This window comes from Amia ocellicauda, chromosome 10 (assembly GCF_036373705.1).
Source record: "Amia ocellicauda isolate fAmiCal2 chromosome 10, fAmiCal2.hap1, whole genome shotgun sequence".
Lineage (NCBI taxonomy): Eukaryota > Metazoa > Chordata > Actinopteri > Amiiformes > Amiidae > Amia > Amia ocellicauda.
The window spans coordinates 7,791,905-7,863,993 of NC_089859.1; the positions used below are offsets into that span (position 1 = coordinate 7,791,905).

At 37.5% G+C, this 72,089-nt stretch overlaps 1 long non-coding RNA gene across 1 annotated transcript; it reads left to right on the forward strand.

Moving 5' to 3' along the window:
• The first annotated feature begins 18,446 nt into the window (after positions 1–18,446).
• On the forward strand, positions 18,447–60,436 carry LOC136759599 (uncharacterized). The gene is made up of 3 exons (XR_010820064.1): positions 18,447–18,976; positions 52,970–53,035; positions 60,289–60,436. It is a non-coding gene; the product is annotated as an uncharacterized LOC136759599 (long non-coding RNA).
• The last annotated feature ends 11,653 nt before the right edge of the window (positions 60,437–72,089 follow it).

Consider the following 72,089-nt stretch of genomic DNA (forward strand, 5'->3'; position numbering starts at 1 on the left):
GTCATTAGACTGCACTATAGTTACTGTTAGGTCATTAGACGGCACTATAATTATTGTACAGTGTTGATGTAGTGTGAGATCATTAGACAGCACTATAGCTACTGTGCAGTGTGAGGTCATTAGACTGCACTATAGTTACTGTACAGTATGAGGTCATTAGACTGCACTATAGTTACTGTTAGGTCATTAGACGGCACTATAATTATTGTACAGTGTTGATGTAGTGTGAGATCATTAGACAGCACTATAGCTACTGTGCAGTGTGAGGTCATTAGACTGCACTATAGTTATGGTACTGTGTGAGGTCATTAGACTGCACTATAGTTACGGTACTGTGTGAAATGATTTTATTCCTTATTTTATTATTTTATTACTATTTTAATATTTGTATTAATTATTTTTTGTAATAATTATTTTCAGCTCATTTTCTTGTCTAATGTACTGGTTTTATACTAGTATGGTAATTCATCAGGAGAACTGAGTGCAATTACAAGGTTTCTGACCTACTGTCCATTGTAATGGATGGTGATATTTGAAAAAATCCTCTTAAACATCTTAATAAACAAATCAAACATCTTATTTTAAAGTTTAATTAAGTTCAATCTTTAAATATTTTATTAAAACTATTAAATATTGCAACCAATATCTATAAATGTGAATAGAACATGCAATAAATGTTCTTTACTTTGCCAAACGTGGTGGAGTCCTACCATGCCTGTCTTCAATGAGGTGGATTTTTCTTAAATTACAACAAGCTGACCTACACTTGACCTTGAGGATATAAGGGGTGTTAACTTCTACAAAAGCAAAAACAATTACAAGCTACCATGTGATGTCCATTGTATTGGACACAAGTTATTTTCTCTTTTACTTCGCTTTATGCTCCTTTTGGAGTTTAATGAGGTATAGCTTATAAGAATGTGATGCATCCATACAGTACTGCTTGGTGACAGTTAAATACGAAATATTACTGTTCAACCCTGTAAAAAGAAATTATGCTAAGATGAATGTGGTCCAGTTTTAAAAACATATCTCACAAAATTGTTTAAAGTTACAGAATATGACATAGTTTTTTGTTTCAATTTCATCACGTACCAGTTTGAAATATTGATTTATTGATTTGTTTTCTCCTCCATCCTGCATTATTAGAAAAGAGACTTTGTTTAGAGGACAGGGATGTTTGTTTTTAGAATTTCACAGGTTTTATGAAACTTTCATGAACGCCATCATCCCAATCCACCTGTTTGTACAGCTATGATAAATCCTTTAGGCTTCTCATTCCTCATCTCTAAATCCCAAGCTTTCGTCACAAACGTTTCTGTGTGATTACTTTCTTGTGTAGCTGTTTCTTGACATGAATGCCTTGTGAAGAGAACAGATTAAATATCAAGACCCAAAGAAACATTTGTATTGGCGTACTCATCAAATTGTATGTAAAAATAATGTGATATATTGTAACAATTGTAAGTCACCTTGAATAAGGGCATCTGCTATGAAAAATAAATAATAATAATAGTAATACATTGAAAAGGATTAGCCTTGTGAGAAGTTTGCTTGAGTTCTATTTTTACACAAAGTATTTTTCATTTGAAACGGGATACATTAAATATGGACATCTATTAATTAGGAGAAACAATAATTATACTCAAAGTCATTAAATAATCTACTCATTATTATTGTTGCTTACAGGTCTTCACTTGAACATGTGTTAAATAGACCTGAGAACTGTCTTAAGAGGTTTGTAGTAAAGGCCTGGATATGTCAGTTGCTTGTTAAAGGGAAATAAAAGACTCCTGTTTTAAAAAAGCTTTAGATCGTTGGATGAAGACCCAGGGAGAGTTATATCCTCTGTAAAAATCCCCCTTTATTCTCATTCTTTTTTTGCTAACCAGCTCTTTGCTCACTCTGCAGTGAGGGGTTATACAAGGATGATATATGTAAAACCCTTCTGTAGAACAATATCATTTTGGAAGACTACTGATCTCCCATATACACCTCCAATTTCTATTGAGTCTTTGCATAATATCTCCAGTTATAAATCAGGCATACAAACACACATGCCCTAACAGCACATAATGTCATTGTATGTCTTCGGAATTTTTGCAATTTGCCTTCCTTTGTGTTCAAGATACACATTTGAAATCCTTGCTCAGTTTCCCTTGTATGCATCTCCACCACAATCAGGCATTTCTGTTGTGAATTTATGAAAACAAAATCTTGTAATGAATGTGGAATAAGTCAAGCTGTACTGCATCTTAAACAGCATCCAAGATGAAAACATCTTGCTGGTGTGAGTTTGTATAAACTATCTAATCAGCCTTACTAATACAGTTTGTCTTGTAAGACACTGTCATCTTCCCATATCGAATACTGTTAGAAGCATCAATCAACACTCATACAGATACGTAATGGGGAATTTAGTTTTATTTTTAACATCAATACTTGTGATAACTATCTATAGGATTAACAGTGTTCATTTACATGCCTCTTAATTAGATTATAGATAGAATACACTCTGGGACATGATTCGTATTTTTAATCAAATTAAAAACAACACACACAGAATATAGGTTAATGCTGAATTAGCACATAATGCAACTCACCTCTAGACAGATTGAGATTATGCAATATTTGTATTCAGTTCCCCTGGGACCCTCGACTGAGATCTTCAAATTTCTGAGCGCATGTTTTAATTGAACTCTTATCTAGTTTAATCATCCAAGCAAAATCCTTGTTGCCGTTCTGGTGGACCCCTTTTGGGAAATCTGTTTGCTTCATTTGAACTGAAATATCAGATGCCCCTCTGTTGTTTTAAATTATTTATTTAAATTAAAGTTTAACTGTAAAACTGTGTTACAATCATTTCATTTTAGGCATTTATGTTCTTCAAAGAGGTGTACTAGATCACATTCATTTGCATTCATAATGTACATATACACTCACCTAAAGGATTATTAGGAACACCATACTAATACTGTGTTTGACCCCCTTTCGCCTTCAGAACTGCCTTAATTCTACGTGGCATTGATTCAACAAGGTGCTGAAAGCATTCTTTAGAAATGTTGGCCCATATTGATAGGATAGCATCTTGCAGTTGATGGAGATTTGTGGGATGCACATCCAGGGCACGAAGCTCCCGTTCCACCACATCCCAAAGATGCTCTATTGGGTTGAGATCTGGTGACTGTGGGGGCCAGTTTAGTACAGTGAACTCATTGTCATGTTCAAGAAACCAATTTGAAATGATTCGACCTTTGTGACATGGTGCATTATCCTGCTGGAAGTAGCCATCAGAGGATGGGTACATGGTGGTCATAAAGGGATGGACATGGTCAGAAACAATGCTCAGGTAGGCCGTGGCATTTAAACGATGCCCAATTGGCACTAAGGGGCCTAAAGTGTGCCAAGAAAACATCCCCCACACCATTACACCACCACCACCAGCCTGCACAGTGGTAACAAGGCATGATGGATCCATGTTCTCATTCTGTTTATGACTCTACCATCTGAATGTCTCAACAGAAATCGAGACTCATCAGACCAGGCAACATTTTTCCAGTCTTCAACTGTCCAATTTTGGTGAGCTTGTGCAAATTGTAGCCTCTTTTTCCTATTTGTAGTGGAGATGAGTGGTACCCAGTGGGGTCTTCTGCTGTTGTAGCCCATCCGCCTCAAGGTTGTACATGTTGTGGCTTCACAAATGCTTTGCTGCATACCTCGGTTGTAACGAGTGGTTATTTCAGTCAAAGTTGCTCTTCTATCAGCTTGAATCAGTCGGCCCATTCTCCTCTGACCTCTAGCATCAACAAGGCATTTTCGCCCACAGGACTGCCGCATACTGGATGTTTTTCCCTTTTCACACCATTCTTTGTAAACCCTAGAAATGGTTGTGCGTGAAAATCCCAGTAACTGAGCAGATTGTGAAATACTCAGACCGGCCCGTCTGGCACCAACAACCATGCCACGATCAAAATTGCTTAAATCACCTTTCTTTCCCATTCAGACATTCAGTTTGGAGTTCAGGAGATTGTCTTGACCAGGACCACACCCCTAAATGCATTGAAGCAACTGCCATGTGATTGGTTGGTTAGATAATTGCATTAATGAGAAATTGAACAGGTGTTCCTAATAATCCTTTAGGTGAGTGTATATCTGTACTCTGGTCTGGTTGTAGCAGGTTTTTTTGTGTTTATGATATTTATTATTTTGTTTCAGGAGTCCATTTGGACTGGGGTCTGAAACAAGGGCTTTGGTGTCGTAAGGGTTTTCTATCTGTCAAGCTCCCAGTAATGTAAATGGTCTGATTAGTTCAGATTAATTATGTGTTTCTCTACAAGCTGCAAATTGTTACAGGTAGACTACAGGATCTTTCTAATTAATAAAATAACAAGGTTAATTAAGTAATTTGGAGCACCAGCTGGAACCAAATCCTAAAGACAACGGCAGTCCTTTAAAAGCTGCGTTTGAGAGCAGCCTTAGAAATCCTGGCCAAATTGACCGTATGATATACTTCCCTTACTTTGGCCCCAGTCTCATCACAAGGCAGTCTGTAAAGCTACCATGAAGGCCAAAAGTTTTGGTCTCTATCCTTTTCATGGGCTTCCCCAATGCAATTAACTACTGCAGCTGTATAATATACTTTGGTATGAAAATAAAACATGTTTTGCAGAGAAAGCCACTGGTTTAATTCAAATATACAAAGTTTTCTTGAATGAGGCCCAGGCTGTCTAGAGAAAACAACTTCACTGGCAGACGCCCACGATTTTCTGTCTAAAGCATTACCTCCTTTTCAGTACGAAACATACTTTCACATAATTTCCAAACGACTTCACAGCCATGGCTCAATTGAATCTACAATCCATTATATTACCTAAGGAAATAAATATTTTATTTGGGGGTTTTTCCAGTCTGGAAGATTTTAGTAACTTGGGTGACAAAACCACATCTAACTTCAATTTTGCTTTTGGGTGGTCCTTCTCTGCATATTCATATTTTGGGGAATAGTTGAAAGCTGTTGTGCTATTTCACTTGTCATAAACTGAAAACATGAAGTGTTTCATTAGAAAATTATTCAAATCTTCAAAATGTATAATTTAAATCACACGATCAAGTTGAAACAAACATTCTTCTGCATATTACACATTTTTTAGTATAATGAAAACATCTATCTATCTATCTATCTATCTATCTATCTATCTATCTATCTATCTATCTATCAATATGCCTCATTCCTTGTGGTATCAACACAAAAATGTTGAAGTGTAGCTGTGTAGCATGAAAATAGAGAAATAGGTTTCAGTTATCCAATATGCTGCACAAACTGTCAACATCTGATTCATTCATTGCTGCTGGCTAAAGGAAGTACCACGCCTTTCGATTATATATATTTATATATACTGTGTGTGTGTGTGTGTGTATATATATATATATATATATATGCACATTTATATTTTCCTGATGAATGTATTTATTAATTTCTACCCTTCTAAATCTGTGCTCTAATATTTACATGGTTTGCATTCCTTTCCCATTTTATTTTCTTTATGCAGTGTTCCCTGCTTTCAACTGAGGAAACCGTTGGTTCCAAAATTTAAAGTTTGTGAATACAGAGGAAGGCTGCTTCATTATTTTTACAGATTTTGTTTTTCCCCAAATGTATCCGTTAATTTCAAATACCTCCCTAAAATATGATGACAGTGAGTATACAAATATTCCTTAATAAGATATTTACAAAGAGTGAATAATATTGTGGAGAAACTCATAATTCACTTTTTTAATGTTTTATCTTTCTATGATTTCACAAGTTCTGATGAATATATGTGTTCTTTATTAAGTGTATGAAGTGTAAGCTCTAATGAGTACACAGTCTGTATCGCTCCATTGTCTAATTACCACAGAAGTAGTTGAAGTCTTGTTTACTGTATGACACCTGGAAATGAGAATAAGTCTGGTTCTTTCTTTCCTAAATTAGTATGCAGACATGGATATTTATATCCCCCCTCCTATTTTGAATTAGGAAGGCTGGTTTCTTTTACTAAATCTGAGCTGCATATGTGTTCTAGAGAACTACAGAGAAAATTGTGTGAGATAAATGGTCATAACCTCTCCACCAATTAAAGTATATAACAGAATTAAACATCCAGACAAAGCTGTTTAAGTGTTCTGTATAAATAGGGGCTGTTCATCTTTTATTTTTATTTTTTTATTTTTTTGCTGTTCTTAATATGAGTTTGAAAATGTCTACGAATAATGTGCTTTACTTTTATATTTAGTATTCTAAATCAGTATTGTAAGGTTATATCTGTATCAGCTTCAATGTAAAATAAATAAAGTGACTAACTACAGTTTCATTCATGTCCACTTTTCAGCTTAGCAAAGGCAACATCACAGCTGTATACAAATTAAACTGATGTCATTAAAATTGCTAGTATTACTAGCATTATATAACAACTTAGTGTGAGTCCTAGCACCAGCAATTCCAGCTGTGTAGCTGCAGCCTTATTAAAAGTTTTCTTTATTCCAGCACACAGTAAATGTGATAACTTTGAAGGAACTCTGCATTTTCATTCATTGAAGTGGAATATGTTTTTTTTTTACAGTTTGGATACTAATGAACATCAATGGCTGTGGCTGGCTCCTTTTGTTTAACCATCAGTAATAACAATTTTAGTGCCTCCTTAAGCACTGCCTTCCTTTGCCATTGGGAATATGGTACACTTCTCTACCTTTTATGTGTGTGTACATTATGCTAGCTTAGTCATCCACTTAATACTTTTCTGGCATAAAGCCTTAGGCTCATTTTTATACGCCACAATGCACCAGTTCAGGATTCCCTCAGCAATACATATCATTGCAGCTGCTCGTCATTTGCACATTTAGGGCACGGATGTGGTTCCTGCATTGTATAATTGGATTGAAATTACACTTTCTTTTTATTATTTAGTTTAATTTAAATGTATCGGCTATCTCCCATGACTTGTTTTTGTTTATTATTATTTTAAATATAAATTTGTGTATCCTACCCAAAGGCAAAATAACCTTATCAGCTACCACAGGGTGAAATGCATGTTCTGGTTGTCTAGGTTCACTAATAAAGTAAAGAAGAATATGCATAACATAACTCATTATAGTACTTTATTATATTGACAGTGTAGCTGTATTTTCTCGATGACACTCTGTATGGTAATTCATCTCATTCTAATTTGTTTACAGTGCACAGTTGGGTTCAGTCCAGAAAAGTGACTACAGATAATCCTGCAAGTACATCAGTAATAGTATATATTTTAGAAAAGCCAAGGATCATAACCATCGGAATATATTGTATTTGTTCATTAAGAGCAAGTTCAAATATAAAGTGCAATATATAGGTGCCATAAATAATTTCTGTAATGTCCAAGCAGTGTCTGATTAATTACTTATGAACATGATTAAAGTCTACACATGCAAAAACAGGGTTGACATTTGCCACATGGTGGATTTGTCGCTTTCCACTTTTTCCACTTCACGTAAGACTGCAGAACTGTTGATCTACTGATCCAGACTTATATGTTGTATATACTTAAGTAGTTCCCAACTGAATTGACAACATTTAGTGGACTGATGAAGCCTACGTCCACATCCACAAGTGAACACACCCAAAGTAATTATCTTGGGTGAAACCAATGTTCTTGCATGCTGTTGGTTGTGGGGTTATCTGTGGAAAAAAAAATGAATAAGCCTATTATAACTACCCAAGATATATATATATATATATATATATATATATATATATATATATATATATATATATATATTATTATTATTATTATTTTTATTATTATTTATTTATTTATTTATTTATTTAATTAATTAATTTATTTAATTTATTTATTTATTTTCAGTTCTTGCAATCCACAGCTGAGTTGTGTATAGTGAGATTTCATCTCAGTAAAATGGCAATGAGAAGGGCAACAAAAGTTGTGTTTCCATTATTTTGTACTGCCATCTCACATATTTATTTATTTATCTATCTATCTATCTATCTATTTATTTATTTATTTATTTATTTATTTATTTGTTTGTATCGGTATTATTACTTTTTTTGGTGGCTGGAAACAAAAGATTCCATAGTCTTTGTAAATGTCACAATATTCTGAAGTCACATAATTCAAATCCTCCACAATACAGGACCTCAATGAATGTTGAATAATAATTAAATGCCAATCAACCAAAACATGAGCATGTAGAAAAGTAACACATTTACAATATGCTATTCTGTGTTTTAAAAAGGTACACAATGGAAAGTATGAGAACTCTTTGTCTACATCTCTAATTCTGAGGCTTTCTATTTTCATTCAGATAATCCACAAAACATTTGAAACATCAAGCCAAAAACACAAACTTGATTGCTGTACTTAGAACTGGAGGAACTTGGAGACATCCACGTATTCGTCTTCTCTGAAAAAATGAATTTAATGTCAATCTCAATTAAAACCTGCAGCATAGGAGGGAATGAATAACAAGTTTCCAGTCCCTAGTGGGGATGGTTATGTTTGCCTCACTCTAGAAATTCAATTTCACAATCTGCTGCACTGCACTTCATTTGGAGAGAGGAGGGGGGAAATAAAAAAGTATTTTAAAAATAGCACTATTAGCAGAAACAATAGTACATAAATGTAATGCTGCAATATACCAGCATAAGATTATTAAGCACAGTAGAGATTTAATATTATAATGAAGCTTTTAGGTTTTATAAAAATTTGGGCTTTTTTGTGCCCTTAGAGCAAGAGCAGTTGTGAAAGGCCAGTCTTCCTTTGAAATACTAAATTTCATGTATAAGCTCTTAAACACCTTGTCATATTTCCTGTTGCATACCAATGATCACTATGCACTTTACACATGATTTGTACATTTCTGTGAATTATAATCTTTTCATACCCTAAATCCATTTAGTATGCCTAGTAATAGTTCCACTTGTTACCCGTGTATGTCACTGTGGATTAATAAATCAGCCAAATTAATAATTACTATAGTGCTGTAAAGCTATAGTATATCACCCAAGAGGCTGTTCTGCTTAAAGACTCTGAGGGCAACACGAGTCCTATAACCTGTTAACTGCTGGTTTGAATCCAGGCAACACAGCTCTTAATGGTGCTGCACAATTGCTCCTGGGTTTGCATGTGGTGAGTCAGCTGCATACGTACCGTGTCTTCTGTCTGTTTTCAGGTGTGAGAAATGATCAGTAATCAGCACCACTGCTCTACTGTTTGCTCTCCAGAACTGAAGTGCAAAACTAAAGCAGATGACTTGTAGGTATACACATTTTCCCACATCAAAAGCATGTATATGCATTGAAACCCACCAAGGAAGAGGTTACATATGCTGAGCACTTATCGTCAAAGTGGAATTTCTTTACTTTTATTAAGTGGTTTTGGAGAAAATTCAGTTAAATATAGTTTTATGATCTTCCTGGAAGAAATACAAGGGCTGACAATGAGTATTATATTGCAAACGGCAAAGTAGAGGGATTACTTTTTTTTATTGATGTACAGCATCTTATTTTTAATTGTTTATTAAAAACAACAACACAATGGGACAATCAAATGGTGTGAATAGAGCCAAACCATTTGAGACATCATTAGTACAAGTAAAGCGTACTTAAGTGCAGTATAAGAACACTTTAGGTATACTAAAGTGTGCATAGAGAGTACTTAAGTACATTTCATTTTCATAAGGTTTAGTGAAGAAGTTATCAAGAATAGAATTGATATCTACACATCTTTTCTTTAGAACTCTCTCAGGAAGAGATCTCAGAAAGCATTGTCATTGTGGTTTGGTTGCATTTTGTTTGGCACCATTTGCCGTAAATGAGATGGATAATACTTTTACTGAGGTTGCATGCTTGTTCTATAATAAATGATGGAGAGACAGAAATGTAATTATGTTTAAAGTATCAATAATTTATACTGTGCATTAAACTGTAAAATCAAACCCATAGATTTCAATATGATTATATTATTATTATTATTATTATTATTATTATTATTATTATTATTATTATTATTAGTAGTAGTAGTAGTAGTAGTAGTAGTAGTAGTAGTAGTAAATATTGGTTTAAACTGCTACTACAGTATCTGCTGTGATTTATTTATTCATAATGTGTCTATTTGTTGTGGCTCTGTGGTGACATACTTGACCAATCAGTTCTACACCAGACACAATTGGATGATTGAATGTCTGACCTCATGGGTGATGTTAACCTTTTTTTCTTATTTTTTCCCCCCCATCTGTGTATTATACAGTACAGGAAGACGGTATAGTGATGATTTCTTAAAAACCTTAAATACCAGTATCTCTTTTGATTGTCATATTCTGTAATACTTTTACAGTGTGAATCAGTTTTTAATTTTGGCTAGGTCTGAATGGTACTTTTAGAGGAAATATAGACTACTCTTTGCGGTTGTCATTTTTGTATTCATAATTTGCATTCCTTATGCATAAGAGACATATTTTATTCACCAGTATCATTAGACTGTTCATTGTCAATGCACTGAATAGGTTTAAAAAAAATAAAATGGATTTTCAAAAACTCAAATATTGGTCAAGGCACGCTTGGAGAGCTGGGTCTTTCATTTGGAAATAATCTGTAATCTTTTTACAGTAAATTCCATTGCCAGTCTTAACGCTATTAAAGCACAGATGTCAAAACTCCTTAAAAATATGTGCAATGGCTTTCAGTGGGTTTTCTTGCTTTAACTACAGATAATTAAATGAGTTGGGGTGTGATGTTTATTTATGTTCTGAGCACATACACGTTTTATTTTCAAGTTCAATCTTCTGTGATCATTAAAGTTTAGTAATGCAGGTACCACACGTTTTTTTTTTTTCTTTCTTTTTTAAAGTGAGAATCTACAAGGAATAAGGTTACTTTCCAGACATATCAATAGACTGAAAGTTATGAACAGGTCCTTAGTGTGATAAAGTAGACTGCGATAACATCTCAACCCCTGCCCAGAACACATTTATTGAATATCAGTGTAAGATCATAGAACAAATTACCAACATCCAAAAACAGAGTATATTGATACATTGGAAACAAAAAGGATAATGGCTGTTGAGCCCCCAGTCTGACGAACATTATTAAGAGTGACAAACACATTTTCATCTTATAATATTTCATTTATGAGGTGGTTTGCTACAGAGTTAATTCTGCTGAAACAATATATCTTATTTCATAGTTTGGTCATTGTTGTTAGTTTACATATAATTATTTTGTTTTCCTACCTGAGAGGATTATCTTTTATCCTGGAGGAAACTGACAATGTGTCGACAGCCTGGGAGAATCACTTTGTGCTTTAATAAGTAATTTTATGTCATGCTATGGACTTTGGCTTTTATCTACTGTGCATAGAAAAGTGAACCATGTTGTCATGGCTTGCTCCCGCACTTCTTCGACTCATCACCAGAGTTTTAACCATGTCAATCCACATTCTTCAAACCCCAGTGCACTCTGTCTCCCTCCGCTCTCATTCGCTCAGCAAGCCCCAGCACCAATTACCTTCCATATCCTGCCCTGTATATAAACCCATTGGTCACTTCCACTCATTGTTAAGTCTAGTCTTCTTTTGAGTCGCTATTCTAAGTATTCCCATTGTTATTGATTGCCTGTTTTCGACCTCCTTGTGTTCCCCGACCATTGATTCCCAGATTCTCCCTACCAGTCTGTTCGCCTCATCGTTAACCCTTGCTTGACTTATAGACCTCCCCTTCAGATCAACTGAGGAGGAAAGGTGATAGTTGGACGTCTCGCCTGTCCCTGGACTCCCTTAACTCTGCACCTCAGTTCCTCTCGCTTGGGCGAATTACAGTCTGGCATGGCTGTTCAGGACACCAAACTGCAACAAGTCGTGGACGCATTGAATCAACTACTTCGGCAGCTACAATTGAGTGCAGCTCCAGTCACTCCTCTGGTTGCCCCTGTTGTCTCTGCTGATGTGGTTTCTGCTGCTGCTGGTCCAGCTACAAGGACACGTACCTCGCGGTTCCAGACAAATTTGATGGCAATCCAGATAAATGCGAGGGGTTTCTATTACAATGTTCTTTGTATTTTGCCAATCCACCTTCCACCTTTCCAGACAATGCTGCGGATAGGATAGCCTTCATCATCACCCTCCTGCCTGGGAAAGCCTTGCAATGGGTGTCTGCAGTGTGGAATCAGCATGGCGACGTTACGCATTCCCTGAGGGCCTTCCTGTCCAATTTCAAGGAGGTATTTAACCACCCAGCAGAGGGAAGGGCAGTGGGTGAACAACTGTTTTCGCTCAGACAGGGCATCTCCTTGGTGGCCGATTATACCATGCAATTTCGTACCTTGGCTGCAGGCAGTGGGTAGAATGAGAATGCCCTGCTGGTCGCATTCAGAAGGGGACTGCATGCAGATATACAGTCAGAACTAGCCTGCAGGAATGAAGACCTTGTTTTGGAGGAAATAATACAAATGGCTGTTCATCTGGATGATCTCATCCGGGCCAGAAGGAGACGTCCAACTACCACCTTTCCTCCTCAGTCCACCAGGTTCCCGTAACCATCACTGTCAAGCCCAGACCAGGATGCAACTGGGGCGCACTCGTCTGACAACCACGGAATGACAGAGGAGAGTTAACCTACATCTGTGCTTGTATTGTGGCCATGAGGGACACTTGCCCTGCTCGTCCCAGCCCAACTTCCACACCCTCGGAGAGTACAGGACAGTGTCCACTTTTTACCATGGCACAGAGTGAGATCCGTATCAAGCTCACTTGGGGCACTAACACTGTGTCGGTATCTGCTTTACTGGACTCGGGGTCTGCCAGCAATTTCATTCACCGAACAATTGTAAATCAACTGGGCATTCCTCTCATCCCCTGTATACCTCCACTCCAAGTTAAGGCAGTTAACAAACCAAAACCCTAACCATGCAAATTGGCATCCATTTTAACCACCTCACAGACCAGGAGACTGTGCCATTGAATTGCTGACAGGGTCGGCTCCACCCAGAGGACTCATATATCCCCTGTCTATCCCGGAGTCCAGTCCACAACTATGGATGAATATATACAGGAAGCATTAGATCTGCGGATCATTTGGCCATCCACCTGTCCTACTGCTGCCACCAGTTTTTTCTTCGTGTCTAAGAAGGATGGAGGATTGCGCCCCTGCATCGATTACCGGGGATTGAACGTTATCATCATAAAATACTGGTACCCTCTTCCTTTAGTTCCACCTGCTCTGGAACAAGTCCGAGGCGCACGCTTTTGTTTAACAAACTGGACCTGATGCCTCCCGACTGTCCTCCACACCTGACCTTTGTCCCTGCTTCCATATGTCCATAATTACTATATTGGCTACATTCTTCTCCCGCCTCTGAACATCCAGGAGTACATCAGACTCTCTCCTTTGTGCAGAAAGTGCTGATCACCAGAATTCTGTCACAGGAAGTTCATTGCTGCCTGTTCTACATGTGCACAGTCGAAAACATCAAGGCAATTTCCAGGGCTCCTGGAACCATTTTCCACTCCATCTCGACCATGGTCTCACACAGCCATTAACTTTGTCATAGATCTCCCCAAATTGCAAGGTTATACTACCATTCTGGTTGGCATGGACCGCTTTTCAAAAGCATGCTGCCTCGTTTGAAAGGACTTCCCACCGCCCTGGAGACAGTGGCATTCCTTTTCAACCATGTGTTTCGGACATACGGAATACCGGAGGACATAGTCTCAGACCAGGGTCCTCAGTTCACCTCGTGGGTGTGGACAGCCTTCTTCAAATCCCTGCAGGTGAACATTAGCCTTACTTTGGACTACCAATCCAATGGCCAGACTGAGAGGCTAAATCAGGAGATCGGCCGGTTCTTGAGATCGTACTGCAGTTCGTCCTAATCAGATTGGAGTCGCTATTTGCCTTGGGCTGAATACACCCAAAACTCCCTCACCAGCTCCTCCACTGGTCTCATGCCCTTCCAGTGCATCCTGGGGTACCAGCCTCCTCTCTTCCCTGGGTCAGACAAGTCACTTCATGTTCCTTTCACAGATGGTGACAGCTGGGTTTCACTATTTCATTACAATAGTACTACAATAATACAAGGAGAGTGCCTCCCGTAGTTTCTCCCTGCTGCCTCCCCTGAGAACTGCGTGTTTTGCACATTTTGTTCCTGCCCCTTAGATTGCGGCGCCAGGCGGAGGCGCTCGCCTGCAGTGGCGAGAGCGCTGTCTGGCTGGGAGATAGTTGGACAGGATAACGAACGTGGTAAAGAGGTAATTGGCTTGCGGAGAGGAAATCCCACAGAGCACCGATATCAGGCTTACCTAGTCATGGTAGTGCATGGTGTTGCTGTCTGTGGGGACAAGCCCAGGGGTATTGTGCATGCTCACTTTGTATGATAGGGGGAATAGTTTACTTAGTATTTTAGGGATTTTAGTTAGGATACATTTTATTTTTCTTATTTTGTTTAGATTAGGGTAGGCTTTTTATAGTTATGGCCCAGGTCAGTAAGTATTTTAAACCGGTTTTAGTATTAGTAACTGTTCCCCTATTTTTGTATTGTTAGTCTCTGTATGGATCTGCCTGTGTTATTAATAAATATTAGACATTGATTGTAACTGGTGTCCTGTTGGAGTGCCGAGATCCCAACGTCTTGTGCGGGGAGGGTGTGGAACAAGTTCTCTTTCTTCGAATCAAACAGAGTGGCGTTAAAAATTAAAAATTAGGTGGTTTTCCCCGTGCCAATGCACCCGGGAATTGATGAGGTCTGGCAGGCTGCACATGTCCATCTCCAACAGGTGGTGCGCTGTCAAAAGCTGAAGGCGGATCGCTGGCGTCACAAGGCTCCCCTCTATCATCCTGGTGAGAAGGTTTAGCTCTCCACTAAGGACGTCCGTCTCCGTCTCCCCTGTCGCAAACTCAGTCCACAGTTCATCAGCCCCTTAAAAATCCTCCGTCAAATCAACCTCGTTGCCTACCACTTACAGCTGCCTTCCTCATATCGCATCTTCCACACGTTTCAGGTCTCCCTGCTCAAACCTGTGGTGCACGGTCCATATCCTGCCTCCGACCTGCTGACAGCTCCTCAGCCATCTTCCTCATCAGCTGCTCCTCCTCCTCCTTTACTGCTGGATGACGGTCCTGTGTACATGGTTCGGACTCTCCTTGCTTCCTGTCATCGCCGGACTGGTCTTCAATATCTTGTGGACTGGGAGGGGTACTGTCCAGAGGAATGGTCATGGGTTCCAGCCTTTGAGGTGGGGGGTTCTGTCACGGCTTGCTCCCGCACTTCTCCGACTTGCCACAAGAGGTCATCATCACCAGAGTTTTAACCATGTCAAGCCACATTCTTCAAACCCCAGTGCACTCTCTCATCTCGCTCCGCTCTCATTCGCTCAGCAAGCCCCAGCACCAATTACCTTCCATATCCTGCCCTGTATATAAACCCCTTGGTCACTTCCACTCATTGCTAAGTCTAGTCTTCTTTCGAATCGCTATTCCAAGTATTCCCATTGTTATTGATTGCCTGTTTTCGACCTCCTTGTGTTCCCCGACCATTGATTCCCGGATTCTCCCTACCAGTCTGTTTGCCTCATCGTTGACCCTTGCTTGCCTTATCAACCTCGCCTTCGAATTGTTGTTTGTTGTTTGCTGGTATTGACCTTCGCCTGTCCCTGGACACCCTTAACTTCGCACCTGGGTTCCTCTCACCTGAGCTGCTACGTTACACATGTGTGGAAGTGAAACACATTTTTTTCTCTCTCATATATACAGCACTTGAATCCAAACTGTAGTGTATCAATCAAACCTGCCGTTCCATTACTGAACACGTGATCAACATGAGTCGATTCTTGGAGAGAACAAGACAAAACAAATAAGTTATTATTATTATTTTCAACTGACCTTAAACCTTGAATACAATAAATATAGAAATTATTTTAGGATCATATGAGGAGAAACAGTCCACAACATACATTTTTACATGGAGAATTTGAAGCTGAACAGAAACAAAACTAATATGGCCAGTTCACAAAGCAATAATTTGTGTGTTTTGTAAGCATTTACGTTTCGATTGGATGGGCCCTTTTTTACTTCAGATTCACCAACAGACTAGGATGCATGCCAGGCACCTAAGGCTTTAAAAAGTATTGCAAATCCTTCATTATGTATTATAGAGATGGATGTTTTCAGTTTAACAACCAATACCTCAACACCACCTTAACATTTTGAGTGTTGAAATGTAGAAAAATGTATTGTTGCATTGAAATTAATGCAGTTCCATAACAGACTTAATTGTATTTATTTATAAAACGGATTAGTTTGAGCGGCTGCCATTTCTGAATCTCCTTCCACGTCTGGCATACTGTGTGAACTGGTATTCATGTGAACTACCAGCGAATCATACAATTTAGCAATGCTCCATTACCTTCTTCTTCTTCGCTCAGTCCCGGGCAATCAACACTGAGTCATTCAGCAAGAGAAAAAAAAAAATAGAGACACAGCCGCTATGCAACAAAGCATGGAGAGTGTCTCTAATCTCCTGTATGGAGAGCTTTCACCACTACAGAAGGTATTGTGCTCTTACTCTTATGCCATTCCTTTAAACAATATCAACAGATTTATTGTTGTGTAGCCAGCATTTCTCAAAAGCATTGCCCGTATAGGAGCTCATTTTAACGCCTTGCCCTGGTTGCTTCTACTAAACGAGCTGTGCTGACCACTACTGACAGGTGTTGAAATATTGCCAGGAAGTGACAAGATGTGGTCATTCACTTGTGTTCAATCTGCTGCAGAAAACTGTGCTGCTTGGCCACACTTTAACTATGTCCATGCATTTAATACAAGGTTAGAAATATTTGATTAAATCTTGATTCCATTGGCCATGACGTTACACAGGTTTTCCCTACATGCTAGTTATAAAAACAGAAGTATTCTTCCATGTCGAAATGCTCTGTTGACTTTCTCTGTATCTTGTACTTGTGAGTTTGAGAAGATGGTGCAATAGTTAACTGAGTTCTGAGGCACGAGGGCATTTAAAGTGAGTTTATACAATCTTTGCCTCAAATAGTTTTCTCTCTCTTTTGATTTGCAACATACTCTTTATGATCTACGTAATCAGCTGCTATGAACCATTGTGAGGCCCATGCTTCCTTCCGGTACATTCAACAGTGAAATGAAGAGCAAAGGAAGAAACATTTTCACTGAAAGAGGATTTAATCAGCGTGCATGTAGGCAGGTTTGATGTTGGATTACTCACTCCAAATAGTCTGTTTTTTATTTTTTTATTAACTGGAAATCTGGGAGCAGTGTATGTGTAACTGTTGAGATTCAAACAGCCACTTCCATTTACATGATCAGCATATGATTGCTAGTAATAAGAGAGAGCTACATGCAAGGGAAAGCTTGACTTCTTGCCATGATTAGGCACAACTGATGGAATTTGAAAAATATGTACATAGATTGCTAAAAAGCCAGCAGGAGATTTAAAAATCATTGGATATGCCTTTAACTCTCAATGGGGTGAATGTCCAGTTTAAAAGTAACACAAACATATATAAAACAACTTCTCTAGCACATGCAGGATGCTCAAAGGCAACAGAAAGCACAAATCATGCTGTAAAGAGTGCAGAACCTAAACCCCAGCAAACGTGTGGTATTGTCTGTTGGCGTGGGCAAGACTGCTGGGCTGTAAATGAAAAACCATGTTTGCCTGACACGGCAACATTCTCTAGGAAGGACATGTTGAGGAGTAAGAGGATTTATTTTATGGAAGATGGTGCCTGCCACCACCTAGGCAATACAAAGATGGAAAGAGAAATGATGGAATAAAACTATACAATGACCTGACAAATTAATTTATGCAAATCCATTAACCCAATTATCTTTAATCAGTGCTGTTTATGGTTACAGTTAAAGAAATTCTTTTTCAGACTGTTTTGTTATTTATTTTAAGCTTTATAATTAAAAGCAATATATGTTGGCTGGTGACTATTTCCAAATATACAGTTATCTTGTATTTAAGCTCCATATCAATGACTAAATCAGATGAGCTTTTCACTGGGGGCAGCTATTTCACACAGCAACAACACCCCTTTAATACTGAGAAAACCAAATGTCAATCTGAACACTAAGCTCTGAAAGGTACAAAGTTTTAACCATAAATCAATCAATCACTCAATCAAAATAATGCTGCGAATGGATTCTAATAAGATTTCGACTTTGCTCTTCTCCCCAGGTGGCTAATTATAGAACAGTCATAAAATGCCATGTAAATCTTTCATGAAGACGTTTGTAATGAAAATAAAATAAAAATATAACCACCCTTCATGGATTTTAATATGAACTGATGTAGCTATGAAACACGATTCTCTTTTAAATGCTAGTGTGCGTAATCGCGGTAGCATCCTGTGAGTGTTATTCAGATCCCCTGTATCCGTGTCCTTGCTGGTCCGATTAAAGTAGCCTTTTTTGATTCTGAATGAGTTCAACCTACGATTGAATTCACTGCCAAGTCTGTCGAGGAGCAAGCCAAGCATGATGCAGTCAGCGCAACCCTGCTATGCATCCTGCTACTGTCACTAAAGCTGCCGCAACTACAGAAACTACACCAAGAACATCTTGTTGGCCGGAGTCCTGTACATTAGACACGCGTTGCCTGGACATGGATGTATCTATATCTCGATCTTACATATGAAGTTAAGTTACGCGAATAAGGCGGTGTGGTGGTCTCGTCAGCGGGGGATTTGATGCCAACCCCGTCTCCCGCAGACGTGCTCCTGCCCATCTCTAGCCCCCAGACCCGGGGGCTGATCGGCAGGCTGGTGGCGAGGGTGTCCAGCCAGCTTCACTTCCTAAAGTCTGGGCAGATGACACAGTGCGGGGTAAAGCGCCGTGTCGGACAGGCGTTTCTACAAAGACGGGAGTTGTTACAGTACAGGACTTCGTGGAATTAAAAAAAGAGGGATGCCTTTTGCAGGTATGTAACCAGCTTTCAATGAACTTGTACTTATTCCTTTGCATTTGCCACGTATTGGTTGTATGCAATGCACTGGTGGGTGTCGGTGGCTAAATGCAAACATGTAGGGAAAGTTTATTGAGCAAGCTGGAGTAGATCCATCCTTTAATGGGCTTTGTTATCACGTTATTTCGAAATTGCATTAGTTAGACAGCGACACCAACGCCTGCTGTCCGTGTTTCGATGAGCTGAGCAGCCGGCTCCGTGCGTCAAGGCAGCGACGGCACATGTATTTGTTTCGTGTATGGACTTGTGGATTTACAGGTAAAGACGTGGATGTCACCCGTGTGTGTCTGAACTTTAGATGTGGGCGTCTGGCTACTGTTTCCCGGAGATGCAACACGAGTGGCTCATGTTGAATGTAACTTGAATCATTGTCCTAATGGCTATATTTTGAACGTAAATGTATTCAGACATCATCTGATTGTGCCTGATATCTTTGGGAAATGACAGCTGGCCGGCACAGTGTGCTAATGCTGAAACTTTTCTGTGTAGTGTTCCCGTTTGTGGCATTACATTAGATGTCCGTAGTTCTGCGCAGATCTGCAGAATCCCGCCGATCCCATTGGTGGAGCCGAGCAGACCCGCGCAGAAATGCGGAAATATATGCGCTACACAAACACGACCCCTGAATGTGATCACCTGCAGCTGCATACATATAGATATAGCTATCTGAAGGTTCATTCTTCAAAGAAACAACATCCACGTTTTTGTATTTCGGTTTTTTACATTTGTCTTGCTATGAGGTGATATAACTCAAGACAATGATTGCCTTTTTTTATTATTATATTATTATTATTATTATTATTATTATTATTATTATTATTATTAGTATTATTATTATTATTATTATTATTATTATTAGCAACGTTTTCCCTAGTTGTATTACATTAAAGAGTTTCATTGTTGTAATCCTTGAATCCAATTTGACAGTAACGTGATACATACCATAGGCCGAGCCTATACATTTGCTAGGATATATATTTTCCTATTAGACTGTATGATATAGCTAAGTGTATCTATATGAATACAATTACTCTCGTTTTTGATACACTATCATATATTTGATCTGTCAGTTGTTTTCAATTAATATAGTTTATATCCTCTGTGGTGTAAAACAGAAACTTTACATTTTGCAACAGCAGTTTAAACCTTGCATAGGGACACACGTACACTTGCACGTGTGTGAAAGGGTGATATTGAATATATTCAACTACTGGAATGGGAAGATATACAAATGAATACCAAATTAATACAATTTACATATCAATGTAGTCAAGTTCTCTTTAAACAGCACAACTTGCAATTGTTACTGCACGTAGCACTCCACTTTAAACGTACACCTCTTCTGGGACTTTTGTAGATTCACAATATTGTGCAAAATTCACCTATACATTGTGTGGATGAAACTGAGAGAGAGAAAGACAGTGGGTTTCATTTTTATGTCCTTGTCGTGCTGCCCACAGTAGTTTAATTTCAATCTAAGACCCTTTTAGACAGTTGTCTGTGTGCATCATTATTAATCAGGGGTTTCTGTTTCTCCAGGGAAATTCATTACTGTTGCAAGTGCGATGCTTCTTTGGATGCAATTCGGCTCCCAGGGCTGTCAGAGGGGAGAGAGTTGAATAATAAAAAACATAATGCCTTGATCAACTTGATCAACAAATGGTTCTTGTGGCTACAAAGATCACGGGGTCATTTTGTGTCACTGGGTATATAAAACGAGAGCAAATATTTGAAAGGAAGAAATCTGCATACACCATGGACTGACTATTCATTTGCTAAATTCTCATAACTGGTTTCATTCATAATTTACAACCACTTGTGGGCATGTTTTTCCCTCTAGTGATTAATTAATTACTTTTTTTCTCTTTTTTTATACCATTTCTGTAATTGTTCTTGTCTTTTGTTGACTACATGTAGCATTTGGCTGTAGTCGTGGGATAGATGTTTAAATTCAGCACAGTGCTCCTCTGAAAAACCTAAGTGTAAGAAGGCAAGCCTTGAAACATTCTTCAATTCATATTTTTAATGTAAAAGCAAAGTCTAGGTACTTTCAATAAATCATTCTGTAAAGGTTGTTGCAATTATATACTCAAATGAAGTGTTTGGTAAATTTAATTAGAAACATTTTAAGTGTGAAAACAAAACAGAATCTAACAGCCTGAACTGGTGAAGCAGGGTTTTACTCATTTGCTTCTTTGTGTAACTGCAAGACCCACTCATTATTGCAATCATTGTGCTTGTTTTTCTATACGGTTTTGATTTAATAGGCTTGTAGATGTCAGATAGAAATGGCAAACCCCTGCTGAGCTACAAAATATCTTCCCCGTGTTTATAAAAGCATTTAAACCTACATAAACAGTTGCCTGTAGATCCCTTTGCTAATCTATAGATCCTTTGTTCCTAGTTAAGGTAGGATTTAGGAAGTATCCAAGGAAATTTCACACAAAACATGTGCTAGATTAACTGCACCTCTTTTATTTACATATTTTTTGTACACTTTGTTATTTTGTTCCATTATTTACTGGGATTTTCACAAGCTGATTTCCATTTTAGGCCTTGGCTTCTCCTTTCTGTTTGGGTAGGCTTTTGACAGATTAAATCGCAGTATTGTTTGTTGATCTTATGACTTAAGGAATAGTTAATTGTAGACCTGTGATTGGTTGTTCAGGGGGACCTGTCTACATGTGTTCAGCCATATTTTACTGGTTAGAGACAAACATGCATACAGGATTAAAACGGTTTAGATCCAGCGCTGTAAAATGCCTCTCATTTCCCAGAAACCTTCGGGACTCACTAGGGAACGAGGGATAACTACTAACTGTTCTGACTCTTTGAAACCACTACGTACCTCTGGAATGGCACTTGAATGATTACAATGCTAATACACATACATGTATTGAGTTAGTAGTATATTTAAAAGGAAAGGTATTTCAATAAACATTAGGTAAAATAAATAAAGTTGCTTAAACTTTGACAGCAGCAATGTCGCTTTACAGATAGGAGCGATTTACAATTCTGACAGTAATGTACAACTGTGAGATAGCAATTTCATTACCCTAATGACAAATACAGGGAGGCCAATAACTATTCAGGCTAATACTGCCTTTGGTTATTTCTGTCCTAGAGATATGTGCCCAAGACAAGGATTCAACTTGATTAGAGGGTGAGGGGGCTGTTTTCTGAGCTAGGCGGCCATTTCAACTGCACACTTTTCAGCTTGAAAGATCTACAAATAGATGAGACTAAGCACAAGCACATCTGGCTGAAATTATTGTCACCATGTTATGTTCAACCACTTTGTTTTTTAGGTGGAGGTTTATCATCAGCCTAATATGTGTAAGGGGTCTCATCTTTGGCTCCAGCTGCTTCAAAACCCCCAAACCTGATGGGAGAGCTGCTTCAAGGACACAAATGCAGTCTTGTAAATGATTGCATCCGACTTAGAAGGTTAAAAAAATGAATATGGATGCTAACCATTACCAACACTTGGTAATGTGTAATGGTCCATTTTATTTGCTCATAGGTTTTGCTCTTGTCCTTTGTTGACTATAACAGAACCTGTTGCAGTGCTGTATCCATCATTTTCTTTTAATAGTTTGTTAGTTTGTTTATGTGGCACATAACCTCTGTATTATTATATAAAGGTAATACTAATTGAAGAGTTGCAGGTTTGTATAATTGTATATATAAGAATAAATAATTATGACAATAATGAAGCTCTTAAAGTGTAAGTAGACTCTTTTGCTTGAATTAACACAATACACAATATAACACAAAATAAAAAATTATTGTGCTTGCATTACTATTATTTTTTGAATGGTTAATTCAGATGCTTTATTTTCTACCTCCAATTTGTATACAGTTACTGTAGTATGTTTGCACTTTTATTTAATTTACCAACACTTTGTCAACTGAAGTATCCTGGAAAGCTGAGCCTATTGATCTTTAAGTGGGACTGCATTTTACATGGAACTTGCCATGTTGTTCAAGAAGAAAGTAATAGAATGGTGGAGAAATTAGTAATGCTGTGTTATGTAAAATCTGTGGGTTAGGATTCACTGCAAGGGCAACAATGACCCATTAATGGTCAAATCTGCGATGTGTCGGCTATGCTTTATTGCCTGTTGCATAGATAAGAGGTTGTCATTTGTTTGATGTGTGTAAAACCATTTCAAAACACTTCTGAAGTTTTCCTTTAAACCTATTGAACCAGAAACTCGAGGGAACTTGCTCAATTAACTTTAGGTTCTGGATGGAAAGCATTATTTACTTTTAAGGAAATATTATTCCTTCTGGGGTAGGGATGTCAGACTGTGGTCCTGGAGTGCCACATTGCCTTTTAAACAGGAACTCTCAATTAATTACCTACGATCTTTACTTTTTTTTTTTTAATGATAAATTAAAATATGTTGTTTTATTCAGGATATTGTATGTACAAAACAGTCCAGAGCTCAATTCGACCAACTAAGGAGCCAAGAGTTGGAACAAAAAAGGAGCAAGAAAACCTCCTTACACTCCACATTGGATACACTTTCCCCCGATTAGGCTCCTTCAAATATCAGTTCATAACCCTTAACAAATGAAATCTGTCGCCTCCAGTTTAGATGTGCGATTAGTCCAAGTTTACATTGAGTCAAACACACCCTGAGAGATTTTGTGAATGAAACTACTTCTTTGTGTATTTTTTCTTTCTGTAAAGATATTTAACAGCCATTTTTTAAGACATCCGTACAGCTGGATTTATTTTATTGTATAAATAATGCTTCTGAAAATGAAGCAGTCTACACTGAGGTTGTACAAATGCAGTTACAGAAATATACAAAAGTGCTTTGAGGCGGTGTGTGTGCTCTTCCAGAAAACACTTTACTGCCAAATTGAAAAACCGTAACATTGTGGTATTAGAGATAACATACCAATTATATTGAGCTATTTCCTGTAACCCTAATTATAATGGGAAACTGTGAGGATAAAATTACTTAGCTCTCAGTGTGCTAGAGTGTGACTGAACCTTAACAAATTAAATGTAACCCTTAAAGTTGCCATAGTTTATAGATGTCAGTTCCATGCCTAATCAATAGGAAAATGATTATGGATATCAAGATGATCACAATAGGGTAAACACAATCACATATTTGAGTCTTTTTACTATACTTATAATGTTCATGGTTAGATATCCCTAAGTATAGATTTCAGTGCAGACCATATTAGAGTTAACCATATGTTACTCTAATTTTTTTATAATCAATTTTTTTTTGCATCCTCTAGTTCATATTGTTTGCTTGACATTTTATTTAAAACAATTATGCTAATTTGGACCATCATTATTTATTTCATAGCTTTATATAATATCCCCAAAAATTGTGATAAAAAGAAAACTGATGCCAGAAGCAAGTTTGCACTCAAAGGTCAGTATTTGTGCTTAATAGAACACAGCCATAATTTCAGTTATTCGTCTGCTATTTGTTACATTGTGATGTATTTGTTTATTTTAATTGTGATATTTAGTTTTAATACCTTAACCATTAAAATCACATTGTGTAGTTGTCTTGTGCACATTAACTAGTCTAGGTTTAGTCATTATATTCCAGCAGAAAACCTCTGCTGATGTTCCTAGATATGTACTTACTGGAAAGCAAGGCCTGTAATTCAATAAAGAAAGCCTTTGTTTTATAATCTCATTCTGGATGATGTTCATGCTACAGTACTTTGATGCAGGTAATCTATCTGAGTATTAACTTGTCAATGACAATGTGAAAGAGTGAAATCTGCTGGGGGATAACCACAGTAATACCTGTGTCTTTTCTCTGAATTTTAAAATTGCAAATAAGGACATAACAAAGACACAGTGACATTATTTTCTTATTATATTTTTGCTCCTCCAAATGAATTCAGTTTCTAATAATGTTGCAGGCCTTTTTATATTCCTGTCATGCCTCACCTTGAGAGTTAAGAGGCTTAGAAGTAACGAGTTGTTTCCGAAGAAGTAAATGAATGCTCCAGGCATCCAGTCAAATTTAATCCTAATTTTGGAATAGTTGATGGTTATTCAACCCATCTTACTACAGAAATCATTTACTGACCTTAGGCTACCAAAGCACTATTTCCTTTCAGACCAGTTGAAGGAGCTGTCCCTGTGAATTGAACCACAGAGAGCTGAGAAAAATGTTCTATGCAAGATGCAAATGGGATTTGCTACATTTGAAAACTGGGAAACAAATAAGCCTCCTGTTGCTTAGTAGTTTAATCAGTTTTTGTGGCACTTTAGTTTATAGATTGCAATGCGTGTGTATATGTGGAATTAAAGGGCATTTAATGTTGCCAATAAAATTCAATTGATTATTAATAAAGACAAGTTAACAGCAGTATAATAAAAGTGTACACAAAATAAAGTACCAAATCTGAAATATCTGGCTTACAGTGATCGTCTTACGGTGAATTAAAACGTACATGGAATAAACTACGCATCTCTCTGTAAGATGGTACTCTGAGCAGCAAGAAGACCCTTCCACTGGGGACACTGGGCCAACTCAACAATACAGCCGAGCTTTCTGGCAGAAGAAAGACTAGTCAAAAAGCTTGGCTTCAAAATTGCATTCTACAGACTGTGGGGCTCTGCATGCATGTTAGAGACTGGCTTTCAAGAGTGACAGAAATAGCATTTAAACATTATATATGTGTAAAAATCACTTTGCAAGCAACTTCTTATCTTGGCCCATTTCAAAATCATGCTGAAAATTTCAATGAAATAGACCTTTTAGCATACAAATATAAACCTTTATCACAGATATAATTCAGTGCATGTCTTTCAAAAAGATTAAATTATAACTGTAAGCTCGAAGGTCAGGTGCCATGATGGCTCCAACAGGGTCAAGCACAGTCTGATAGTTTAGAATAAATAAAATAAAACAGCTGTTTAGAACAACACTTTTGATTAGGGCATTCCCTGCTCCAAAAAACAGATTTTGTTTTTTCCCCCCATTTCCAAGGAAATGATAGTAGAATTTGTTTACACCTAATTTGTGTTGTTTATCCTTGTTTAATATTGTCATTCACATGAAAGGTACATTTGTAATGCAAATGTGATTCTCACACAAGCTGGTGACTGCAGATGTAAGCTAGTCACACTCCAAACACCTATAAGAACTCACCTGGCTGTGTTAATAATAAGGGTTCATTTTCCATAGTGTATTGCATTGCACCTCTCTGAAGGGGCAGCAAAAAAGGAAATAACCCAGAAATACTCTATATCTATCAGAGTACTCTAAAGAGCACTTATTGTATTGGAATTATACCAGATGTTCTTTAAAATAGGGGTATAAGTACTAGAGAGTACTTTGAAAGCTCAATTGAAATTGTGCAGCAGCATTAATACAGTTGTATAAGGCTATATCTCTGAAACATTGCAAAGGGTAGAGATTCCTAACAGGTGTGGAATAAAATGTCTTCCATGGAAATATATAATAAAAAAAAGTTTTCCTTTGTCCCTTAAGTGTTTGGATCTAGTTCCTTTAAATATATTTTGAGAAATTATTATTATTATTATTGGTATTATTATTATTATAAAAAAATAATACTTTTTGTTGTGATTTTTTTTAACTGCTGTGGTAATATTTAGTTGTGATATTACCAGGGTTGGGGAGTAACGGAATACAAGTAGCGGCGTTACGTAGTCAGATTACAGAATTTTGATACTTGTCTTTTTGTTACAGTTACTCAGATGAGCATTCTGATTACCAATACTTTTTAAAAAGAGTAAGAGATTACTGATTACTTCTAGATCATTTACATGAAAGTGTACAAGTGTAAGAGAAACCGAAGGGGCCCACGTGTAGTATTTCTGCAACACTGTTTATATTTACGGTCTCTGGCCAAAGAGCGGCGGATTCAGCGCAGTTCTACAACAAGCAGCAGAATGGAGCTGCTAGTCAGCATCCCAGCTAGTAACACACAGTTCTACAACATTGTGGCAACATTGTGTGTGAGAAGGGATTTAACTCGTGCAAGTACAGGCAATTGTTAACTTTCAAAGAATGAAAATGGAACAAATATTATGTATTCATATTAATATATAAAGTGCAATACAAGATGTGCAAACCATGGGACAATGTACCATCTGCTTCCAAAGATGATGATAAATACGATTTAATAGTTACATATTTTTATGAAAGCATAATAATAAGCAAAACGGCAGCACAGGCATAACCAAAAACATTATCAGTAGTTTGTATTTGCAGTAATAAGTTATCCTATCTAAATTTAAGATAAATCCATGTCAATTACAAATATTTCCTAGATAGTTCTGTGACCTTAACAATGAAAGACATAATATAATACCAAAATAAAAAACATATAACATGTTTATAGTCTAAAACCAAACAAATCACATAAACAGAATAAACTAGTCCTAAGTGGCGGATGTGACGTGGCGTGCTCTTTAACAGGGTGCGTTTAGTGAAACAAGATGCATAACATTCCTCACTCTTTGATACATAAAAATAACGCCCTAATTACATTGATTTAAATCTGTTTTCGGTGCCAGGTGAAACCGATGACTGCGTTTCTCATGGATAGAACAATACAAGGCATTTAAATTCCCTTTATTATATCAAGTTGCTTGATCTGTGTATCTTCACAGATAGAACAAAATAAACTGTAGTCTTTATAAGTATTAAACATACTTACAATTTACAGACAAGGTACCTTTTTACATTTTCAAGAAAATGTGTAATCAGTGATTAGCAGAAAACTGAAAACAAAGCCTGCATTCAAATGACTGTGAACGTGATGCACCTTTGACATTAACACATTATTAATATGTCTGATTTGTCAATTTGTAAAAATTTAAAGAGTATCAAAATGCAGTTTCAATTGTTTAAAAATGCACCCACTACTACAAAATGCAAAGTATAGATATGCAAGAAAATTAAACTGGCGCAAATCTTAATTACCATTTTAATTGTTCGTACTGTGGATAAAAAATAAACAATCAATCCATCTTCCATATTAGAATGTGTAGTACATTTTGTTTCACTTTTCTTCTTGAACTCAACTGCTTTAGTTTTTTAATAAAGGAAAAAAAGTATTCCAAAAGTAATCTAAAAGTATTTTGATTACGTTACTGTCTTGGAGTTATGTATAGGATTAGGTTACAGTATTTTCAAAACAATGTAATCAGTATTCTATAACGGAATACTTTTTAAAAGTAACCCTCCCAACCCTGGATATTACTTAGTAAGTTTAAAGTTTAACTGTTGCCTCAAGGAATGCAAGTAATTGTATTAATCCTCTATATTGAGTTTGTAAACTTCATTTAAAAGGATTTATGTAAACAATATGTCTGACAGTCTAGGGTAACACTGCCAAATGAATCCGTCCTCTCTGTTTCACTAAAAACAAAGTAAGACTTTTACATAAAAAAAAAATAATCTTCCATTAATTCACATTCTTTAAAGGCAAATCTATATATCCTAGGAGAGGCAGGAAAATGTAAATGAATCAATAGACATTTAGAAAATTAAGTTTGCAAGATTGCAATGGTATCTTTATTTACAATGAGCATTATATATTGTGTAAAAGACATGGTCTACATTATTTATTTTAGTTTTGTAGCATGTCATATATACATATACATGCACTGTACTTATTGATTGTTGTATTAACTAGTCTATGTACATGCTTCACTTTCAGAGACTTAAAAACTACAATTAATGTTTAGTGTTTTTAATAATTGATGCATTGTGAAACTTATTGAGAGCTTAAATGGATTTCAAACACAGTGCAACAATTAATCATCATGTTGAAATAAAGGAAGCACAATGGATGAAGAATGGATACAAATTGCTGTTGTTGTCGAGGTCTTCTGCCATTTCAACAGAAGCTCAGACCGAGAGGCTTTGTTATCCTGGACTTTTGTTTTGTGTTTTGGATGGACTTCAAATCATCATCGTTGGTCGACTTCCTTCTGTGGTCAGGCACCTTGTTGCATACATAAGTACATGAAGCCTTCCCATTATATTTATGCAGGTCTTGTACTCTGTGTTTTTCCATTACATAATTTTTTTCTAATTTGTATTTGCTTTCAGAACTCGGCAATGCCCTGAAGTACCTTATGGCTTAAGCTTTCTGCCACAGACTGATACAAATAGTGTTTAGGTGCTACTCTAGTGACATCTAACAATAGTACATTTAAAAACAAAAGTCTACAAGAGAGGGGAAATTCCGTATTTGTTTTTTACAGTATTTGAGCAGAATCCTGGAGGGTTTAAATTATCGAAGGCATAAGGATTACACATTTTATATACTTCATGATGCAAATTGAAATACAACAATAGGGAAGTAACAAGTGGACTCCTGGGGATTTTCGTCTTGTCTTTAAGAACTCGGCAGTAGATAAGCAGACATGGTTTTCCACTTAAGCCATTGCTCAGTCTCATGGGTCATGATGTAAGTTTATAGCAAGGAAAGCTGTTCTATATACAGGTGAAACTGGCAGTATGAAGTCACACACCCAGCCAATGAATAACACAATTCAGAAGGTAAAACCACTATTATTATATTTCTTAGCAGATTACCCATTTATACAGCTGTGTTTTTACTGGAGCAATCTAGGTAAAGTAACTTGCTCAAGGGTACGACAGCAGTGTCCCCCACCTGGGATTGAACCCACAATCAGATTCAGAGCTTCAGAGTTCAGAGCCCTAAGCAATACTGCACAATGCTTTCAAAGGATACATTGAGTAGGCAAAGTTCAAGTTGTAGGGTTACAGCAGTTTGTGTAACTTACACATATTACAACGTCTAATGGAAATTCAATGGAAACAGCAAATTCTAAGTTTAGAATCCATTCAATGTTGGCAACACAGGTAATACATTGTTGTTTTAACAGCAAAGCTTTTATAGTCTCTTAATGTGTCTGCATACAGATGGCTGGGTAAGACTGGTGTTACCGAAAATGCAAAAATATAAACACTTTGCATCTCGTTGGCTGTGCCATTTGAGCCTAATCTGTCGGCAGTTATAATTTGCTTGTTCTTCCTACAAAACAATATTGTATTTTCGTAAACAATATCTTCCATTCGTAATACATCATAGGAGTGTTTACTTAAATCTCTTGTCTGACTTTCAAAATCAAACAAATGATGACCTCCCCCTTTAAAGTAAAATAAGCAGTGCTGAATACAAATTGAGTTCTACAGCCTTTATTGCTGTGAGGAAAGGCAGGTTTTGCCTTATTGCTTTAGTCTCCCATATCTATATAAGGAACAGTTTTCTTTGTATATTTCAAGTCAAAAGGGATTGTTCTTTTCTCATCATATATTATTCTAGCGGCACATTTCATATACTATGGGAAATCCACATGAAAATGTAGTGCAGGCTTAAATCCTCACAACAGGGAGAGAAATGGGAGCTTTTGCATGCAAGCCCAGCCAATGTTTTTGGCAATGTGGTTTTTGAAAATCTCACTCAAATGGACTTGTGTGCTGTGAGTATTTGAAGTGAATCCACTGCTGTCAGTGTTCACATATGCAAGCACTATTTCTTTAGGGAGTCCTGTGTGTTGTGCGGGCAGCTTGAGGCGGACTGTTGGTTTGTTGTTTCTAAAGAGGACTTGGAAAGATGTCAGTACAGGTTCCCCTACCCACCTCACTGGGAGCTGTCTATAATAGTGACGTGATGTGTCTGGGGTGGATATGCCATAGAGGATTGCAAGCTGCATTTTTATTTTTCTGTCAGCTGCTGATGTGAGTGTTCTGCTTCCCAGGTTTTGACTTATGAAATCAGGCTTTTAGCTCTATTTTAGACAAGAGATTTCTAATATTTTTGGCCATTCCTTTTTTAATATTATTATTATGATTATTATTATTATTATTATTATTATTGTTGTTGTTGTTGTTGTTGTTGTTGTTATTTGTTTTGCACAAGTTATAAAAGTTTAAACATGGAAACTTTAGCAAAAGATGATGAAAAAATAAAATACTTAACTAAATATTAAGAGATTAGTTATTGTAAGACAGGTGAAATTACTGTACTTTCTTGTGATTCAGTTGTCAGCACAGAAAGACTGTTTTTAGTTTTGATTTGAACATGCCTGGTGCAGATGTTTGTTGGGATTACATCTGGAGGTATGGCTCTTAACTTGAATATAACACAATGCCAAAGGAATTGGATTTGCCCCAGGTTACAAATATTTTAACCTACGGCTAATGTGACAGGCTAAGTAAATTCAATCTTTGATAAGGTTTGAAATTGAGCTCCGTGTTTTAGATGAGTAAGATATATTTAAAATGTATTATAAAGCTGATTGTCTTCAAAGCAGCAGTGTTATGATGCCATTGTGGATCTGTCTTAAAGGCCTACTCAAATTGTTCCACATGCCATGTCATTTTAATGTTCTGTGGAATAAAATACCATGAAAATAAATTTAGTGAGTAATCAAGAAAGAAAAAGCTAACCTTTTCATGATTGGGAAGAAAAGATTGGAATGAGAAAATTCATATAAGTAACAATTTCTGTAACTTTTTTGTCAAGCAAGGATCAATTCAATGTATGTTTCCCTTGTTCTACCTTTGGAATATGTAGACAGTAGAACCACCTAGACTGTATAGTACTGGCAAAACCTGTTCCAAACTAAATTCTGGAAATATACTTGCATTTCCATATAGATAAAACATTAAAAACTAGAATAATGAGGGCACATATGCAAATGAGCAGACTAGCAATTACTTATATAGTGGACCAGACTAAGGGCCCGATTAACCTTTCGTGGAATCATATCTAAAATGATTTGCAGTGCCAAATGAGCTTCTCACAGATCCTGTTTCGCAGAATGCCGTGGGAAGGGTCAAATTCCAGCGGTATTAACTCCAGAAAATACCTGCGAGAAAACAACCTGCAAATGCTCTTGCAGCTGTCTGTGTTTTCAAACAAAAGACATTTGGCATTAGATCACACATATATGGGCTGTGTGCCACTCAATCTTTTGAGGAAAATATGCAGACTCACCAGTAAACAAACTCAGCTTATTCCACACAGGGTATATCCAACAGAAGGACAAATTGAATTCAGGCCACTGTGTATCCCTTGTGTTAGGTAGCGTACATATTCCTGTTATAAACATAACAGCATTTCTGTAGTCAAGCTTTGACTGTTGTGTTACATCCAGGTACCACCGAGAAATTTGTTTGAGGGAACATTGTTTCAGTTTACATACCATACAACCACATAAAATATTGCTTTACTCAACAAGAAGGTTATGGATAAGTACCACATTTGTAAAGACATTAGATTGAGTGACAAGGAAATGTGCAATGGAGGAATTTTGATCCTTCTGCACAAATTCAATTCAATTCAAGTAGTCATGCATTCTGTTGAACAATGCTAATTGTTTTTTCTCCAAGCAGGGAAGTTCATTCTTGCATTTTATGACTTTTTAATACATCTGCAATCCAAATGAATGCAGCAACATCATATTACTACCAGTATCCAGCTATTTACATTTGCACAGTAGTGTTCTTACCTGTGTGACATGATCATAATGTCAATATTTAAAGAATAATCTAGAGTTTGTTTTACGCAATCAATAAGTAAATGTTTTTCTTACCTCCCATCACATGTTCTGCATTAAAATTGACATCTGTGGCATTTCACAAGATAAGATCCATGACCCAGGAGTTTAAAGGGTAGCCAACCTGGTAATACTTATATACTGATGTCCATATATTTACATGTTCAGCAAAAGATTAACGAGAAGATTAGAGAGGCTGTGTTCAGTTTATAGGACCAAATCAATAGATTTGTTACCACTATACTCTAATATCCAAGTTTAACGTTTGCTTTCTCCAGTTCTTATCTGAAGTCTGAGCTGCCCAATTCTAAACACTTTTTTTTAACTCATGGGTTTTCTTCTCTCTGTGGTTACAACTTAACACACACTGAAAATGCTGCCAAATTGCCGGCAACGTTTGCCTGCTGTTTTCCTGTTGCCCCCCATTCACACTGGGTTTGAATACGGGAAAACTGCTGGCAAGGATGCATTAACACAGAAAACAGAGACTGCCGGCAAGAGCGCTTGGCCCTGGGACCGAGACGCTACAGAGCCCGTGGATCCGGAGAGCAGAGCCGGACCGACACTCTGGACGTGTCTGTACAAGTGCGATCATTTTCCCATTTAAAGATATGCAGAAGCAGTAAAAGACTCCGAGATGGATATTTAGGAGACGTCACACTGCTGTGTTATTGTATATTTTATACATCCAAAACAATCACCATTTGGCAGCGCAACTGTGATTATAATATTCACAAATATAGCAGCCTATTGTTGTGTTCAATAACTGCACACAGTGTGTTTATATAGACAGCTGGATGCGTCAGTATTCACACTGTTGTCATACGATTATGAAAATGAACCGCTTTGCTGGTCAGATCTGCGCAAATTCTGCACAACGTGAACGCACCCTGTATCATTTGGTTGTATAGGAAGTAGTGAAATGTGTTAGACTACATGTAGTATTGCCGTCATTATTATTATTATTATTATTATTATTATTATTATTATTATTATTATTATTTATTTATTTATTGGCAGACGCCTTTATCCAGTGCGAAACTACAGTTCAGTTCAAAGCATAATGCAATTTACAATTTACACACGTGCATAGGAAATATACAGCAAACATGATTCCTGAGAAAACACGGAGTGAATCACGAAAACGACCCCGAGTTACGAACTGAGCAGTTTGTACACAAGACAAGTGAGCAGCAGCGCCGACTGATACATTGTTTCAGAGCAAACGAACCGAACCGATTTAGTTTGAAACGAACCCAGTGTGAGGGGTAACACGTTTGCCTGTATAGAGAGAATATATTTTGTATGATTTATTGGTACATAACTTCTGATATGTGTGACAAAAGTTAGCATTACATACGCCAACCTGTTGGCTCATCAATAACTTCCGCCATTTCTAACAACCCGGTCCATTTCTCGTTACGGTCACAAGTTCTTGTTCAAAAGTGGCTTAACCTTGTGTTGCGGACCCAAAAATGCGCCCCTATTCTGATTGGTTGCGTCAGTTAGCTGACGCACTGCGTCCACACGCAAGGACTTGACGATTCCGCTACATTCACACGGACACGTTGCCGGTATATTGCGGGAATTAGACTAGGACCCTTGCCGGAAAATGACCCATTCACGCAGACCTTGCGGGCAACAAAATGCCGGCAAATTGCCGGCAATTGTTTCAGAGTGATTGGGGTTTTATTTATACTCAATAAAATGGAATTACTGGGAATGTTCTGCTATGGAAGATAGACATAATGAAATCTATGTCTTCATACATTAATGCAATGCTTGAAAAGTGTGTGGGACTCGCAGAGCTGATGACTAATAGATGGATCAAGTGAAAGCTATCATGTCTGAAGTAGCTGCATTCTTCAAAGTCGAGCCACATGAATTGTTTACATATTTCACATTGAATACTTTAAAAAAAAATCAGCATTATCATGTATAGCTAGCTGCCTACTCTATTTATCCATTCCAGCTTCCTTTTAACAAGTTTCAGCATGATTGCTGTTAAGTGGTTTATTTATTTATTTATTATACCATTCAAAAGCAAATTTATACAAGGTTGTGCTGTAGTTTGCGTTGGCATACACATGTTTCTTGCCAGTTAAACAAGTTTGCCTAAAAGATACACGTGCTTAGAATCTTTCATGTGAATTCAGGGTTTAACACTTTAAAATGTTAACCTCACTAAGTAATGGCGGATGTTAACAGCCTGTTTGAGGGTTTTAGGATGTGTTGCTGGATAGTGGAAACATGGTGGGAAAACTACAGAAGCACCGGATTAATCTTCTTAATTAATCTGTGGCAAGTGATTAATTAAACCATGCTATTTATCCATAATTGCATTTCCATATATATATTATATATATATTATATTATATTATATATAGAAGTATTTTTGCTTAATGATTTATTTATTTTTTGTTTGTTTGTTTGTTTGTTTTTTTACATTTTTTGCTGATATGTTGATCTGGAGATCAGCTTCTCCAGATCTTCTTAAATTCATACAATAATACAATTTAACATCATAATATATTCCTGTCCGTGTAATCTCCAGGACAGTTCAGCAATCTTTGCTTATTAAACCATGCTGCTGATTGCTTATGTATTGTTAGGACTTCTGTCATTTTACTGTAACTACTCCTATGCCTGTATTACATCGGCATTTATTCGCTCATTTGCACTAGAATGTGTGCTGATTGTATTTACTGCACTTTAATATTCTTTGAAATGTTTCTTGTGAAAAATGTAAGTCACACTGGGTAAGCGTGTCTGCTAAGAATTAATAATATTCCAAGTTAAATATTTTAAACATAAACCATAAACACGCTGTCTTTTACTATGTGCCAAACATCGGAATAGTGCTTAAATCGTATAACAAGCATGTTTTCTGTAAATGGTTCACTTTGCAGATGCCTGTCGATTACAAGGGCAGATATTGGGATGTGCCAACTGAAAATAACTGTCAGCCCCCGTTTCATTCCCTCCGGTTCCAACTGACAGCTGCCTCCTGTTTCATTACTCTGTAAATTATGGAAATTGTTGGGTCTATCATGTCACATTGTTTTTATTTACAGAGCAGTAGACAAAAAAATAATAATAATTTGTACAGGTATCTTTATCACTTTAACATGGAGCACAAGTTTCCACAAAATTGTATTAAAAAAAGGTATTTTTCTGAATAGCTTGGACTGTTAGAGTGGGCATCACCACCGAGAATCATTGACTTTCTTTTTGCCTTCATATCATCTATCAGTGCAAGCTCTTTATGCATCCAGACCTTTGACACCGTTCTGTGCAGATATTCGATCTGATGCCTGAAAAGAAATGGAGGACGAAATACATATCAAATTCATGTTCTGAAAAACAAGAACTGTATTCGATGGGGTGGCTCCTGCAAAAAGTATGGAAGCTGATAAGGTACCAATCTTTGGCAGAAGTTTCCATACTTTAGACGGCCTAACAATGCAAATGTACATTACCCTTCTATTTCATTTAAAATGTAAAAATCGACAACTATATACTGAGCATAAATTATAACCTACCCATGGTGGTTTCAGTACTGTTTCACTTCAATGTGCATGCCCTTTGTTTCGATGACCTTACCAGAGCACTGTTGTTGTTTGCAGTAATAGCAAAGCTCAAATGGCTGAACTAAATTGGATTCAAAAACTATATATTTTCTTTCCAAATTCGGTTGTTCAGAGGTGTCTGTCCTAAAAACGATAACATAGTTTCACCTAATAATATTGTCGTCGTCCCCATCACTTTTACTAAAGCAGCTTTTTTCTCTTTCTCAAAAAAAAGCAATCTGTGTGTGTCACATTACAGAGACCTCCTTTAGGTGCCAGAAATTTATATTATAAAATGGGTATTGCAGTTTTTGATGATGGATTGCTTTCCAGCTTTGCTTGTTTTCACATTTATATTTTACATTGGTGCTTTCAGACAAGGATCCCACCCCCCCACCCACCGGTATTATTATAATGTGGAAATTTAGTGTAACATAAACAGCAAAGTCTGTTAGCATATAAACAAATTGTATACCATGTTTTTGTTCTGTTTGGGTAATGTCAATGTTTTAATATCACAGTGAGAATTGGTTTTCCATAATTCGGGAAGAGGAGGCAGGTACGTCACTTTTATTTATAGGAGTATCCTGTAAAATAACATTCACAAGTATAAATGACACATATGTACTCAAGGAATGCATATCCAATAAATATGATCATTATGGTCATTCAATAAATAGGCCTATATGTATTTTGTAGGTGGCGCAGTCAACCCAGGCTGGAATGTTGGGACAGTTTTTTTTTTAAATGACCCCTGTTATAGAAAAGACAAAATACATTACTTTGAGTAGATTATATTGGAATAAGAAAGTTACAATTTACCTCTCAAACACATTCGATTCCACATCTCTTACCGTGCATTAGCCTATTCGTACAAATCAGTGTATGCTATCCCGGAAGTTATTACACGAAAAATCCTGAAACCATGAAATTGCTTTTGACATCCGTCATTATTTGGTCAGATTTACATTTTAAACTGTGGAAAAAGTTGTTTATATGATAGAATATAACCTATATAATGTACCTAGATAAAACTACCATTAAAAAACAAAAAAACGTAAAGTACGTAAGTAAAAACAAAATTATTTTTTTCCTCAGTCCCAAGTCAACAATCTAAATTGTGTCTGTTATGCATTTTGTATTACATATAGACTACAATGGATGCATAAAACTGGTGACTTTTTTTACTGAAAGAATTGCTAAAGCAGCTGTCTTTGATGTTCCCTGTGTTGTATAAGACTGAGATGTTTTTGAACTGCTTTTCTTTGTGGCATCCCTATGTGTGTACTGATAGAGCACTGAGTTCTTGAAGCATCTCCTTTTCCTGAAGTTGTCTCTCTGTCTTGTAAGGAAGCAGTTGTTTTACAAAGGCACTATCTCATGTGAAGTGGACTGCATTCAAGACGTATTCAAATCGGAAGCACACTAGCATATCTAGGTGGAAAAGAGAAACCGAAATGAATAATGAAATCAAGAGTTCAGTAGGCAGTGGTAATATGACCTCAACATTGAGTGGATAATGTTCTTGAGCTTTGCTGCAGCGGGACAATCTCCAGACACTGCTCTCATGCTGAGACTGTTCTTGACCTTTTATTCTCTCACTGCAAGTAAATGTACCCAGTGGTCTTGTTCAGTGATGTAGTGTGCAGTCTACCCCTCTCATTGCTATTCAACTGCAGGTGAACTTGGGCCACTGGAGGTATGGTAAAAAATTCAAAGGGAAATTACCTATTCCTTCAACATGGCAAAGGGTGTCTGAACACGGGTTCCAACAGTACAACACTGTTTTTATTTATTGCGTCAGCCACAGATTAAGGCATGCAAAGATTTTCAGCAGGTGATGACACTATAGGTTTACAGTATTTGTAGTAATTTTCTGTTTATTCCATGTAGTGATTATAGGAATTGAAAACAGCATTGTACAGACATACCTGATAATGGCAGGTAAAAAAATAAATAAAACAAAGATTTAATTATTTTTGGTTTATGATATATTCACTCACTATTTAATGTTGGGCAGTGAAACAGAATATAAATGTGATCGTGTCCTCAGAGATATGTCCAAATCCGTGCCGTAATGGCATCATTTCTGGAAACTGCAGAGGTGAAAGCCCTCGTGTGTGAGGAGCACTTTGAAGAGTCAGTAGTCATCACTATTAATGGTGAGAAGTGCAAACAGACAAGGAGGAAATTAATTGTCTTGATGGAAGGAATTCTAATTGCACTTTAAAATACGTCTTCGTTGTTTGAAGGGGTGCCATGGAAATGCAATGCTTCTGGGCTTTTTATCACTGAGGCTACTACATATTAATGCAACCATAGTGCATAGTGCATGTAGATTTGTGTTGATATTTAGATATGCAAACAGTGTTGTCTGTAACCTATGGTATTTTGATGGTGAAGTTAACATAAACAGAAAGTTGATATATTTTGTCTTTTTACATTTAATTGAAAGCATTTAAAGCAGAAAGACTGAAAGCAAAGCTATATTCATTTTAGTTTGTTAGGTAATCAATGTGTAAGTTCCTTAAAAAAGGCATTGATGAGAAGGTAGAACTATTAAAATGGAAATTCATAGTTTATGTATGTATGTATTTATTTATTTATTATTGTGAATTATGACGTTTTATGTATGAATCTGCATTGTGTATGTAGTAGAATTGCTCACTGTATAATAATTATTTATGATTTTTTATGCAAATTATGACTCTCTGACAAACTTTCTATATAAGTCATTGCTAACAGCAGTTTAATACATATGTTAGGAAAGACAGAAGCATAATAATCACATTCAGATTACAGTGTTACCCAGCAGTAGTGGGTGAAATGAACTTAATTTATGTAATAATGCTGGATGATCTACCTATAGTATCATGTATATGCAGATGTTGTGGGTCTTCTGTTCCTTTTGTGTACAGTTAACTGGACAACATACTCAGTGGCTCCTGCAGTATTCAAGGTTTTGAGGGTGGTTTAAGGGCCAATTGGCACTGAATTTAATGAATACTAAAGTAACTTGCTGTGCTGCATAATGGTGACTGAAGTAAAGCTGTCTACCTTCAGGACTCGCATGGAAGACTGCTGTACCCAGTGTGGATGGGTTAAATGTAGTTAGATTCTGGGGCTGTTATTTCCGTGGTTGACCGCACACGAATTCCTGATAAAGCATTCTTCTTTTCATATTTCATTGCACATAGTTGGCTTCTGGACCAGTCCAGTGCTTGGCCATTCATAACTGAAGTAATATTGTCTATTTTTTCCTTACAGAATATTCTTTATGTATGCAAAGGAATCTTTTTTCTTTTTTTTCTCCTTCAGTGACTATCCACTGTGTCCTGCCATGCTAATATATGATTCAAAGTGCAGATTTGTGGAAAATTAATACATTTAAAGTTTTCTACAAGCCGCCATGATTCACTTCTTCTGCAAGGTGTTTTGTCTTTTTTTATGACTTAAATAATTGTCAAGGTTTAGCATCCGCTGTAAACCACTGGGTTTCACTATCTGCATAGGGTGATGTGGTCTACTTGAACCCTTGAATCATGTTCACAGGTATTCAGCATGTGACCACTGTTCAATACAACCTAAGTGGTCTTAGCAGATGATAAAAAATAAGGAAATAAATTAAGATGTCATGGGTTGCAGAGGATATGTTATTATGGAATAAAATAAATGATTGGAGATGAGCTGTTCTGAAAATAATTCAGCTTCTTCAAAAATACTTATTCATATTGATATTATTGTGAAGTGCCATATATGTATAAATGCATGCCAGTTCTGTAGGGTGGTGGAGATACTGGAGATAAGTGATTACTGTTGTTCACAGACGTTAACTATTTAAGGATTTCTGAGCAGTCTACAGAAAGTGTCCACCTTTTTGCAAATACTGCTAGCACCCGAAAATATGAATGTGGTGAAAACCCTTATTTTTGCTGATTGTTACCCTGGTAACAACTAGACAATCTGCCAGCAAAGTCATTCCCTGTTCCGTTTCACTTGTTTCTATTAATTTCTCGTGTGGGTGATGTATAATATGTCTAGAATATGTCTGCTGAAAAATATTGACAGGGTTTTCTTCTTTTCTGCCAGTAAGCCAGCTTAGCGTCACGATAAATGGGACAAGGAAGACAGTCAGGCCTATTTTCCACTGTGGGCAAACTGCTCATCTGGCTCATATACCAGGAGCAGTGTGTTCAATGTTGAAATGGTTGAAGGAAGAACTTTCCCCATTTGAGGATTTAGAAGCTTTACTTCTCTTTCAGTGTTGAAAAGCAATCCTCCTCAGTGGGATAGTGCATCACACTTTGTGGAGGCTTCCGATAGGTTGATAGGCTCTCCTCTGGGGGACTCGGGCAATGTTTCTCAGCCTGCGGCATTTCTTCCTGCAGCTCAGAGGGTGTGCTGGTGAGGATGGACAACAAACACGTCTGTTGTGGCATATGTCAATCACCAAGGTGGTTAGAGATCATTGAGTCTCCGCCACCAAGCAGAACGACTTCTGCTGTGATGCCACTCACCCCTGGAGCCCACCCCTTGGCTACATTGTTCCTTAAAGCAGTGACATGCTCGTGTCCACAGGAGAGCAGCTCTGACACACGTCTCAGGAAGCCTCCCACATGTGTGATGCCATACTCTACTGATGATGATTGATTCCCTCTTTTCAGAAAGCCAGGGTGGCACGTTATTTTCCTCAGAGTGAGGCGTTAGTATTAGCAGGCAGTAGACCCATTCCTTATTCAGGACATGGAGCAATCAGCTTCTGCAGAATTAAATTAGTTATTTACAGATATGGTAGTAAAATATGATAGACATATATCTCCCTTTATGAGATTAGCCACCCTTACAAAATCGAAACCAGGCCAAGACACAGACAATGACAATGGAATAGCTTTTATTTTATTAAATGTCCTGACATATTCCCACTATTTGTGAGTTACTGAAAGTATTTTTATTATCTTCCTGTTCTCTTGCAGATGCTGTTTACCAGTTATTTTTAGGGGGAAAAAACATGCATTAACTCCCAGTTCCCAGTTTACGAAATACTGCTACAAGACTACTTTGTTCAAGATCTCTGATACATATATATGGCTGACAGCCAGGTAGAAGAGTATGGTTCTTTAACTATGTTGAATACCCAAATGTGTCAGTTTCACTGTACTGGACAAGGATTCTGATAACAGCTGATGCAAAAAATGAAATGTATGTAAGCTGTTAGAAACATCAGATTCTTGAGCATCAGATTAATTTAATTCTGTATAACCACAAATTTGTATTTTCCACCTATGCTGTTCCACATTCATTCGTGCCACAAGAGATTTTAATTAATGTTCAGGGAATACATTTTATATTGAAAATTGAAAGGCTTCAGTGAAAGAATACCTACCTGTTTTGTATGTTCTATATATATATATATATATATATATATATATATATATATATATATATATATATATATATATGCATTGATAATAAGATCTCTCTCATTGAATTCTATGCTAAGGCATTCTGTCCAGAGATATTTGCATGCTTTACTTCCCTATTTGTCTAGATTGAAACTTGTATGATGGCTGCTCTGCAAATGCTGGTATGATCCCTTTCATATCTGTTCCGGTCTAACCAGAAATTGAAGGACAACAAGTAAATAAATGAGTCTATTGTTTGGAGAAAGTAACATGTATAAATAATACCGTAACTGGAATTTAATTGGAAAATGTTTTGTTCTTGTGTAACTGAATCTTGACTCCTTGTCATAGTTTGCATAGTATCTCATGCAAATTCAGTTATTGTATCATTAGGTATGTGTCCCATTTATTTAACAAAAATGAGTCACATTCATATTGAAGGTGTTTACGTTGGAAAAATAATACAGATGATGCTTGCCTGTATATATGTTGAGTATGTGCCAAGGATTATGCAATATATTCTGGAAAACACGAATACAAGACTTCAAGTGTCCAGGAAGTGAAACAAACCAGGCGGCTAAACACATTCCTGAACACTGTAGTTGAAAGGCTTTACTGTGCTGATGTACTATACTGATGATGTAAAACTATTTTGCTGTGTTAATGGTGTAACGTCGTACATCTCCCAGGAATTTTCCAAACATTCCTTGACCATTATCAGTGGTGATTGTACAGTGCACCCGATATATTAAGACATATTAACTTACATCTTCATTCTATTTAGCATCACACATTATTAAATCAATTGTTGACTAGTTGAAAGTTCCAATCTCCAGGGCTGCAGTGTTCAGATTTCCTTCCTTGTTCGATGTAGGTTTCAGTATAAGAACACGGCCCCAGTGGTTCACTTGATCAAGGAAGCACAAATAAAGATCTAGGATGATTGACACCATCACAATATCCAGATCCTGATCATGGGAACAGTATAATCGTCAGGAGATTGCAAAAGAAGTTAGTGGGTTAGGTTAAATCCCAAGTCTAATTTTGGTTTGGTTTCTACTTCAGCAGGCAGACTGCACATTTGGGAAGACATGTGGAAAGGCTTTGTTCTTTCCAGGAGTATCACAAGCCCAAATAAATACCCAGTTGTGTAGAAAGCTTAAACTGTTAAACATCCCATACTTGAAATTTCACAAACATCTAAAAATCTCTATGAAAGATGTCAGAATATAAGAGACCAAAAATATTTTCCAAGTTGAACCTATTTTGTAATGGCAATCACAAATATATAATATATATATTTGAAAAGAATAAAACATGTCAGAAGGGTAGCATGATTTGATCCACAAACCAAAAAAGAAACAAGGTCAAGTTTGGTCAGACTGAATCAGTTTTATGAGAAACAAACTATATCAAGTCATGAAGAAAAAAACAATACAAATAATTTAGTGAAACTCAAGGAACTTCAATTGGTATATACTTTAAAAAAAAAATGTCTCAGAAAACTAGATGCTGTCTTTTTTTTTTACTGTGAGTATTATTCAAAGAAGAAATAATGTTTATTTACACAATGTTTATTTACTTATTAATTCATTTTCCCTCTCAACTGTTTTTTGAATCAGTGTATGATAGCTTCTGACATCCAATGCAACTGTAAAGTGATTAAATAATACTGATATAGCCAACGTTGGTTCAGACTTTTATGAATGCAATTTGTTGATAAGCTTTTTATATTCAATTCCATGTAACCTTGAACTCTGCTTTAACCCCGTCTAATGCCACACGATTGTATTTGATTTATTTGTTATGGCTTGTGGTATGTCAAGGCAACGATTCTCTTTCATTCCAAGTAGAAAGGTAATCTGTTGCATTATGTTACTATTGTAAGTGCTTCCTGCTGTACCCTCAGAATAACTATCTATGAATATGGCACTCACAAAAATAATGGTCCATCTTCCAGATAAAGGGGTTGGAGATTTTTACTTTTAGTTCCTATTGCACTTATGCTATCAAGGTCCTTCTTCCCTTTCCAATTGCTTGTCCTCCTCAATTTGATATATACTTTTGTATGCAGACATGAAGTGTGGATGGATATTGGTTCCAGCTAAAGATCTTTAATCTCTGCTGTGTATTTTATGTTTAGTTTTACTATACTTCTATTAAACTGTGTTTTTTGGTGATGTAGTATGTCACTGTCTTTTTTTATCCATACACCAAAAGTGTATGGAAGATAAAGATAAAACAAAGCAAGCAAAATAGCAATGGTCTATACTATAATTTTAAGCCGGATATCAGTCATATAAACCACAAAACAAGTGGAAAAAAACTGTTTGCTCTAATCTATTTTCCCGGAAACTTGAGAATAATATATGTTACACCTCTTGATGTCGAGACTTAAGTCATATCAGAATTTAATTTATACTCGAGTAGTTATTTTGTGCGACAACATGTGCATACCTGCAAAGGACATACCATAGGATATGCAACAAGTAGCCTTGGAAATGGACTGACAGGACAGCACAGAAGATTTCAACCCCCGAAGGTAAACTGTCCGTCCTGCTTCAGTCATATTCAAGACTGATCAGACCGGTCTGTTCCTGTGGGCTGTTCTTTGTGTGAAAACCACACTGTCACAGTGTTTGTAAATGTGATTATCAGATTTCTCAGTAAATTACCAGTTCATTTTGTATTATGTAAAAAAAAAAAAATCAAATGTATGAAATAAAGATTGAAATTATTCCTGCTGTTTCTAAATTGCACTTGTAATTGCCCTTGTTTTCTGTAATGGTGTATGTGTGCTGCCAACCGACCTTGGGAGAGTTACATGCATAAGACATTTTAACCTTTAAAGCCAGCAATACAAGAAGACAAGGCCCATATCACAAACCTTTATTATTTAGCTGATAAATGCATAAAGCATATTTTTGTTTGTTCTGAAAGGAGCCTTTTTCAGTTCTGTAAGTTTTGCTCCATTTCGTGCTTTTTTCTCCTGAGAACTCCGCAGTTCAAAGAAGAATACTTTATGGCTTCACAGTTTCCTCATTGTACATGCTGTGTGCTTCCTCCCTACACGCACAGCGCATGCAATGTGGACATTGTGGGGCTTTGTCCAGCTTTGTTCGATGTGTAGGGAAGTGATAAACCCACACAATCCCTCGAGTGAAGTCATGATTTACACAGCATGCTTTCTGTAGATATTTACCTTCCTTGAACAATGCAGTAATTTGGTTTAAAAATCTAGTACTCTTTCACTGTGGTACCTTTTTCTTTTTTCTGCACTTTTAGGTGAGTAGAGTCAAAATCTACGCAACAGTACTTCCAGATATGGAGTGAAACGCTTACTTGTTTTTCACATCACGACACAGCGCTTGGCCCATCCAAATTAAACACATTGCATCTTATGTAAGCTTCTCCAAGGCAATTAGAACAGCATGGTAATTCATACAGGGGCATATGTACAATGGAATTTGCATATCTATTTTAGATATATGCAACCACACTAAGATGTTTAGCTAACACTGAGTTATTCATCAAGAACATGCCAGGAGGGAAAGTCCGGTGAAGAACACCTGATGAAACACATCAATATAGTGAAGATGTTTTACACATCTTATAAAACAACAGAAAGTGCCATTGAAAATTAAGTTTCTAAAGAGGTTTAAGAATGTTGTGCAATATATCCAAGCCTCTAATGACTGACAGATCCAGTATTTCATTTTAAATCATGGCACCTAGTTTTGGGAGCTACATTAAGACCTTTAGCCAGAAAGACTTCCATGAAAGAAACTTATCCTGATGTAAAGTTAAAGTGTCTTGATGTATGTTTTAGAGAAAGACTGATTTAAGGATTCACAATAATACAAATAAATGTTCTGAGAGAATGTAAATTGTAGATAAAATACAATTAAGGGTAGATGAGGGTTTAAAATTGTGATTAAAACTCACAGGAATTGTACAGAAGTAATTATTTTTGTCTCATTAACTAAAATTACACAGAAAATTAAAAAAATATTTCATTTTCCGTAAAGCAGAACCAAAGATTAATAAGTCTCTCTCTCTCTCACACACACACGAACACATGCAACCCCCCCCCCCTCCACACTCACACACACAATATATATATATATATATATATATATATATATTATTTATTTATTTATTGACAGACACCCTTATCCAGACGACTCACAGGATATATACAGTACTGTGCAAAAGTTTTAGGCAGGTGTGAAAAAATACTGTAAAGTAAGAATGCTTTCAAAAACAGACGTTAATAGATTATATTTATCAATTAACTAAATGCAAAGTGAGTGAACAGAAGACAAATCTACATCAAATCCATATTTGGTGTGACCACCCTTTGCCTTCAAAACAGCATCAATTCTTCTAGGTACACTTGCACAAAGTCAGGGATTTTGTAGGCATATAGTCAGGAGTATGATTATACAATTATACCAAACAGGTGCTAATGATCATCAATTCAATATGTAGGTTGAAACACAATCATTAACTGAAACAGAAACAGCTGTGTAGGAGGAATAGAACTGGGTGAGGAACAGCCAAACTCAGCTGACAAGGTGAGGCTGCTGAAGACAGTTTACTGTCAAAAGTCATACACCATGGCAAGACTGAGCACAGCAACAAGACACAAGGTAGTTCTACTGCATCAGCAAGGTCTCTCCCAGGCAGACATTTCAAGGCAGACAGGGGTTTCCAGATGTGCTGTCCAAGCTCTATTGAAGAAGCACAAAGAAACACGCAGCGTTGAGGACTGTAAACGCAGTGGTCGGCCAAGGAAACTTACTGCAGCAGATGAAAGACACATCATGCTTACTTCCCTTCACAATCAGAAGATGTCCAGCAGTGCCATCAGCTCAGAATTGGCAGAAAACAGTGGGACCCTGGTACACCCATCTACTGCCCGGAGAAGTCTGGTCAGAAGTGAACTTCATGGAAGACTTGCGGACAAAAAGCCATACCTCCGACTTGGAAACAAGGCCAAGCGACTCAACTATGCACTAAACACAGGAACTGGGGTGCGGAAAAATGGCAGCAGGTGCTCTGGACTGATGAGTCAAAATCTGAAATATTTGACTGTAGCAGATGGCAGTTTGTTTGCCGAAGGGCTGAAGAGCGGTACACGAATGAGTGTCTGTAGGCAACAGTAAAGCATGGTAGAGGTTCCTTGCAAGTGTGGGGCTGCAAATGGAGTTGGGGATTTGGTCAGAATTAATGGTCTCCTCAATGCTGAGAAGTACAGGCAGATACTTATCCATCATGCAATACCATCAGGGAGGCATCTGATTGGCCCCAAATGTATGCTGCAGGATGACAACGACCCCAAACATACAGCGACAGTCATTAAGAACTATCTTCAACGTAAAGAAGAACAAGGAGTCCTGGAAGTGATGGTATGGTCCTCATAGAGCCCTGATCTCAACATCATCGTCTGTCTGGGACTAAATGAAGAGAGAGAAGCAACTGAGGCTGCCTAAATCCACAGAAGAACTGTGGTTAGTTCTCCAAGATGTTTGGGCCAACCTACCTGCCGAGTTCCTTCAAAAACTGTGTGCAAGTGTACCTAGAATAATTGATGCTGTTTTGAAGGCAAAGGGTGGTCACACCAAATATTGATTTGATGTAGATTTTTCTTCTGTTCACTAACTTTACATTTAGTTAATTGATAAATATAATCTATTAATGTCTATTTTTGAAAGCATTCTTACTGTATAGCATTTTTTCACACCTGCCTAAAGCTTTTGCACAGTACTGTATACATATTCCCTCCTGCTTCATATCCTTTGCATCCTATGATTCCTATAACTTCTAAGCACATTTTTAAGCAAAAGATTTTTAACAGAGAAGCGCATCAATCGATAATGCTAAATAAATGACAACCCCTAATTGTGGACAGTTTAAAGCAAATATGTATTAAAAACTGTGAAGACTTCTCAACATACAGTTTCTTCTTGATTCATGATTTTAATTAGCAAAAACGGGTAGACCGTAGCTCACAAGAAAGGGAAAAAGTATTTCAAAAATGCCCTCAGCTTCGGAATGGGCCAAGGTGACTTGTTCAGTTACAGCTAGAGATCTAAATCTTTTTAAAATATTCCCTTGTGCACGACTGTTCCCCTAAATTGATGGATTATCCAGCGAGCTGCAGTGTTTATTATTACTCTAATCAAACAGCAGCAACTTCTGAAAACCATTGAATGGGTTACTAAGACACTGAGATCGAAAAAGGGCTGTATGCCAGAATCAGTCACACCCATCCAGTCATCCACAATGCATTCTTTCCCTGTGTCTTATTCACTTTTATTCAGTACATATTCAGATTCTTCAATCTTGTAACTAAATGCCTTGTATTTGAGGTTGTAGCTTTTTCTTATACATTAACTGGCATTGTTATAAAAAGGTAAAGTGGATAAGGTCTTAGTTCTGAAGTGTAAGCTGTTTTGCTCTTTAATGTACAGCCTCTTTATGCTTCCGTTAAATTCTCCACTTGATATATGTCTTATTGTTTTATTCTGTGTACATCCACTCCTATCTTTTGGGAGATTCAAACTGAGAAAGCTGTATTGCCTCTGATCTCCATGTCAAATATTGAGTTGTGTGGTGTGCTTCCTATGCTATTATACAACAGCTCTGTGATTTACTCCAAAGTAACTATTACTGCATTTCAAGTGAACAAAGTACTTGTTTCAACAGGGACATTATTCTGAAGGGCCCTTAAAACTTATTCATTATACAAACACTTTATCAACTGAAAAAATGTACTGCTCATGCAAATTGAGAAAGGGGACTGGTATAAACACAATGATTGTTCATCTGTTTACTGGAATACGTACTATAACTTAGTTTTTTCTTTAGTTGATAACCAAAATGAGAATGTACATAGAAAACTAAAAATGCATTGAAATCAAAATAAAATGTATTAAATACAAAAAAAAAGGTGTAAGTATTTGTGGCACACAATCACAGTGCCTAGTTTATTATTTCCTCCTCCACATATTTTTCTTTTCTGCAACCACCTTTTTCCGCTAGTTCCCCTGTTGCTACTGTTTCAGCCCACCTCTATACAACACCGATCATTTGATGAGATGAGGATGACTTGTTTCTCTTGCGCAAGACACTTTTCATGGAAAATGTTGGGGGAAAAACAAGCACATCTATCTAGAGTGTTAAGGATGTTTTTTTGGTTTTTCCCCCCCGCACGTAATTAACCCCAGTATGTCAATCAAACACTGAGGACACAGCAGAGGCACAGTCAGCGGTGTATGAGAAGCACAGAAAATGCAGATTAAATAAATGCATTTTATTCTCAAGGGTGAGGCACTTTTAATTTTCACAGTTTGACAAAAATAAAAAATGTAACTTTCCAGGGAAATTACCAATCATCTTGTCAGGATGTTATTGCTATAAGCAAGATAGGATGTTGTTTTGATGACAGGTACATCATCTATGTTCAACCTATGTAAGAAAAGAGAATCCGTTAAGATACTTTTCCACAATGCTATCTGTAATCTAAACTGGGAATATGGAGTATTTTTACCTAAAGATGCCAACCTTTTACTGAGCTTTTGTATTAGGCTATGTAGTCATTCAGATTTCATGGTTAAAATGCTGCAATGCGGTCATGTAGAAAAAATAAACCACCAAATATTGTCATAGCCTTATAAAACTATTGCATGAAAATATTCTGAGAGAAGAAAATTGGAAGAACAGTATTTCAGTATCTGCATTTGCTCTTAATGCTTCCAGAAAAAAAGGATAATCTATCTCGGCTTCACTTGCCTTGGCACTTCTAAATGCACATATATTTCTTACTAGAATTCAAGTTTAGTGGTTTCTGACTGATGTACAGTGAATGCTCAAAACTGCATGTGGATGTTCTTCTTCCCGTAAGGACAAAGGTAGCATACGTACAATGCAAACAAAAATGATTGTCTGGCTTGAGTTAGTACATGGAAAAGAAATGGAAACTAAATATATACCTAAAGCAAACTATGCCTTTAATTCTCCAGTTAATTGTCAGACATTCTCTGTTTCCCGTCACATATTGGAGTGATACTCTTTGTTTTTATTTGTTATTTTTTGCACAAAGCCTCTTTAAAAGGAGGTAACTGTAGGGTAAGAGTGAGTGCTGCACTGCAGTATTATTATCAAGTGGTTAGTGATCTTTGATTTGGTGTGTTATTGTTAAACTAACGTTCTTTTAAAATATTTAGTCAGTTAATTTTCTTTATGTAATGTAAGAGAGAGAGCTATTAATTGTAGTGATGTCCCGTTGTGTTTTGTTCCTCAGCTTGGCTGAAGCCTTATATTATGGTCCGCTATAAAATAAAAATTAAAAAAAAGATTAATTTCAGGTGTCAGAAAGTCAAACCTTTTTTAAACAAAGTAATTTACACACTGGGATCTGAAGGTGAATTCTAGTATTTTTGTAAAGGTATAAACAAATAGTAAAACTATTATTAAAGCTGTTTTCATAAACATCTGCATGGATGAATGCCTGCTGACTATGGTCCAATTAATAGTGAAACACAACAAATGCATAATAACAGAAGTGGTTTGAGATCATTTCTTAGGAACAAATGGGAAATGTTAGCTCTAAACATTCATCTGGATTTAATGAAGAGGTCTATTGTATACAGGCAACCCTTAATTCCTTAAGGAAGCCATTTCCACAGTTGAAGCCAAGGGCAAGCCATATGGAATATGCCTGGGGCAAATCCTCCATGTCTTATTGGGTTGATTTAGCATTCGTTTGTTTAAATCCATAATTTAGAATTTAGCTAGAATACATACAATCTGTGTGGTGTTACCCACTGCATGAAACATGCTGTTAGTTGTGTTCCTTATCTTTGAATCTTCCAGAAAACAGAGCTGAACTAAGCTTTAAAAATACTTAAGCCACTGGTGTACAGTCTGGCACTCTTCAACATTCTGTTGACTGCCAGGATGTGTTCACAGCTGATGCTGTCATTTGACTATCTGCTAAAGGTTGTCTGGTGCCGTTCCAGAAGGGACGTTAACTTTTCAAGGAACAAAACGATCAACACAAATTGCAGAACCTACATAAACAACAGCGCTTTAAGTACAGAAATGGAAAACATGGGATTGAGCCATTGATTTCAATGTACATTAGTGTTTCACTAATTACACTAGAAAAATGTACAAGTACTCTTTTGTAGCTCCTACTTTCAAAGACTCTCAAACGATTTAAAATTGTACTCATATGAGGCAAAATTGGCAGAGCTGGCATTCGTTATTGGAAACATGCACTGTGACATTAGCTTTGGGTAACTAATTGGCTTATAAATCTGTTGTGCAGTTTGTCATTACGCATAATCAGTGAATTAAGTAGCTTGCTGTTTATAAGGCCACTGAGAATCTAGAATCTTGACTGGAATCTAAAGTGGGTTGAGGACATTTAGTCACTCACCATTAACATTTACATGGATCGCCCTTTAAATATTTTGGAGGAGATTGCTTATTCATTCATGTCCCTATTGTACCGTTTGTGCCAGCCCACTTTGTAAGATCACACTGTGGTAATTATGACCTTAAAGGAAATTTAGCAAATCCAGGAAAACAAAGGAATAAGAAATTTAACAAGACTTCCATATATTGCAGTACAACATCTGGACATTAATGCAATTGCAGGTCACTCTCTGGTCTGTAAGAAGGGACCGTAGACTGTAAATCTGTGATGTTTCACTGTGCGTCACCAGCCCTAATTAATGAGCATCCAATGAATTGTCAAGACACACATAAAATAAATTCTTAATGATATATAATAGCTCTGTCTGTGTGTGTACGTGTGTGTATGTGTGTGTATGTGTGTGGACAGAGGAGGACAAATTTGGGTAAAGCACATTATAGTAATATAGTAATATTATTTGTATTGGTATAGCAAACTTAACTTCAATGAAACTAAAAGAAATGGTAAGCAAAAGTTGTTTTTAAGTGTTTAACTCATGTTTTAATTGATGAAATTGATCATGGACATTTTTTTATTTTGTTTAGAAGGGGTGATTTTAAAAATATCTGTTTAATGCTACCTTGACTCGTAAGTAATATAAGTGTTTTATACAAAATTATTTTTGATCCATTAAGGCTTTGTCTTGGTTTCAGTGGAAAGGAAAAATATCTAGAGCCACTCCCATCAAGTATTCAATCTGCCCTGTAAATCAAATTTAGTGGGAAAAGCAATTTCCACGTTAAGGCCTATATGTGAAATTTGGCATGGCTTATTTTTAGCCATTGGCTTTGCTTCAAAGAGTTTTATGTCCAGGAGACAAAACAAAAACCAAAGGGGTGACTAAATATTTTATCCAGCTATTTCAATCTTTTTCATTTTCAAGCCACAGCAATTTTGTGTGCAATTAAGTATGCATACATAAGATTATCAAACCCATTGCAACACTCTACATTCACTGCTATGTGATCACAGAGTGAGAAATTGTTTCCAGGCTGCTCTGCAGGCAAACTGCCTTATCCAACAGCTCTTTCAGTGTATATAAACAATGTCATAGCGTACTGGTTTCCAACCCCGGTCCCAGAGAGCCCCAATCCAGTAAAACTCTAAATACCATCTAAATCATCTAAATACCAGGAACACGTATGAGTTATTAATCAATTAAGCAAGTCAACTAAGGGAATTTTGCCTCAAGAGGCTAACGAGATTCAGATGATTGCTCCAGTGGTTTCTAAATGACTGAATTTACCAAACACCTGCTTCACTGATTAGAATGAAATACTTCCAGGTGTTTATAAATTGGTGATAGAAGGGTGACCTCTAAAACCTGCTGGACTGAGGCTTGCAAGACCAGGGTTGCAGAAAACCCCAAAACCTGCTTAGTGGTTTATTTTTTTTTATTTATTATTTTGTTTTTTTTAAATATATATATATATATATATATATATATATATATATATATATATATATATATATATATATTATGACTAACATATTTTGTAGCACATCCACAGCCAATTGTTGAGATTTGGTTTCTACACTCCAATTTAAATTTCATATTTATTTCATAGATATTTCCCACACTCTTCTTTCACCATTACTTTGACCATATTTGCACATCCTTATCCAGGCCTCCTGTGAGGGACTGTTAAAATTAAATGTTAATTGGTGTATTTTGGTTAAAACCTATAATTGACTTTTTACTGGAATGACCTATGTTTATATTTGTTGTAAATTAAAGTAAATTACTAACCTTATTGACTCAAGTAACTATGTTCATTCAAGCTTAGTAAGGAGAAGTCTTAAAGTTAATTTTTATAAGCCTCTACTGACATGGGTTTTACACTACTGGATGTAGATATGTTTTGAATAGGGTTTTTTTTTCAGGTTTTTACCCTCCAGCTAATAAATGTATGTTTCTTTTCTCAGTGTTTGTGCTGAACAGGAGTGTACGCTGGACAGAAATCCAAAGGATCTTTGACATCTGCAGAAAGGGTAAGAACTAAGCAAACACAATAGCATACCTCAGGGTATAATGGTGTACAACTGCAGTCCATTAAGGTGGCCTGGCTTTATCTTACTATTTGAATCCCTTCTTATTAATTAATAGATTTTTTTTCAGTTGTTACTTCCAGACCTTAAATGCAACCCTACAGTGATCAAATACACACCAAAACATCTCTGATGCCATTTTGTTTCCTAAAATCCATTTCTGAAATAACTTTACTCTTTGATGATTTATAAAATGCTCACACTCTGCTCATGCAAGTCTGGCAGCAATAAATGACATCTCCAAAACCATCACATGCAATGTGTAAGAAGAAAACAACAAATCAAGTCATTAATTCAGAAATGTGATGCGGGCAGCTTTTCTGTTGAAGAGGGTGAAATCTGTAATGTGAAAAGACAGATCACAAAAGCAAGAGTTGACTTATTCATTCATATTTATTTTAGTGATGGGAAGTAAAGGAAAGTGTTAAGACTGTTAAAGATATGAATATATTGATGACGAATCTGTGGTTCAAGTACTTATGGGTGTTGTTTACCGGAGATCAGACTCGCAGATAAACGTTTTTCTTTAGAAGCATCTCATTAGAAAATGAAAATCCAAATACGGTGCCATTCTTTGATAGTGGATTTTCATAGTCTTTAGCCTGTGTGCATTTACAGAGGAACTGTAAGCTTAAGGCATTTTATTATTGGTAATATTTGATTTAATTGGTTGCAATATAAGTGCTTCAGATGAAACCTTTTATGATTTTTAAAGTTGTCTTTCGTGCATTATTGAGAACTAAAGCAGCAGCTCCTTGAGGCAACAGGGGTTATCTAAGGCAAATCCTATCAAGTACTTACTGCTTTTAAAAGTAATTATTTTCACTGAAATAAAATCATAATAGAGGATTACTATATCCTGTAATTCTTAATCATTCTATAATTTAAGTGTCACATTATAAATGCAGATTAATATGCATGAACTTTCATCTATCGGAGGGGTATATATTGTGCTTTAAACACTTCCAATACAGTATTAAAACACCATGGTTGCCTTGTCTCCAAAATCTTTGATTGTTGCTTCAGGTCAAGCATTTATTTAAAAAAATCCTAAATACCTTTGCAGATCACTTCGAGAGACTCTGACTATAAAGGTTTATTCCAGTGATAAACTTGCAGCCATTATTAGTGGAGGAGACATCCATGGTTCTTTAGAGAGATATAAACCCAGTACTATAAAACAAGTAATCAGAAAAATGCTATATATATATTCTATTATACACCGATCAGCCATAACATTATGACCACCGGCCTAATATTGTGTAGGTCCCCCTTTTGCAACCAAAACAGCCCTGACCCGTCGAGGCATGGACTCCACTAGACCTCTGAAGGTGTGCTGTGGTATCTGGCACCAAGACATTAGCAGCAGATCCTTTAGTCTTGTAAGTTGCAAAATGGGGCCTCCATGGATCGGACTTGTTTGTCCAGCACATCCCACAGATGCTCGATTGGATTGAGATCTGGGGAATTTGGAGGCCAAGTCAACACCTTGAACTCGTGATTCATCAGACCAGCCCACCTTCTTCCATTGCTCTGTGGTCCAGTTCTGATGCTCACGTGCCCATTGTAGGTGCTTTCGGCAGTGGACAGGGGTCAGCATGGGCACCCTGACTGGTCTGCGGCTACGCAGCCCCATACGCAACAAACTGCGATGCACTGTGTGTTCTGACACCTTTCTATCAGAACCAGCATTCACTTTTTCAGCAATTTGAGCTACAGTAGCTCGTCTGTTGGATCGGACCACACAGGCCAGCCTTCGCTCAATGAGCCTTGGCCGCCCATGACCCTGTTGCCGGTTCACCACTTTTCCTTCCTTGGACCACTTTTGATAGATACTGACCACTGCAGACCAGGAACACCACACAAGAGCTGCAGTTTTGGAGATGCTCTGACCCAGTCGTCTAGCCATCACAAGCTGGCCCTTGTCAAAGTCACTCAGATCCTTACGCTTGCCCATTTTTCCAGCTTCTAACACATCAACTTTGAGGACAAAATGTTCACTTGCTGCCTAATGTATCCCACCCACTGACAGGTGCCATGATAACGAGATTAACAGTGTTATTCACTTCACCTGTCAGTGGTCATAATGTGGCTGATTGGTGTGTATTATGTGTTCATATTTGTATTTGTTTCCTATCAATATTATTTAATAGATAGACATATTTGTGGGTTTAGCTTGCACTAAGATTGACTAATAAAACTGCTCACACTTTCCTGAGCTAAGTTTGTGGATGAGAAGTGGCCGTGTGGGTGAAGTCTTGCAATTGACCCACTGACAGCTGTGTGGAATACGTCAGCATGTCCGTCACTTCACTGGGGAAAGTGCAGCTACTTCAGCTAAACACAAATCCTGTATCTTTCCTACCAGACCTAACACCCCTACTTCCATCCATGCTTGGTGCCTTCAATATCAAGCCAAAGATGTGTCAACTAAGTGGTTCCTCACAGTGGTAGCCAGTAGCAGTAATCTTTACCCCTGCTGGTACAGAATTGTAATTAATTCCTTAGTCCGTCTCATTACTTATTGAATGTCACGGACTACAGAATGTTTGTTTGCTTGTGAGGAACTCAATTCCCACTGCAGTCACTACAATCTGTCGGGGGAGAGCAGTCGAGGTTGTCTAATGTTGAAATTCCCAGAACCCCCTGCTGCTTTTTAAACAGATGAGGATGGGGTTTGCCAAAGTCGAGGCCAGGAATAATGTTTGGATCGTCTCCAGGAGCTGAGTAGGTGTTTGTCATTTAATATAAGGTTAGAGGCACTGAAAAGAATTCCAGCATCTCCTGATAAAACCTAGTATTTATCTTTGTATTGTATTGTTCTGTGAATTCAAGAGTTGATTAAAAGAATAGCGATCAAACCCTTTTGTCTGAAAGTACCGACACCAGAATTGCAAATTATCCACCCTCATTTGTATGCGCGACATTTATTATACAGTATAAAATGAGGTCCACTACTACCATTGGTTAAGAGATCTGTGGTTTTTGCCAAATTAAAAGGGAAGGGGTGTGGGCAAAATGCCAAACAAAATACAAGAGACATTCATTATTTTGTCTCCCTCAAATCCAGACACTTTCATTACAGAGTTCGTTCTGATTTTTATACCCACATCAGTTCATATAAGATTCAGATCAATTAAATCTGCTGTTTATTTTACCTTGTGTTTTGTTTTATGTTCTTGTAATTTGTTTTCAGTAATCTTAGTGTGATTATGCGTGTGATTACGAGCCATATAACATATTGATCCGAAGATTAATCTTGCCAGACGTTCTTCTAAAAATTTGCAAACTGGATCAAAACATGAATTAATGGCCCACTCCTTCATATTTTTTGAAGCACTTTTAATTAAAAAAGTGCCACTCAATTACCCTCTTTATGTCTTGCTCATAAAAATGCTCTGTGGTCTAAATACATAATTCCATGTGAATCTTGTGGTGGTCCTTGGTATTTACCCACCCAAACCAAAACATTAGATATCCTTTGAATGAGGTCAGCCCTGTCCATTTGACATGAATATGCGTAAAATTAATCAGAAAAGTTGAATTGAATTAATTCTATAATGCATTGTTTTGAACATTGTAGAATTATAATTGTTCAGATCCATTTATGTTTGAAAATATTATATGCCTGGCTGGCATTCTATATTGTCTCAAGGTTTCTGTTGCCGATTTTATAAAAATAAATACATTAATTCAAGGAAATATATATCTATCTATATTAAAAATCCACCTAAATCATCTTCCTAACATTGATTTTCGGGGGGGAAAAAATAAAGAGAACAATCGCTGTAACTGGAGTGAACACAGAGCCTAAGGTGGTGTTTCCCAATTGTAAGTCACACTTATTTAACATTACATTTTGTGCTGCAGCCCAATCCCTCCTGCCCACCCACTACAATATAAACTTCATCAAAAGTTCCTTTTAGTAGGAAACTTGAATCTAACTTTTGTAATTTATTTTTTGTATATTTTTCTAATGTGTGACTCTTCAAAAACTCTGGCACAACTGTAATTCCTGGAGGTACACCAATATGCCAAAGCAATCTGGTTGGGAATTATGGGCCTAAGACTTTGTCTGTCAGATCAGACCTCTACTCAAGAAAAACATGAGAAACAAAGGCCTACTGCTTCCGATGTATAACTAGGCAGACAACCCAGAGTACTTTGGCAATGAATAACTGATCGTGGAATCTTAGATCTTAAATGTTTATGTACAAATAATTGATTTAAATCTAAAATTACACAATGTCAGATGTATGTATTCACTACAGAATACACTGTTTAAAAGTAACATCTCAATAAATAGGGGTGTATCAATGCACCGATTCGTGAGGCAGCATTTTATTTGTATCGATGTGACGATAAATAATCGATTTGGATTGTGGTTTTGTTTTTTTAAGCCTGATATTAAATCCTTGTTTGAACCCTCAGAGTACTAACCTCACAACAAATGCACTACGCGTCAGGACTACAGCACTCACACTAATCACAGCGCTTGGTATACCGCAGCAAATTACTCCGTTTTACATAATAATATAATGATCATATGAAACCTATACATCACAAGAAACTCAAGGCATTGAAGTTTTACAGTCTTCCTCAAATTAATGTATTTTTGAAATGAATACAGAAATGTATATTAGCAAAGAAATGTATGTTATGCAGACACCATTTTTATTCTCAAAACAATGTTTCTATAAATTACTCAATATGTTTTTCAATACAACCATAATACATTTGCAGCATTGTTCCTATACCATATATACATTATGTTATGTTATTATTATGTTTATTCACCATTTAATTTTTGTTTTTAATATTTTAAGTCAATGCATTAATAGACACACAAATATAAAATGTAAAATAAAATATTTAATATTTAGCTGAAGAGTATAGTGTAATGGTGTCTCCCTCTTTTGTCATAATTTGTATGTGCTTAGTGATGGAAAGTTTTGCTCAGTTTTAGCCAACATTTTTTAATGTGAATGGTATTTGTTTTATAGCTTGCTGTCCACTGTTTAGGGCAAATGTTTGAATAATGTTTAAAGAAAATACCTTTTATGGAAACATGACAAACATGGCAACACACACACACACACATTTTGTTTTTTTTGGCAACACACAACATTTTTGTATTCCCCTGATTAAATCAGCTTGATCTTATAGTAGACAGTTTATCAGCTTGTGCCTTTGCACAGAATATACAAGTCTCTACATATTACACTCTGATTGTAGGCCATATATTTTGATTAGCAGCAGCTGTAGTTGGATTAGTTATAACAGTTAGTTAATTTGATGTTTGGCTGTCATTTTGTCAACATGAGAGATTTTACTGGCTCCTTCTTTCTAACAACCCATCCATCTGTTAGTACAGAGAGGACCAGAGCTGAGTCCAGAAACAACAATGACTTGGACCTATGTGTTGTGACAGTATATGTTCAATTTCTGTTGGGAAGCAGAACTCCAATAAGCATCACATTGTTGGTTTTATTATTGCAGCTTAATATACATGTGTGTATTACTTATCCTTTCAGTTAAACATTCATTTCAAATGTTTAATAAGTAGTATTTATTTCCTTTTGTTTGAGTGTTTCCTTTTGAATAAGCAGTAGAGGAAGAGGAGGCCAAGGAGCACTGCCCCAAGTCAGAAACACTGCCAAGCACTGTTTGCAGAGTAGTAACCAATTAAATCAGAATAATATTAAGTGATAGTTGGGATAGTAAAGATAAGTGCGTTGCGGGGAGGCCAACCATTAGCTAAGGGTGAGTGAATGTGTGTGAGTGAGCGGATATGTTTGTGTTTGTTGTTTTCCACGTGCGAATGTGCTTAGATTCTAGGTTAGTGAATACCGTTCACCAGCGTAGAAATATGCCATAAGCAACAGGAGTGTTAGGGAACTGTGCATGTGACTGCTAAATTGAGTCCCTACCATGAGTTTATGTTGATGTGTTATTGGATTATTGGCATTGATCACACAGGGTGAATTATGTGGGGATAGGTGTTTTTCCGGGGGGGTTGGACCTGCACGTTACTCACGCATAGCCTGGGGTATATAGTGTGGGGTTAGGGTCAAGCACATTAGAGCTGGCGCCCCGATAGTGTGGAGCTACACCCCTGCTGGGCACGGTTGAAATGCCAGAAGACTTGTTTGCCTGTTAATAAATAAAACCCTTCTTTTCATACTGTATGCTCTCAAAATGATTATGCCCATTTTTGTTTATTTTTCAATAAGCAGACCAACCATATTAGTAAATGTAGAACAACAAGTAGATTTTGTGAGTCTTAACCTCAGTAATACACCAGAAGTCTCTGTGAAAACAAGAACAATGATTAGAGATCTTCAGTACAATTCACTTTGAGAAGCACAATACAATTTGATCAAATTGATCTTTTCCGGAAATACTTGAGTTGATTCACTCATTTGTGGCATAAAAAAAACACATTGCTTGTTAATGTGGGTTGTAGTCCACTAATAGAATTACTATTGAGGATTGTAAATCTTACACTGATAATTGACCTTTAACATGTCTCTCTGGTTTTGTCAGCCCCACTAAACCACAATCGGTTTGATCAGTAATTCTTTAAAGTTGCACATTTGTAAGAAGTCTATGCCTTGCTTTATCACATGTGTTTTAGAAAAGGAAAAACCAGTCTTGACCTGCAATTTGCATACAAAAAATTATCTTTGCAGTTGTTGTCTCAGATGATTCCAGAGAATCCAAGTGTCATATATTTGCCTATATTTGAATATATATAAAAAACAAATACATTCTGATCTGTCTGTTACCATACAGGGGATTTTCATAGACTGAAACTTTGCTTTACCTTCCCTTAAGCGTGACTTTGTATTTGAATTTGAGCTTTCAACAGTAGTAGAGGAAATTAAGCTGATTGTAAAAGGACATCCTTAACATTCATGCCAAATTTGTATTTTCTTGGTGCAGGTCTGGGGAACAGTGCATGCTACAGAGTTTACCACTGTGTCATTTCAGTTTGCATTACCCAGTCTCTGTAGAGAAATAAAAAAAATATATTTATCCTTTAATGTTCCCCTTTCCTTTCCTATAAAAAGCCTTTCTTCAATTTTAAACATCTCTCAATTTAAGTTCATGAGGCCATATTATAATCTTATTTTTTCATGCTGTATGAATTATACATATCTCTAATCTTGTTTAATCTTTTCTTTCTTATGAAGAATGTCTCAACAAGAGCAGCTTTCTAAAGTCAACACAGACAATCTGTGTGCAGTCCGCGTCACTTCAACAGGCATAACTTCTTTCCTTTTTGGGATCTGCATCTGAAAAAAGAAAACCCGTGTGAATTCTTTGAGGTTTGTAATTTCTAATACAACTTTTTGAGGAGGGCATTATCCATTTAGGCTGATATAATGTAATGCTGTCAGGTTTTCATTAATCTAATTTTTTTTTTTTTTTTTTTTGGTAGAAGTCTAGACACATGTCTATTCAGTCTGTAAAACAATTCTGCAGGATTGTAAGATGTTAATACACAGATTAACATGGTGACCGACATTGCTTCCCTTGGAAAGTTGTAAAACATGTTCCTTCATGTTCATCAAAGAAAATGTATATCATAAACAGGCAAGTAAAGTCCCAAGTCATCTGGTCTTGTTTAAGGCTTATAACTGGTATTTTGTTTGATTTGCATTTTGGTAAATTAAAACTAAATACATGAATTGTGTTAACTTAAGTTATTGAATTGAAAATACAGATGTAATTATACTGTCTTAAAATGCCGGTTGTGGAATCTTGCAATGTGGTTTCTCAGATGTGTCGACCCAGTCAGAGGAAAGGGTTTTCGTTCCCCGCTGTGATACACCTGACACCAGCTCTGCTGTCACTGAGATGGTGCCACACACCAGTGCTGGCCTCCATGAATCTGAGAACTACTGTAGGAGGCTAGAAACACTATAGGAGGAAATCTGGCTTCATCTGACAACACAACATGTGACCATTGGAACATAATCCATCACTGATGTTATGTACACCAGTGTGACTGCTAGCTGGTGTCTGGTAATCGTTGGTAGTAAACTTTGATGCACGGAGTATTTCTCACAGTTTGTGTTAAGGTATGGACCTTTCAGTGGAATGAGAAGGGCAAGTGTTTGTGCCAAAATTACAACGGTTTTCACCTCATCTATGCTCCTTGCTATGACTGATATAAATAATTTGACGGTTTGCCAACAGGACGCAGCATTTTGTACATTACATAATTAACAAGTGTAAAGTGTTTCCTTCATTGTTGTAAGCTATTTATACTTTAAGGAGGGATATTTTAAAGGTAACCTTGCAGACCAAGAGCAGTGTACTCTGGGAGTAGGATTGATCAATGTTTTTTTTTTTACAGCATGGAAGGTTTCCTGAATGGCTTTGCAAGTTTGAGATGCTGATGAGCAACAGATGAGTGAGAGGTGAAGAGAATAATATATGAAGCAATTATATAACATAACAAGTAGTTTCAGACAGAAGGCTAAACTTCCAAAATAAAGGTGGATTATTATTTATTGTTATTTTTGTCATTTAGCTAACACTCTTATCCAGGGCAACTTACATTTGTACTCATTTATACAGCTGGGTATTTTACTGGAGCAATCTAAGTGAAGTATCTTGCTCAAGGGTACAACAGAACTGCCCCACCTGGATAACAAAGCACAAGCTTCAGTCAGTTTCATTTGTATATCAAGAACATGTGCGTTTCTGAAACAAAACATTTATGAACCAGTCTGCCATTCTAGTAGGTTTCATGCCAAATTAATTGACTGACTGCTCAGACAACCTCAGGCCAATGTTTGTAAAATACCAGTAATTATTAACAAAAATAATGCTTTATATGCACCATCGATCTGCGAGCATCGTGACCTCTCAGACTGCAGTTTCAGTACATACACATCTTGTTATTTAGTTTCCCAAGTCATGTGCCAGAGGCAGGGCAAAACCTAACACGTCTTTAACATTCACAACGTAATCAGTCAAAATCTGAAAAAGTTCATTTATGAAAGAAAACAGTTGAAATTAAACAATTTAAGCAGTCTGCAGTTTCGGAAATATATTAATTCTCTGGTTCTGGTTATTGCTGAATTAGGTTTTGTGTTTCTTCATTTTTCCCAGCAAGGAAACAGTCGCTTCTGAGGTCATAGGTGACCGGAGTTCAGTTGCTCCAAGTGAACACACATGCACACATGCACATGATTCTTCATCCCAACACAGTATACATTTTTTTTTCCATTCACTCAATGAAGCTATAGGCAGCAGCACTTCTTGCCCATTTCTCTGTCTTTATTTCACACGTTTGGAAACTTGACTTACCTTAGCCTTGGGAGAATCAGTGCAGGGGTCTGAGAAAACATTGCTAATTAGTGGCATTGTTATTTATTTAATATCATGAATGTATTAATAAGTGCCCTAACTCAGGGTAAATCATTATTTTCATGACAAAGAAGGAATATTGTGTGGTAGCTTGTAGTACATGGTTCTCATCATCTCAATAAATCACAAACAAGGTCTCTTACCTTAAAATGTGTGAACATTTTCTTGGAAATAGGTTTCCGTGTTCTCCATGAATTCTGCCCCATGTATTGTACAATATGGCATAATAATAAAAGCTCTTCTGAAGCATCACGTGACTGACAGCTTGGTGTTGGTCATAGTATATCATGATAACATGGTTTTAGTCAACAGATTTTCTCAGTCATTGTTCAACTCCTAACTTCCCTTAGATTTCCGTAAACCAAAGCTAACTTGATTTAAATTAAACATGAAAAAAGTCTACTTACTTTTTTTAGTTTAATTGTGAGCATACATCCATCTATATAACGCTTACCTTGCCAATTAGCACGATTAGAAATGGTGGAATCGACACAAGCTGATTGATATGCATTTTATTATTAAACATGAAGACCATTACATTTTAATTTGGAAATTTCTAGGTATAGGTATATGAAAAGTATAGGTGTACATGCTGTCCATTGATGGAAGTAATTAATTTAAATAGGAACTGTGCCCTGAAGTGAGAGTAATTTAGCAATTAGTTTAGTTTTAAGCAGAGGCTTATAGTCATTTTATATGCAAGTTATTATTTGTTCATTTCTGGTTCACATGCATCTTAAAAACTCTGTAAACTAAATGCCTCCTGAAATTGTGGAGCTATGTTCAAAAACTTGATTTTCATGCTTTCTTGATTCTGTATACTCCTTAGAATGTTAATAAGCAAATTGAATGGTTGGGAGCAAATTACTTCAATGCAGTAATTGATTTCTAAAAGGTTATTTTCTAATCATATTGGTATGTGTAAATACTATAGTGTTTTTATGTTTGTTCTGATTATTCTTCAAAATAGTGTCTACCATCTTACAAAATAAATTAATGTAAATCCCCATTTATAATGATAATTATAATAATGAAGGTGATTTTGGTGGAATGGAACTTGTTTTATCTTTATAAATCAGCAACAGTAGCCTTGAGACAACATAGAATGGTGTTTCAGGCTTTTATGTTCTTTTGTAATTTTCAAACGTAAATGGATCTGAACAATTGAACTTCTACAGTGTACAAAACCATGTACTATACACAGATTTAATTGATAAGATAATTCTCATACCTTGGATCTCTGGTTTTAAAACACTTTTCACCCCCTCATCTGTCACTATCCTTTCAAGGTGAATTTAGCCTCATTTGCATTGATTAATATCTTGTAGTTTGATTTACACATTAATGAAACTGATGCAATTTCCTTTGTTGAATTGGGGTCACTAAAAAAGTGTGTTTAGTGTACCAGATTATCATTGAGACCTTGAAACCGAATTGATTAAAAAAAATCCACTAAAATAGTTTATATTACTTGTGATGCTTTGTTTTGTTTTGTTTTGTAATATACATATTTACTCAGTTTTACTCATATTTTCTACAGAGTTTAGTGGAAGTATTTAACTCTTATTTGTAATTAAAAATGAATATGTTCAATTTCCAATATGCTGATACAATTTCTTCATTGGGAAACTGTAGGTAAAATGTTGGGGCAGTGGTTTCAACTTTGGAAGCACTTGGGTAGATAAAACATATAAAACTGACAGGTTTTATACACCGATCAGCCAATACATTATGACCACTGACAGGTGAAGTGAATAACACTGTTAATCTCGTTATCATGGCTCCTGTCAGTGGGTGGGATATATTAGGCAGCAAGTTAACAGTTTGTCCTCAAAGTTGATGTGTTAGAAGCATGAAAAATGGGCAAGCGTAAGGATCTGAGTGACTTTGACAAGGGCCAAATTGTGATGCTAGACGACTGGGTCAGAGCATCTCCAAAACTGCAGCTCTTGTGTGGTGTTCCTGGTCTGCAGTGGTTAGTACCTATCAAAAGTGGTCCAAGGAAGGAAAAGCAGTGAACCGGCGACAGGGTCATGGGCGGCCAAGGCTCATTGATGCACGTAGGGAGTGAAGGCTGGCCCGTGCATTGCAGTTTGTTGTGTATGGGGCTGCGTAGCCGCAGACCAGTCAGGGTGCCCATGCTGACCCCTGTCCACTGCCGAAAGCACCTACAATGGGCACGTGAGCATCAGAACTGGATCACGGAGCAATGGAAGAAAGTGGGCTGGTCTGATAAATCATGAGTTCAAGGTGTTGACTTGGCCTCCAAATTCCCCAGATCTCAATCCAATCGAGCATCTGTGGGTTGTGCTGGACAAACAAGTCCGATCCATGGAAGCCCCACCTCGCAACTTACAGGACTTAAAGGATCTGCTGCTAATGTCTTGGTGCCAGATACCACAGCACACCTTCAGAGGTCTAGTGGAGTCCATGCCTCGACGGGTCAGGGCTGTTTTGGCTGCAAAAAGGAGGACCTACACAATATTAGGCCGGTGGTCATAATGTTATAACTGATTGGTGTATATGAAGATTTTATAATTGAAACAGTGACAGTACTTACCAAATAGTTTTTGAGGATAGTTCTGCCGTTATTAGACTTGTTTGTTTACTATGAAGGCCATTAGAGGTGAATAAAATGTGTACAAACTATTTTGTGATCATTTAATGTCTTGCACAATGACACTGCTATGGTCATGATAAGAGAGGAAGGATGGTTCGTTTACTTGGTATTTTACTGCACTTGACTGATAAGTGCCACCCATAAACAGCTTATAAAATCTTAGCAAAATTTTTTTGTGGAGATAGGGAAGTTGCCCTTTCCAAAGAATTTCATTTTTACCCAAAATCAATCTACACATATTACATTTAACTTAGGGATGTTTGTATTTAAATTTAAACTAATTATGAATTATGAATTAGTTACATTGATCAGTGGAACTGCAATTTATTTTATATAGAGAGTAACAGGGAGTGAAGAATTGACTTTTTTTAATAATCTTTTGGAAAGAAAACCGCTACAAAATTGTTTATTCTATACCTGAGAGGGTCACACAACAGGCTGTGCTTCTAAAAGTGTTATTATACAAGGTGACTGGCATTTCCTAGCTGACAAGTCATAATTTTCCATGGCGATTACTCATTTAGGTCCCCCGTCTGTGTGACAACGTGAAGAACCCATTGCGTCGATAAGAACATCCTTGCCAGTTAGCCGTGTGAATATCAAACAGGAAGGTACGACATTTCCCGAACGCACAATCCACCACTGGGCTGATAGATGTGCAAAACCTAGCAATAGGCAGTCTTGCATGAAGAGGACAATTCAAGGATTTACCTTCAGCTGTTCAGCAAGAGGAGAATCATGAAATATATTTCACAATGACACTCTATCTATCCACTTCCTTTACTAAGGATTGATTTTTTTTTTTTTTTCTGAGCATATGTAATGAACTTGGCTTTAATTCTTTTTTTATTTTTTTTTATTTTTGGATCAGTCTAGTCTTTGTTCATCACAGAGGTCTATAAAGATTAAATTACTGACATGTACCATATGAAAAGTAAAAGTAGAAGGGTGGCTTCTGGCGTTCACTTGAAACATTTTGTAGGTGTCTTGATAAGTAAAATGAATCAATGGAGATTTAACTTTTGCATCGGGATCCTTTCAAAACATCATAGGTTAGGTTTAAAAGCAGATCACATTTAAAAACTGTGATAGCTTACTTTGGGTGAGGTTTGTGTGCTGTTTAGTCACTATGAAATAATTACTTCAATTCTGTTGCTTTTTTGGTTACATGCCCAGCAGTGATTCGAATTTAAAACTCAGGTGTTGTGGATAGCTCACTTCTGAATCCCAATATTCGGTACAGAGAGAGGTTTTGACTTACAGTAATTATACTTTTTTTTATCATCTTTTTATTCTAATACAAGAGAAATATCTATTTCATTGATTTTCTATTTCCCTAGATGGAATTTTTTAAGAGGCACACCACACTATTTCCAATGTATTACAATTACATGGAAACATATTTGTTTTTCTTTGAGTATGCTGGCAAATATCAATGTCATATTCGTATGACTGCTATGCCAGTTCAAAGAGATGTTTTCTCTGAATGTGTAAATTGGCTGCGTGTCTTTAAATTGTTCTTTTGTAAAAGGAGAACGTTTTCCACTAAGACAAAGTGGATACAAATACATGTTCAATGGCTGTGCCTTGTGAAGAAAAGTAATCAGTGCTATGTATTGTATTGTATTTTGATTAATTAAGTGGTCAACATGAAGTATTGGTTAGGTCTCTGGACCCTTGGGCAGCTTATACTAATATATTCTCAAGCAACCCATTAAACACCAATATACAGAAAATGGATTTGGGTTTTATTCAGAGTTACAAAGACTTGGCCTTATGGAACGACTGTAAGTTATGAATAAGAAATGGATTATGTTATAAAGCCTCATTATATTATGGGAATCATTCAAGCACTAGATTTTCACAAGTGAAAATATTTAAATGACAAATAAACCACCTACAAGTTTACAGAAATCTATTTAAACATCCTAGAAAAAAAATTACTGAGTTAGTGTTATAAAAAGTTCAATGCCGATTGTATTCGATTGACGGGGTCTTTTGTTTGCTAGAAAACTTGAAACTTATGAGAGAACAAATAAGAAAATAAATAACAAGTGTAACAGTTCACAACACATCCCCAGTTCCCCACTTGATGGCACCATACTCTTCCTTACCAGTCACTTCTCCCAGCTCCCTTCATTCAATCAATCAGTCAGTCAACATTCCTGAATACCACGTGCACTTCAATCACCCTCTGCTCCTATGAGCCCTGCACCTCCCAACTTGGTTCCTTGCTTCCTTCTGCTCCACATATAAACACCTCACCCACTCTCATTCTTCGCGAAGTTTTGTCAGTGCCTAGTTAGATCCTTGAATCCTCGACCTCTAGTTTGACTTCCTTGACCGTGATCTTCCCCTGTTTGCCTGATCACCTGACCCTTGACTGTGACCACGACCCCATCTTTGCCTTGCCTTTGTTTGCCCTGTCCTACCGGTATTCGACCAACGCCTGTCTGACCAACTCTACCACGCACTGCAACTGGGTCCCGTGTTCCCGTGCCCCGCGGTGCATTACAGAAAACTTTGCTGCTAATGGACCCAGTGGTGCTGGCTACCCTCGCCACCCAGAGGGCCATGCTCGAGGAGCATGAGCGGACGCTCCAGAAAATTGAGACTGTCCTGGACCAGCTTCTCAAGCACCGACCTGAGCAACTGCCTGCTTCCTTGATGTCTGCTCCGGCTCCTGCTGCTCCTGCTGCTCCTGCTCCTCTAGCTCCTGTTGTCGCCCCTGCAGCTCCTGTCCAGCCGGTCTGACTGGCTGTCCTGGGGAAATGGATGGGGAGATCGGGCTCTGCTCGCTGTGTGCCGAGACGAGGCTCTCACCCTGAGCAACTCATCCAGCTAGCGGTCAGGCTGGACAACCTGATGAAGACGAGAGGAATCCAGTCCACTCCTGCTGTCTCATCCACCTGCCAGCCTCGGCCCCACACCCAACCCCGTGTGTGAGACGGAGTCCATGCCGCTGGGCAGAACACGCCTAAACTCCCAAAGGGTGTATTTACCCTCTCTCTCACGGATTCACAGGCCATGGAGGAGTACATCAAGGAGGCTCTGGACCTGGGAATCATCCATCCATTTGTCCACATCACCTGCCGCTGCCAGCTTATTTTTCGTCTCCAAGAAGGACGGCGGTCTTCTGCCCAGCATTGACTACAGGGGGCTCAATGCAGTAACTGTGAAGTATTGGTACCCGCTGCCCTTAGTGCCAGCCGCCCTGGAGCAACTGAGAGGAGCCCGTTACTTCACGAAACTGGACCTGCACAGCACCTACAACCTCATCTGGATTCGAGAGGGGGATGAATGGAAGATGGCATTCATCACACACACGGGCCATTCCGAATACCTTGTCATGCTGTTCGGTCTCGCTAATGCCCCTTCTGTCTTCCAGGCGTTTGTGAATGAGGCACTGAGATCCTTCCTGCATTGGTTTGTCATCGTTTATATAGATGACATCCTGATCTACTCTTCCTCCCTCTCTGAGCACGTCTCCCAGGTGTGACAGATGCTCCATTATCTGCTGTGCAACGGGCTCTACATCAAGGCAGAGAAGTGCGAGTTCCACCGCCAGCATGGGGTTCCTGGGCTACATCATCGATGCCAGCGTCGTGCACATGGACCTGGAGAAGGTGAGCGCTGTCACCGACTGGCCTCAGCCCCGTACAGTGAAGGAGCTGCAGCGCTTCCTTAGCTTTGCGAACTTTTATATGCGGTTTATCCGCAATTTCAGCACTGTCGCCTCTCCCCTAACCTCTCTGTTAAAGGGATCTTTCACCTAGACAGACTCGGCCACTGCCTCATTTGCCCGCCTGAAGACACTGTTCACGACCCCATCCTCAGACACCCGGACCCCTCTCTGCCATTCGTTGTTTCCGACAGAGGTACCCAGTTCACCTCCCGTGTCTGGTCTGCCTTTTTCAAGGCACTAAACATGAATGTCAGCCTCATGTCTGGCTATCACCCCCAGTCTAATGGACAGACCGAGTGCCCGAACCAGGAGATCGGTAGGTTTCTGCGCTCCTACTGCAGCACATCCCAGACTGAGTGGAGTCGCTTCCTGCCCTGGGCCGAGAATGCGCAGAACTCCCTCACCAGCTCTTCCTCTGGCCTTTCAGTGCACCCTCGGATACCAGCCTGCCCTGTTCCCCTGGGATGAGGAATCCACAAATGTCCCGGTACTGGATGACTGGTTTTGTCAGAGCGCTGTGGTCTGGCAAGCGAAGCACATCCGGCTGCATCGTGCCATTCACCGACAGAAGACCACAGCAGACCGTCTTTGCCACCCGGCACCTCAATATCTGCTGGGACAAGAGGTCTGGCTTTCCACCCGGGACATCAAACTAAAGCACCCTTCCAAAAAGTTCAGTCCACGGTACATCGGTCCTTTCTGGATTCTCTGATGGGTCAATCCAGTCGCCTACTGCCTGCAGTTGCCTCCTCATTGCCGGATCTCCCCCACTTCCCATGTCTCCCTGTTGAAACCTGTGGTGACGGATATCTCACTGTCTCCTTCTCATCCTGTCTCATCTCCTGCTGCTCCTCTGCCTCCCCCTCTGGATTTGGATGACGGTCCTGCTTATGTGGCACACTCCCTGCTCTGCTCCCGTCGCCTGCGGGGGCGCCTACAATACCTGGTGGACTGGAAAAGCTACGGTCCAGAGGAGCACTCTTGGGTTCCCGCCTCCGATATGCTTGACCCGTCTCTCCTAGCAGACTTTCATTCTGCCCATCCCCTGCACCTGCTTCTCAGCCCCATGGCCGTCCCCGCCGTGTCCGGTCTGTTTCGGCTGCGGCCGATCGTGGAGAGAGAGGTACTGTAACAGTTCCCCAGTTCCCCACTAGATGTTGCCGTCACCCGTCCTTACCGGTCACTTCTCCCAGCTCCCTTCATTCAATCAGTCAACATTCCTGAATACCATGTGCACTTGTTTAATCACCCTCTGCTCCTACGTGGCCTGCACCTCCAAACTTGGTTCATTACTTCCCTCTGCTCCACATATAAACCCCTCACTCACTCTGTCTTCATGAAGTTTTGTCAGTGTTCATTACAATCCCGAGCAGTCTCCCAGTGCCTAGTTAGATCCTTGAATCCTCGACCTCTTGTTTGACTTCCCGACCACGACTTTGATCTTCCCATGAGTGCCTGTTTGCCTGATCGCCTGACCCTTGCCTGTGACCATAACCATGTCTTTACCTTGCCCTTGTTTGCCCTGTACTGCCGGTATTCAACCCACGCCTGTCTAACCACCTCTACCACGCACAGCAGCTCGGTCCCCCTGTTCCCGTTACAACAAATACAGAAAGTATAAACTAGGCTTTTAATCTCTCAGTTCATTTTAGGGAGGGAGGAATTCTGCCTATATTGTTTTTATCAATAGTCATCTCGAGATTAATATAATTTATAATATAAATTAAAAACCTGAACAGCAGGATTTACAAGAAACTAACATGAGGCTGTTTCTCTTCTTGTTCATTCTTGCTGTCACATTGATTTTTTTTTTCTTATTTATTTTCACACCATTAGCATACTGCAGTAGCTGGCAGGTTCAGACAGATTCATTATCCGAACCTGTTCTGCCTCATTATTGCCTGCATTTGGGGCTATAAGTGCTTAATACTGATGCCACAATGTGTTAGATTTTAGGCAGCTGTTATAAAATGTCCGGAGGTCTTTTCCAGGAAAGCCCAAGTAAAATACTTCTACCCCTACAGCTGCCTTATTACATTATCACAAATTCTTTGAAGAATGTGAACAGCAGATACAAGTAATGTACACTGCCCAGACAAGTTTCATGGGAACTCAGTGATTTAATCAGGACCAATGACAAATACAGCGTGTAAGCAGTTTAATGTGTTTGTTAAATGACAAAACTGAAAAATGGAAATGACAGAACTCAGCCCTTTTTAATGTTCACCGTATAAAATAACAAGACACACAATCCTGGCTGACATCAAAAGACACTATTTCAAAGACTTAAAAACTTTGCTTGTTCTGATTCAGTCATGCAGTGTACACTTCAAATTCCTAAGGAGAAAATCATTATTAATAATCTGTTGTAGTTTTCGCAAACAGTTCTAAGTCTGGATGTTTATTTTTTAATTATCATTCTTTTTATGATACTGGACAGCAACCAGACACTTTTGAAGTTAACAAAAATGAAGTACCGGTAAATTTGCCAATGATAAACTTTGTAGATAATCTGACAGCTGTGAGTAAAGGAAGCTGTGAAGCTTCTTTCTCAGCAAATATTTAATCAATTGTTTACATAAAGATTAGAAATACTGCACTCTTGTCTTTTTCTCTGATTGCATTGCATTGCAGAAGCTTATCAATCACATTTGGGATCAATCTTTCTGTTGTACAGTATATTTTAAAAACTAACATTATTGGTTTTGTGTTCTTTGGATAGCTCACCATTGAAATGGGAGTTTTAACATTTGAGGAAGAGATTATTTTGAAGCATTTCTGTTCAATTCTGCCTTTAACTGCTTTCTTTTAACAGTAAGCGTTCTTCAAACCTATGTATATAGACACAAAGACAGACTGATTCATGGGATATATTGGAATTGACAGTGCCTATATCAGGCAATACAGGTAGGCCCTTGTGATTCACTTTTAATATATTCAAAGAATGTGTTTGCATCTGAAAAGCCTTAATCAATGACACACTTGTGTACAGTTAAAATGACATCTAGGGTTATTCTGTCCTTCCCAAGTCCTTTGTGTGAAATGTGTGTTACGAGATCAAATTCAAATTTAAAACGAGATCTGGAGACTGATTTCACTGTGTGTTTTAATCATTAATAATTCCTCTTTTATCAACAATTTGTTGCTCAATCCATTTAGAAACCTATTTAAATTAAAACTTTGCTTGCAACTGCATTATTCAGAAAGTGGTAGGTTATTCTCTTGACTGCAGTGTCTGCTCACAAGAGTTTCTTAGCAACTGCATTTTAGTGAAGCCATCCACTCCTCAGTGACAATATCAATCAATT